The sequence below is a fragment of the Arvicanthis niloticus genome, chromosome 2, assembly GCF_011762505.2.
Source record: "Arvicanthis niloticus isolate mArvNil1 chromosome 2, mArvNil1.pat.X, whole genome shotgun sequence".
Taxonomy (NCBI): Eukaryota; Metazoa; Chordata; class Mammalia; order Rodentia; family Muridae; genus Arvicanthis; species Arvicanthis niloticus.
Window position 1 is genome coordinate 60,608,629 of NC_047659.1, and position 72,089 is coordinate 60,680,717.

Genomic DNA, 72,089 nt, shown 5'->3' on the forward strand with positions numbered 1-72,089 from the left:
TATAAACCCAAAAGAAAGAGAAGCAAGTATTAGAAATCTCATAATGAAAACAAACAAACAAACCCTCTGGCCCATATGATTTTAGCATAAAATTCTGCCAGGCTTTCAAAGAAGTGTTTGTGCCAATACTCCTCAAACTATTAAAAAAAAATAGAAACATCCAAGAAATAGAAATATTGCCAAATTTATTTTATGAGACCACAGCCACCCTCATGCCAAAACCAAACAAACCTTTAAAAAGAAATAGAATTATAGAATAATTTCTCCTTTAAAAATTGATGCAAAAATTCTCCATACAACATTCACAAACCAAATTCAAGAACACATCAAAAAGTTAATTCTCCATGATCAAGCAGGCTTCATTCCAGAGATACAGGGCTGGTTCAACACACCAAAATTTGTCAATGTAATCCACCACATAATCAAACTGGAAAAAAAAATCACATGATTGTCCCATTAGATGATGAAAAAAAAAAACTTTGACAAAATTTAGTACACCATTATAATAAATATCTTGGAGAGATTGTGGATACAAGAGAAATATGAAAACATAATAAAAGCAATTACAACAAGCCAATAATAACTTCAAATTACATCAAGAGAAACTCAAAGCAATTGCACTAAAATCAGAAACAAGACAAGGCTGTCTACTCTCTCCATATCTATTTAATATAGTGCTTGAAGTGAAGTAATAAGAAAACTAAAAGAGATCATGGATGAATAAATTGGAAAAAAGTGAGAGTATCACTGTTTTCAGATAATATAATAGTATACATAAATTACTGCAAAAATTCTAGGGAATTGTTACAGCTAATAAACAACTTTACCAAAGTGGCTAGGTACAGGATTAACGAGAAAAAAAAAATCAGTAGCTCTCCTATATGATAAATAGGCTGAGAAAGAAATCATGGAAACAACATCTTTCACAATAGCCATAAATAATATAGTATAAAATATTTTGTGGTGACTAAACAAGCAAGTGAAAGAACTGTATGGCAAGGAACTTAGGCCCTTAAAGAAAGAAATTGAGGAAGACATCTGAAGATGAAAAGATCTCCCATGCTCATGGATCAGTAAGATTAAGATAGTAAACACTGTCATCTTACCAAAAGCAATCTACATATTCAATGCAATCACCATTAATATTTTTAAAACGACTCTTCACAGGCCTTAAAAAGAACCATTCTCAACTTCATATGGAGAAACAAAAAACCCAAGATAGCTTAAAACAATTCTGTATAATAAAAGAACTTCTGGAGGTATCACCATCTCTAATCACTACTACAGAGCTGTTGTAATAAAACCTGCATGGTATTAGCATAAAAACAGAGAATTGGATCACTGGAATTGATTTCAAGATGCAGACATAAATCCACACACCTGTGAACACCTGGTTTTGATAAAGAAGCAAGGAATTATACAAAATAAATAAATAAATCAGTCTTCAACAAATGGTGCTGGTCTAACTGGATGTTGGCTTATAAAACAATATAATTAGATTAATATCTATCACCTTGCAAAACACTCAAAACCAGCAGTCTCAACAAACCCAGACCCATGGGAGCTCCCAGATTTTGAGCTACCAACAGGAGCATACAATGGCCAGTCTAAGGCCCCTGGAACATATGTAGCAGAGGTCTGCCTGGTCTGGCATCAGTGGGAGAAGTGCTTAATCCTAAGAGACTTGAGGCTCCAGGAAAGGGAGAGTTCTGGTGGGAGAAAGCACTCTCTCAGAGGCAAGGGTGAGGAAGAATGGGAAGAGGAACTGAGGGAGGGGAGACTGAAAGGGAGCAATGACTGAAATATAAATAAATAAAATAATTAAAATAAAAATATGTCCATTTATTTAAATTTTCCAAATTTGTGGAGTGCAGATTTTTTGAATACGACCTAACGACTGGTCAGATATTCTTGGTGTCTACTGTTATGTCCTTCTTTTCATTTATGATCTTGTTAATTTGGATATTCTCTTACTATGTTTTAGTTAGTTAGAATAAGGGTTTGTCTACTTTGTTGATCTTTCCCAAAAAAACAACACTTTGTTTCACTGATGCTTTGTACGATTCTATTTTGTTGTTTTCAGCCCCCAGTTTGATTGTTTCCTGTTGTTTACTCCTCTTGGGTATGTACACTTCTTTTGTTCAAGAGTTTTCATGTGTATTACTTGCTATCTTGCTAGTATGAGATCTCTCTAATTTCTTTATGAAATCAGTGCTATGAACTTTCCGCTTAGCACCACTTTTATTGCATCCCATAAGAATGGGTGTTTTGTGACCCCATTTTAATTGAATTCTTGGAAGCCTTTCATTCTTTTCTTTATTTCTGTCTTAACCCAATTGTTTTTCCATAGAAAGCTATTCAGTCTCCATTAAGTTGCAGGCATTCTCTTGTTTCTGTTCTCTTGTTTCAGGAATTCAGTTTAGTCTGTGATGAATTGGTACTTTACTGACTTGCTTTGATTCAGGTCAATCTTGTTCCATAGATACTTGTTAGGTTCATTTGAGTTACAATGTCTGTTAGAGTTGTTATTTCTCTGTTTAGGTTTTATTGGGATCACCTGTTCACTGGTGACAATGAGGTACTGAGGTCTCCTTCTATTAATGTAGGGGGTTCAGCGTGTGATTTAAGTTTTAGTAATATTTCAAATGTGAGTGCCCTTGCAATTGAGGCATATATGTTAAAATTTGAAATGTCTTTCGGTGAATTTTTTCTTTGATGAGTACGAAGTGTGTTTCCCTATCTTTCTGATTAATTTTGGTTGAAATTCTATTTTGTTAGATATTAGGATGACTATACTAGCTTGCTTCCTAAGACGTATGTTTGGAAAAATTTTCTAACCCTTACCCCTGAGGTAATGTTTATCTTTGATGTTGAAATATATTTCTTCTATGCAGCAGAAGGATGGATCATTTTTGCATCCATTCTGTTAGCCTGTGTCTTTTTTATTGGTATTGAGTTCATTGATATTGGAAGATATCAATGGCCAATGATTTTTAATTTCTGTAATTTTGTTGATAGTGGTGTTGGTTGTTGTAGTGTGTGTGTGTGTGTGTGTGTGTGTGTGTGGCTGTGCACATTTCTTATTTTTGTTTTGTTGGTGTGAAATTATTCCCTTTGTTTTCATGAATGTAGTTAACCTTCCTGGCTAGGAGTTTTTCTTTTAGTATTTTCTTATATTATTGGTTGTGAGCCTAGACTTTATTGGCTGAGCCAATAAAGTACCCTTTAGTACTTTAATAGATAGAATTTTAAATTTAGTTTTATCATAGACTATCTTATTTTCCCTACCTATAGTGGTTGAAAATCTTCCTGGCTATAGTAGTCTGGCTAGAGACATCTGTGGTCTCTTAGGGTCCTCATGATCCTTCTTATCTTTCTGGCCTTTAGTGTCTCTGTTGAGAAGTCTGGTATAATTCTGATAGGTCTGTCTTTATATGTTATTTCGCCTTTTTCTTTGCATCTTTCAATACTCATGTTTTTCTGTATATTTACAATTTTTGATTATCATGTGGTGAGGAGACTTCCTTTTCTTGTCCTATCTATTTGCTATTTGGTATGTTTCTTGCACTTTTATAGCCATCTCCTTCTTTAGGTTAAGAAAATTTACTATGGTTTTGTTGAAAATATTTTCTGGTCCTTTGAGATGGGAATCTTCTTCTATTCTTATTATTCTTAGGTTTGGCCTTTTCATAGTGTCCAAGATTTCCTGAAGGTTTTGTGTTAGGAACTTTTTAGGTTTAACATTTTCTTTGACGTTTGTATCTGTGTCTTCCATGGTATCTTCAATACCTGAGATTTTCTCTTTCATCTCTTATATTCTATTTGGGATGCTTGTGTTGATGCTTTCTGTTTGCTCATCTATACTTTTTATTTCTAGAATTCTCTCAGTTGGTATTTTCGTTATTACTTCTATTTTCATTTTCAGGTCTTGAACAGTTTTGTTGCTTTCTTCAACTCTTGTTTGTTTTTCATGGCTTTCTTTTAGGGTTTTATCAACTTTCTCCAATTGTTTGTTTGAGTCTTCCTGAATTTCCAGAAGGGATCTATGTGTTTCCTCCTTAAGGACCTCAATCATCTTCATAAAATTGGATTTAAGGTATTTACTTGTGTTTTTGTTGTGTTAGACTAGGAGGATAGCTGGGTTCTGGTGATGATATTATGCCTTGGCTGTTGTTTCTGGCATCCTCATGCTGGCCTCTAGACATCTGGGTTGAGGTATTTAAAGATACGGTACTAGATTCTGGGTTTGTCTTTCATAATGGCATTATATTCATGGGTTTCTGTTTTTCTCTGGTCTTCTGGTCTGTGTAGGCTGAACTACTGCCTGTTATGTGGTCTCTCATAGAGCATGGAGTCTCTGCCCTTGTTGGAGGCTGGGACACAGCAAGGAGGAATGTGGCTCAAACAGATTTAGCACAGATTTATTTTAGTTATTTTTTCATTTTGCCTTTCAAAAAGAAATAAATCTACATTGCAATCTCAGGGCAGAAGCTATTTTGTCAAACCTTCTCTGATTCATCACTTTATCTGCCACTCAATGACACTTAACTTTCAAACATGGTTGCTTCCTTCTACACACTAACTTTACCTTCATTGATTAGAATTAAAGGTATATATTAATGATATGTCTGTATTTCAGCCAGAGGGATTAAAGGTATGTGCTAAGTGTGAGCCACAACACAAATAGAAACAGGGTGGTTTTCTCTTGTTCAGTAAATAACACAGTCTTGAGGTTTACAGGGTGAAAAATATCCTGCAATACCTTCTTGAATCTATTAGTAAGTTTCCTTTTCAAGTACCAAACTGTAAGTCATTCAGTTTGTGAACTATCATATTTTTCAGATGCATCTATGTTTCTTAGTGTCTTGACAACAATAACTCCACAGGTTCAATTAATTCCAGTATAAATCCTGAACCCCTGCTTTATAAAATGTGCCAGACCTGATCAGTCTTTCACTTTAGTTTAAAGGATTTGCAGCATCTTCTCTTCAATGGTTTTCTTCAAATCTCTCAACACAACACAACCTCTTCCCCATGATCTTACTTTGTGTTGCTAAGAATAAGCAGAAATTGTATATATAGTATACTCAGTAAAAGCAAACAAATTAGACCCTCATGTTATTTGTCTATAATATCAAAATTACTGGCACAAAATTTGCTTAATTTTAGTCCCTTTTCAGAATTATTTCAAGCAGTAATGCAATATCAGGTTGACATGTGGACTGGATGATACAATCTCCCTTTTTATCTAGTCATTTCCCAAATCCATTTAATATATTTTTCCATATTGAGGAGGTGACAGGTATTAATCTAGAAAAAAAAAGAGATAGTGCATTTGATCCTTTCCAGAAGGCTGAAATGATTCCTAATTACTTTTCTAACTATGCTGAGATTTTAGGCATATGATGTCAAGCTTTGTACATAAAAATTAGTTTGAGATTTCAGCCTCAAAGGTAAAATCATTTCCTCAAGCCATCAAATTAAGGTTCTGTCTTTGAGAATCAAAGACTATTTTAATTGGATCTTTATAATTATTGTTAAGAACCCATGGGACTATTTTGAATCAATACATTATAAATGCTTACATTTTGTTTATGTAATATATGATATATACATATCTACAGGCACTTATATTCTGTGTTTGGTAAGTAATGATGTACGTTGAATATTTGTAGTTTTATCACTGTAGAAAATTTATTTCCTGAATTTTCCTTGACTATTCTGTTTGTATGTTGATATTTCAGTGTCACCAAGGAATCCATGTCACATGCATGTTCTTCAAATATATCGTTGGAAGACAAACATATTGTCTGAGTGTGCAATGCCTGAACACTAAGCTATGTGGTTTTACATATTCATCCCCACTCTGTATACAATGATAGGACATTGTTCAAATGCCTATACAGACTTCAGCTCATATTTCCATGATGGATTTAGTCACATAAAAATAAAACCCAAAAATCTACACTTGTTCTAAGATAATTGCATCATTTCCTCACTATGTAAATGCTACCTTCATTAGAAGTTGTTTTATAACATCTAAAAATGGCTTATTTTATTTGTATATTTTGTCTGTGATTAATATCTACAGTATAATATGCATTCAAGGAATGGGCAGAATTTGTTTACTGTTATAGGAGCCTATAATGGGACAGACCAAGAAAATATTACTTGTATGTATACATGAATGAATATGTGAATTGTCAATAAGACAGGTTAATATTTGAATCTGAAAATTTGTTACATATTAAATGATAAATTTTATAAATTGAGTTCTCTTTATAATTCTAAAGCTAAATGAGATATCAATGGTTAGAAGGTGAAAATTAGTTAATATTTATTTTTTATCTGAAACGAGGTATTATCACTGCTGAGGGAAATGGAAAACCCAACATACATCACTAGTCAATGTTTATGATAGAAATAATTAGCTGGGTTTCTTACATGTAGTTTTTGGGTTTACTTCTTGTTTTTAGAAAGCTGGAAATATAAAAAAAAATAGGGCCTTTCACAATAGAGATCTCTGTTAAAATGTAAGTTGATACATATATGAAAGGAAGAATGTAGGTAATTGTGGCTGGAGAATTGCAGGCTTCCTCACAGCAAGCTGTAGGTAGTTGGCTGGGAAAGCTCTGGGTTCCTCTAGGGGGAAATTAGGCCCGGCTGCTGTGGCTCCACTGTTCCTTAAGGTGAGGCCCCAAACATGAGAAAGTCCTTAGGTTTCGAAAATGGGTTTATTGACATGGTGGATGGATCTGCATGCACTCCCTGTAAAACTTAGGGCAGTTCTGAGTTAAATAGGGAAGAAAAGAGGGGGAAGGGGCTAGGGAGGAATGCTTAATTGGCTCCACCTTCTGGCCTTCAGGTTCCTCATTAGTATGTAAATCTTTCTAGGGCCTGAGGCCTGTTAATCCTCCACCTGTGCCCTACATGACTGAAGGGTGCAGGTTGAATGGAGATTAGACCTCATATCAGGAGCCTGGTTTCTGGGGGCGTGGCCGAACACTCACAACCCAAGAAGCAGGATAACCTTCCACGGCCCAACAGAAGAATGTATGGAGGAAGTGAATTAATGTGTTCATGTGTGTATATGAGTGTGCATGCATGCATATATGCATGTGTACATAATGCTTAAAGCTAAAGCAAAAGAACGATCAAACACAAGATGTAAGGGGAAAAAATTACACAGAAAAGGTGACCTGCACACTGAGAAGAGTTACATTTCTATAGATGAATAGAAGGATGGGAAAAAATGAGTGAAATTAAGGACAGAGGAGAAGGCATTGCAAACATTCATTAGCATTTTCATCTTACAGAGTTTAAGGAAATGACTTGCCTAAACAATACTGCAATGATGGACTTCATTCTTGTGGGACTCACAGACAGCCCAGTGCTGGGGAGGATTCTCTTTGTGGTGTTTCTGGTCATTTACCTTATAACGCTGACAGGAAACCTGTGTATGATTGTGTTGATCAGGACCAATTCCCACCTGCAAACACCCATGTACTTCTTCCTTGGCCACCTCTCCTTTGTAGACATTTGTTACTCTTCCAATGTTACCCCAAACATGCTGCAGGGTTTCATCTCAGACCAGAAGACCATTTCTCATGCTGGATGCTTCACACAGTGTCTCCTCTTCATTGCTCTTGTGATCACTGAATTTTATATCCTTGCTTCAATGGCACTGGACCATTATGTGGCCATTTGCAGCCCTCTGCATTACAGTACCAGGATGTCCAAGAACGTTTGTGTCTCTAGTCACTTTCCCATATGTGTTTGGTTTCCTAAGTGTGCTGTCTAAGACTGCTCACGTTCCACCTGTCTTTCTGTGGCTTCCATGAAATCAACCACTTTTACTGTGCAGATCCCTCTCTGATCATGCTGGCCTGCTCTGACACTCATGTCAAGAAGATGGCCATGTTTGTTGTTGCTGGCTTCACTCTCTCAAGTTCCCTTGCTACTATTCTTCTATCTTACCTTTTCATTTTTGTAGCTATATTGAGGATACGTTCCGCTGAGGGAAGGCAAAAGGCCTTTTCTACATGTGGTTCTCACATGACAACAGTCTCCATATTTTATGGAACCCTTTTCTGCATGTACTTAAGACCTCCATCAGAAAAGTCTGTAGAAGAGTCAAAAGGAATTGCAGATGTTTACACTTATTTGAGTTCAATGTTGAACCCCTTGATCTATAGCTTAAGGAACAAAGATGTCACCAAATGCCATGAAACAAGTCATTAAAGGAAAATTCCTTCAATAAACTTTAATTTATACATGTGTTTAGATGAAATCATTCTATGCCTCTTTTTTTCTGATTTTTTTTATTGGATATTTTATTTACATTTCAGATGTGATATCCTTTCCTCATTTCCCCCACACCCAGAAACCCCCATCCCATTCCCCTTTCTTCTTCTTTTATGAGGATGTGCCTTGACCCACCCTCCCACTCCCACCTCCCTAACCACAAATTCCCCCACACTAGAGCATCCAGCCTTCACTGAACCAAAGACTTCTTCTCCCACCTATGCCCCACAATTCCACAATCCTCCCCTACATATATAGTTAGAGCCATGGGTCCCTTTCAGGGGCTACACATATGGTGTAGACCCTGGAAGCTCTGGTTACTTGGTATTGTTGCTCTCCTCATGGGGCCACAAACCCTTTCAGCTACTTCAGTCTTCTCTCTCACTCCTCCATTGGGAACCCTATGATCAGTTCAATGGTTAGCTGTGAGTATCCTCCTCTGTATGTCAGGTTCTGGTAGAACTCTAAGGAGACAGCTGTATCAAGCTATGTCAGCATGCACTTCCTGGCATCCACATCAGCATCTGTCTTTGGTGAGTGCACAAGGAATAGATACCCATGTGGAGCAGTCTCCAAACAAAAACTGTCCAGTGGAAAAAGGACAGCATTTACAACATATGGTGCTGGTTCAACTGGAGTTCAGCATGTAGAAGAATGCAAATCGATCCATTCTTATCTCCTTGTACAAAGCTCAAGTCCAAGTGGATAAAGGACTTTCACATAAAACCAGATACAGTGAAACTAACAGAGGAGAAGTTGGGGAAGACACTCAAACACCTAGGCACAGGGGAAAAGTTTCTGAACAGAACACCAATGGCTTATGCTCTAAGATCAAGAACTTACAAAATGGGATCTCATAAAATTGCAAAGCTTCTGTAAGGCAAAGTACACTGACAATAGGACAAAACAGCAACCAACACACTGGGGAAAGATATTTACCAATCCAACATTCGATAGAGGGATAATATCCAATATATACAAAGAACTCAAGAAATTAGACTCCAGACAACCAAATAACCCTATGAAAAACGGAGTACAGAGCTAAACAAAGAATTCTCAACTGAGGAAATGTGAATGGCCAAGAAGCACCTAAAGAAATGTTCAATATCCTTAGTCATCAGGGAAATGCAAATTTAACCAACCCTGAGATTCCACCTCACACCAGTCAGAATGGCTAAGATTAAAAACCAGGTGATAGCAGATGTTGGTGAGGATGTGTTGAAAGAGGAACACTCCTCCATTGTTGGTGGGATTGCAAGCAGGCAATCAGTCTGCACTCTGGAAATTAGTTTGGCAGTTTCTCAGAAAACTGGACATAGCATTACCTGATGACCCAGCTATACCACTCCTGGGCGTATACCCTGAAAATGCTCCAACATATAACCAGGACATATGCTCCACTATGTTCATAGCAGCCTTATTTATAATAGCCAGAAACTGGAAAGAACCTAGATGTCCTTCAACAGAGGAATGGATACAGAAAATTTGGTACATTTTCACAATAGAATATTACCCAGCTATTAAAAACAGTGAAAATGAGAAATTCTTAGGAAAATGGATGGAACTAGAAAGTATCATCCTGAATCAGGTAACCTAATCACTATATATATATATATATATATATATATATATATATATATATATATATATATATATATATATATATGTATATATATATATATACATAGTATGCACTCACTGGTAATTGGGTATTAGCCCCATAGCTCTCAATATCCAAGATACAACTCACAAACGACATGAAGCTCATGAACAAGAAAGACCAAAGGGTGGGTGCTTTGGTTTTTCTTAGAAGGAGTAACAAAATGCTCATGTGAGCAAATATGGAAACAAAGCATGGCATGCTGTGCTTCTTTAACTTAGTCATTTTAAGACTTTGTGTCATGGCACTTTTCTGCCTTTGTGTCATGACAATTTTCAAACTGAACTTCCATTAAATAATTTTTCATATTTATTCCTGAAATTAAGGAAAATATTTGGTAAAATATTCAATACTGACATTGAGAAATACCAGAAATAGCAGAAAAACTCCAATAGGCTACTCTTAGTGTTCAATGATTTCATACAATGTCTTGCCTCTGTACATGATCATATATCTATGATCAGTGTAACCTTACAGTCCATTTACTTTGAATAATGTTGGTAAAAACATATGCCACCAAGGGTTCCCAATGACGAAGTTAGAGGACTGAAGGAGCTGAAAGGGTTGGTTGCCCCAGGAGGAGAGCAACAGTGCCAGCCAACCAGAGCTCCCCAGGGTCTAAATCACCAGCTTGGGAGCACAAAGGGAGGCACCCATGATTTCAGCTGTATACTTAGGGGAGGATGGCCTTGTCAGGCATGGGTGGGAGAGGGGATACCTGGTCCCATGAAGGCTGAACACCGAGCGGGGAGGAATTTGAGGGTGGGTAGGGGGGAGAGCGGGAAGGGGAGGTAGGTGAGGGCACACCCTTGTTGAGGCAGGAGGGGGGACGGGATAGAGGGTTCCTGGGTGGTGGGGGGAATGGGGTGAGGGGATAAAGTCTGAAATGTATTTTAAAGAAATTATACATAGGGGTTTCCTTTTCCTTTTTGCATTTATACATTTTTTAAAAATAATGTTAATCATAGGCTTTATAAGTTTGGAATTGTTCAATCAGAGGTGTAACCCACTGACCAACCTAGATATAACAACTATCTTTGACTGGTGGAGATACATGAATATCTGCCTCCCTGTCTCCCCCCTCTTTCTCTCTTTCATCACCTAGCTTCTCCTCTCCTTCTTCTCCTCTTCTTACTCCTTTTCTTCCTCTCAGTACTCCTCCTACCTTAGCTCCTCCTACACATCACCCTTCCTGTTAAAAATGAAACTTTTCTCTCAAAATACAATTAGAGCATAATTATGCCAATTTGTACCAGTGAGGTACAGGATAGTCCTAATACCCAGTCCATCCTTTTGTTGACTAACCAGCTCCTCTGTCATCTATTCTAACTAAAACATTTAGTTCTGAACCTGGCTTTAGGATGAATGTCAGCTGACGACCATCCACTCAAATATTTTCTCTTAAGGTCAATAACTATATGTTTTCAACCCCATCAGAAATCCAGAATGACTGAGTTAACTATAATTGTGGGAAGCACAAATCATAGTTTCTAAAACTTAGCCAATTTATAGAGACCTATGAGCACCTGGACACTCGCTCTACTTCAAAACGTTGGAGCATCTGTTCTTCTGCCTTCTGGCCCAGGATCATCTGACAGACCTTAGTGCTGCAGAATTATTGAGGGCTGATTACTCTGTCTAGGCAGATATAATCAGTCGACTATTCTGCAAGTGTGTCCTTTTCCGGACAATAATTTTTCTGTAGAAGGAAAGTGGCAATTCTTGCCTAGTGGCTGTCTCCCCACAACTGGAGTAACTCCAAGGATGCTCAATTTCTTCTTAGAATTCAATATAGGAAGCTGTCCGGAGCAGACAGGTCTCTAATGAAAATGAACATTAATACTGAAATGTTTGTCATGTCAATTCTAAGGATTTCTGATGTTTTGAAAACCAGCTATCCATGTAAGGTAATCTGGACTGTTGCCTGTTAACTCCACTCAGCTATTTCTAAATAAAACATACAGAACACCCTTATAATAAACTCCAAGTCATGAATTTGCTATAGTCCCTTAACTCACAGGCTGACCATCTCAAATCAGTTAAAAATAGTTAAAGAAGGACTGGGTCTAAGCTTTGTATTCCTAAATGTGTTATACTGGTACAATGCCTATGAGAGTAACAATATTCATCTCACTCTTATATCACTAAGAAGCTCATGCCAATGAAAACCTTAACATTTTGTAAACAAAGTAAATTGGTGCCATTTAAGAATTTATATCTTCATCTTGATATTAATTATACAGATTTCTACTAATAGGTTATGGCTATGCAATAAACCCTAGCTAATCCTCTCTATTCCGACAAAACCACTACTTTTCCCTAGAGAGACAGCCCAACATTTACCACCTTAGTCCCCAAGCCCAGGGAATAGGGGCGCTGACTCATCATTAGCTTCTTCAAGCTGATTATGGGCGTTGAGATATTAGAAGGGGGGGGAGAGCAAATTGACAATCCTCTGATGCTGTGTCTTCGCTGCCTCCAGATGGAATTCCCGGACCTCAGAGGTTTGAGCAGGTCTGCCCAGCTTGCTTGTTGAGTAGATACACCCAGGCTGATCATTCTGCAATATGCAATTCTCAAAACAAATTTTAGTATCAAGATAGTTTTTTTTTTTTTTAAAAGAGGGCTGACATTTTATTAAGAATGTTGGTTCTAACCACTTTTCTATTTTTTCCCCTCTTTTATTGGATATAATATTTACATTTCAAATTTTATCCCCTTACCATATTTCCCCCCCACCCAGGAACCCTTTATCTCATTCCCCTCCTCCTGCTTCTATGAAGGTGTTTACCCACCTACCCCCAGCCCCCCTCCCCACCCTCAGATTCCCCCCCTCAGTGCTCAGCCATTCTTAAATACATAATACAATCTGCTAAATCTATATAATTACTTTTAAGTATACAGTCTCAGAAATGACAATTTGATATTGAACAGCCATTTTTAAAATTTTGTCATCTTCTATGTCTTAGAGAAACCCAACTTACTTTCAAACATGTTCCCTTCCATAGTGTAAGTGGTTTGCCTAATTTTATATGTATTTTTATTTACATTTGTATGTGAAATATTTGCTTCTTTGCACAGTGTGAGTGTTAGGCATATGCTACCTCAGCAGTTCTTTATTGGATATTTTCTTTATTTATATTTCAAATATTATCCCCTTTCCCAGTTTCTGTTCTCCTCCCTGGAAACCCCCTATCCCATCTCCCCTCCCTTTGCTTCTATGAGGGTGTTCCCCAACTCACCCATCCACTCCTGCTTCCCCTTCCTCGCATTCCCCTACATTGGGGCATTGGGCCTTCATAGGACAAATGGGCTCTTCTTCCATTGATGCCCGACAAGGCCATCCTCTGGTACAAATGTTGCTGGAGCCATGTGTCCCTCCATGTGTATTCCTTGATTGGTGGTTTAGTCCTGATAGCTCTGGGGGTTCTGGTTGCTTGATATTGTTGTTCTTCCTATGGGTTTGCAAACCCTTTGAGCTCCTTTAGTCTTTTCTGTAACTCCTCCATTTCAGACCATGTGATGAGTCCAATGGTTGGTTGCTGGCATCTGCCTCTGTATTTGTCAGGCTTTGGCAGAGCCTCTCAGGAGACAGCTATATCAGGCTCCTGTCAGCACTCAACTGTTCTTTAAACTAAGATAAAATATGAATAATTATACATAAAATATTTGTGAGCTACACTTAATGATATAGTTACTGATTTTCACATCATTTGTTTTAATCATCAAAAGTGAAATAAGAAAGTATAATTATTTTTATTTTTGATTGCCTGAGGCCAGCTCCAGTGTTCTTGTTCTTTCTTCAAAGTAGCCGAGGTGAAAGAGCATCTGCAGGAGCAAGACTTGCCCTTGCGATAAATTAGGGTTGCTTTTAACAATAAAACTTTTACATGTTTTGATTCTAAGTTACTTTGCATTGGTAGTTGGTCCACCTATCTGAGTTCTTCTGAGGCTAGCAACTCCAGAGTTTTTGGCATTTAGCACCTTTTCACAAAACAGTGGGGAACTGGGTAAAGGATAAATTGCTAGGGCTTTTTCTTCTTTTGACCAGAAACCTCCCTTCTCCTTTGTTAGACTGGAGAGAGCTTTGAAACAGTAAACTTTTATTGAACCAGAAGAAGAGAGTCACTCACAGCAGGAAAAACTTTTACACAAGCAAATATGAATAAACTCACATACAGTCATATGCCAACCCATTCCAGTTGGACACAGATACACACTTATCTCATAATTACATGCTTACACACACAAACACATCCATATTCACATATTCATATGGAGAAAAAGACATATTCAGTGCAGAAAAAACTTATTCATTCTGGATGAAAAATGAGCTACAATCTTTATTTCATAGTGAAAGAATAAGGTACTACCTTTTTAACGCTAAATGAATTAAACAAGAGTCGAAGAAAAAATTTTTTTTTTTTTTTTTTAGTAAGACTAAGCTTTCTGGTCTCTCTTCAGCTTCTCTTTGTTCTTCTTTCTCTCTGCATTCTGCATCTTGTTCTCTTATTTTCTAAGTTACTTGGCTCTGGTTTCTCCTAATCTTCCTATCCCTTCTTGCTCTGATGTTATAATGTCATGCAATGTAATTACTTCTACATTTTTGTGCATTTTCTAGGAGAATAAATCACATGGTTTTCCCAAGCATCTTTTTTTTTAAAGATAAGATTTCACTAAAAGTTCAAACATAAATTCAAATGAATTAAGAAGTTTACAACGGAGATGTTTACAGGCATTTTCAGTGCATTTAGACTAGACATGTATTATCTGTCACTAGCTCAATAGGTTCATGGATAGTTAAAGTGTCCTGTCCAGTAGGACATTACACAGGGGCCCGGGGAGATCACCTGAAAGAGAGCAGGGGGTAGCAGGCAAAGACGCAAACAATGGTGACCTGTCTATAGGCTGATCAGATCGCAATTTTCACACACGGGTTATATACACAAAAAGGCAGGATGTGGAGAAGGGGATGACACAGGAGCATAGGTATTCAGAGGGAGTACAGATATCTTCCAGAACAGTGTGTCAGCTGGGTGAAGGTTCAGGGGACAGGACACTATGACTTCGCCTATGATTCACTTGTCCTAATCTAAGTTGGTACTATCTACCAAGGCTACCCAAGGTCTATGACTAGAGCCTGGCAACTATCTACCAAAGCTGTTTGTTCACAATAGCTTCTAGCCATCTGTTCTAGTGTTTTTCCACAGAGACCCAAGGCTTTGTGTTAGCAGGCATGCATGTTAGGCCTACCACTGTTTTCAGGCCTATGGCTGATTTCAGGCCTTCAGTGTATAGACAGAGATGCCCCTGACATTAAAGACCATAACAAGTTATCATTGAAGATTTGTACAGACAAATCTAGTGAATATTTTATCTTCTGACCTTGTACCTACAACAAATCATTAGTTCCCTTTTATGACCTTTGGATAATTATTTGATAACCTCTTAGAGTGTGTTCTATGTTGTAAATGTCTACTTTCTAACTCAGAAGCAATTAAGTTGTGACACATGGAAAGTGGGAGATTTCTCATTGCAGTTTTCATATAAGAGAGAACTTTACTAGAAGTCTTATTATAAAGGGCTTACTAAGTACTGGTATAATTTTAGGAATTCTTATGAGGTCATCACTAAGAATTAAGAATTCATCTATATGTCTATATAGTATATAGCAAGACAGTACATCTTTGTTTATCAGTCCCAAACTATGCCCCAAAGGGTGGTCTAATACCATGTGATTGCTATATGTATTTAATAATAACAGGAAAAGCATATTAATAGCAGGAATCTTTCCTAAAATGTAATCCCTTTGAACTTGGCTTCAGGAAGATCATCTGCTAGTTTTGTTTTGTTTTTTTTTTTTTCTTAGATGGCTCTGGCACTAAAATGTCTAAAGCCTTGGGTAGAGAAAATAAATTACTTTCCTGTAAAAAATAGATCAATTCTAATTCCAGTTTTGTTTGTGTTGAACCCATATTGCTTTGCTTACACAACTTGGACTTTCTCATTAGGACAGTGATTCTCATCCTGTGGTCATGACCTCATTGGCAGTTGCATATCAGATACTTATAATATGATTCATAACAGTAGCAAAAATTGTAGTTCTGCAGTAGCAATGAGATAATTTTATGCTCAGGGGTCACCACAAAATGAGAAACTGAATTAAAGGGTTGCAGCATTGCAAAAGTTGAGAATGACTGAATATGATATATACCAGAATAGATTGCTAGATTAATTAGTGTGTGAACATACGTATCTGTGGGTTTTTTTCTGTTTGTTTTTTGTCCTTTAATAGTTTATTTGTTTTTTTTTTAATCTTATTTTATTATTAGTTCCTATCAGCCTGTTTCTTTCCTAAGGACAGACAGAAAAAGTGTGTATTCAAATGGAAGGGGAAGATCTTGAAGGTGTCAGGGGAGGGGAATCTATAATCAGATTATATTGTATGAAACATGTGAAAGATTGCTGGGTATTCCACTCTGGAACCCTGACTAGGCACATATCACAGCCACAAACCCAAATTCTGATTCCCTATATTTTCCTTATTATGCAAGGCAAGGAAACAATATTGTTGAATCTGAATTGGGCAGAATCAGCAGCAGTAGTTTTGAAGGTGTAACTTGGAAAGATTAAAAGAGAAAAAAGGTCAGTGTTTTAATGAGCTAAGATGGGTTGGTAAATTCTCATTGGACACATAATGAGGTTTTTGATTGCCAGAACTTGATGTTCTGATAGTTAGACTTGGGTGATCAGCCTCAGTAATAGACGTTAGTGGCTAGCTCTAGGAATGTAATCTAGTGGTTTAATATGGGAGAGGAAAGTAGGAGGGTAACCTGCCTTTGCCTTGTTTGCTATGCTCAAGCCTGGTAGAACCCTTAAAAGTACATTTTTAATAAAATAAACCTAGAGGAAAATGTGCAATGTGATCTAAAAAGTAAAAATAAACAAATCCTTTGAATATTTAAAATTCAATTTGATTAATTCTGGTGCAAATTACCTTCCAAAAAGTGAATAATAATTCATGATTTTGATTAATGTTTAATGCAACTACTCTGTGTTTCCCATCAGCATCAGGGAATACTACTTAAGATTTTCTGGTACTTTTGCTGATAAATTCTTTTTAGTAACCTGTTAGAAGCAGAAACTTGTATGAATACAGGTCTTAACAAAAGAGGAAAAATATCTAAATATTAAAAAGAATTTATATGTTAAAATGTATTGTATGGTCAGCACATGAATGGAAATCATGTTTTAAAATTTAGGAAATACATTGAAATTCACCCTGCGCAAAAAATGTTTCTGTGTGTCACTCAATACAGATGTCCAAAGTGAACAGAAGAGCATATATTCTGATGAGTATAGGTAGAGAGGAGTTCTCAAGCAAGACTAAACTCAGGATATGTTTAATCATGAGAGATGATGTTCTGGGATTGCTCTTCCTCTAAATCAGCTCATCTCACTAGATCCCAAGTTAGACACTCAAAACCATATTCTTGTCATTCCAAGTAAAACAAAAACACATTAAACATATTCAATTAAAACAAATCCGAGAGCTTTTAAAAACTTCCATTTATAATTTTGGGGATTATATATATAAGTATTGTATTTACATAATTTTCACCTTTTTCTCTCCTCCCCTCTTTTTCAAACTTAGAGCATCTATTAGAATTGAAGGTTGGTTTTGATTAGTGAGAGAGTATAGGTGCTGAGGTTTTCTCCAGTTTGCAGATATTTCTTACAAATACTCTTCTCAGAGCCTGCTTCACGTCCTTGTTTCTCAGGCTGTAGATAAATGGATTCACCATGGGACTCACAAAAATACAAAATACTGCTATGATTTTGCCTTGCTCAACAGACCTCTCATTTGCTGGTCTCAGATACATGCAGAAGAGGGACCCATAGAACATAGTGACGGCTGTCAGGTGTGAGCCACAGGTAGAGAAAGCCTTTCGTTGCCCTTCACTGGAACGGATCCTTGTGATGGTGACGAAGATAAAAATGTAAGAGATGAGGATGATGAGAAGGGAACTTGTAAGATTAATCCCAGCTGACACAAAGAGGGCAGTTTGCTTGATATAAGTATCAGAACAGGTTAACATCAAGAGAGGAGGGTCAGCACAGTAGAAATGGTTGATGGTGTTGGGTCCACAAAAGGATAGACGTGAGGTCAGTATTACCTGCATTGTGCCCACCATAGTACCCCAGAAGTAAGGGAAAGTAACAAGGCAAATGCAAACTGGCCGGGACATTTTTGTGCTGTAATGTAAGGGGTTGCAGATTGCCATGTACCTGTCATAGGCCATGGCACCCAGCATGTAATATTCAGTCAGGAGCAGAGTGACAAAAACAAAACATTGAATCAGGCACCCAGTGTAGGAAATGGTCTTCTTCTCAGATAGAAAATGGACAAGCATCTGAGGAGAGACATTTGTTGAGTAAAAAATATCCACACATGCCAAGTGTGTCAGAAAAAAATACATGGGGGTTTGCAACCGAGGAGTGAACCTGATTAATAAGATCATGCCAAAGTTCCCTGTCAGTGTGATGAGGTAAATCATGAGGAATACCAAGAAAAGAATTGGCTGCAGTTCTGGTCGGGTGCTTAGTCCCAGAAGAATGAACTCAGTTGCCTCAGTGCCATTGCGCTTGGCATCTGAGTATGCCTTCATATTCCCTAACAGAGAAATGAGTAAGAGACAATAATTAAATTATTTGTAAAAACCCAAACCAGTACTCACTCAATGTTTTCTTTTTTAGAAGAATATATGGGAAACCTTAAAAGAAGCTGTTAGAATAACTGAGCAACTCAAGACAACCTTCAATGACTGTGGCCACCTTGGGATGTAGTCTGATTACAATTTCATGTGGTTTATCTTTAGCTCCACATCTATATCAGATCTAATACCCTGAAACTCACAAAACCCTTGGGAATACACTAAATTTAAACTTGTTCTCCATCAATGGGGAAGCTAAGCATGTAATCAAACAGCCTCTGAGGCCTACAGATGAGATTCCTTTGTTTGTTGTAACTTCACACTTACGATTCCACTAATGCATTTTTAAAATGTCTTGATTTATAACTTTCTTTGTTCTGTTACTATAAAATATCCATAAAGCTGTTTCTATGTTGAGTCATTGTATTCAAGAACTGAACATATATACATACATGCTTACATATAAATATATATGATATACATATACATTTATATATGGCTCCATGTGAGCTTATGTGGGTTAACAAATGAGAAACTGAAGATTACTTCCAAAGTTGAAGAACTTCATATTCAAAGTGGCTCATTTGCTGTGCTGATTACCACATGCAGTATAGGAGAGTTCATATCCCTTAAACCATGCTGTTCTGTTGCAACCCGCCTTCTTCTTGAACTCTGCTATAATACAAGAGACTTGACTTTACTCTTGGTGTTCCCAATAAGGAACCAGGACTCCTGCTCTTCATAGTTCCTGCCATAGGTGAGTAAGGAAATGTGGCCATTAAATTATCATACAGAGACCCTTTGGCCACTGTCAGTAAAGATAAACCAGGAAAATTAGAAAACCAAGCAGTTTTTTAGAGCCTGTTATTTGTATATATGCATTCCACTTTTTCTTCTGAAATTATTGATGTTTTTAATTTGTGATTCTCTATTCAGCTATTTGTTGGTGCATATGGGCAAAAACTTAGTTTGTATTATGTTATTCAGAACATGAACAAGTGCTGAATTATATATCAAATATATCAAATAAATTATTATTTGCATCAATGAGATAGTTTTCAAAATCATGGCAGCAATTTTTTTTGATTTGGGCATGTACATTTCTTACATCTCTGACATTACCAGGGCATGAATAACCACAAATATTGGCCATTGAGTGAAGAATTTATTTAAAAAATTAATAGAGATTTATTTAAATATCAAAGCTAGTTTTGATGGTGCCTGGCCTAATCTTAGTAATTAACCCTTAATATTTTCCTGTTACACTACTAGAAAAAAATTAAACTGAATCTGTTTTGAAAATGTGAGCTAGCTTTTTTCACTATATCATATCTCAGAAGTCCAGGAGGAGAGACTGAATGTACAACCTTTAAACTGTAACTACTCTCTTACTAAAAAAAAAAAAAAAAAAATCACATATTCACTTTTGGACCAGTGCTTATCAGTCTGGAAGCAGGTCTAGAGCTTGAGTTACAGTTCTGTCTATGGTGACTAACAACAAAGGAATGAGATCCTGAACAAGTTTCTATGTGATGGTGTTACATAAGAATAGATCAAGAACTGACTTACATAGTTGAGATAACTCAACTGTATAAATGAATACAATTTTAATTAATAACACCGAGGGCCTTTATTTTTACAATTTATGACTTCTCTATTCAGTGGATTCTGATACAGTTAAGTGTTAGAAAATCTCCCCAAATGTAAAATTTTCTGTAATCAATGAACATGAAAAATTTCTTTATGAATTCTGAAATACAAAAATAAAGATTTCAATACATCCTATGGTATTCTTTTTTTTTGTCTAATATTCTTGAATAGAGAATTTTTTGATACACTATGATACACAAGGACATGAGAAAATCTCTTTGTTAAGAAACTCTCTTCATTCAGTGCAATTTCTTCATTATAAATTGAATATGAATGAGAAAATGAAAGATATAATAATACTCCAATAAAAGATAAAAATTAAATTATTTCAGTTTCGTTGAGATTATTTCAGTCCTTTGTAGGAAGAAGAATTAAACGTGTGCATGATGTCGATGTAGTAGCAGCACAGGCCAACTGCAAGCTTCATAGAATAATTTTTGAGAATTTTAACAAAGAGGTGATTCAGTTTATACATTAAAATATGCATCAGTGTTGAGAAGGCTGACAAATGATAATTTGTTCCTTGAACGATAATTTATTCCTGCAATATCAGCACTGAGGAGGATGTGACAAGAAGATTGCTGGTAGTTTAATACCAGCCTGGGCTACATAATGAATTCCAGGTCAGTGTCCTTGGTTGAGAACTTATATCAAAACACATACACACACATGCATACTCACACAGACACACACAGGCACATACACACAGGCACACACGAAAGCATATCTGCACATACATACACAACATACATACATGCATACATACATATGTACATACATACATACATACATACATACACATATACATAGAGAGCAGAGAAAAGACCACGTCTGTCATCAAAGCATGATTCACTTGCCTAGAAGATCCTGGGTTCAACATATGAACCCAGGATAAGTCTTCACAAAAAGTTCTTCTTGCAATGAGGAAGAAAAGAGCCTCACCTGTTGTTTCCTTTTTCAGTTTTCTCAACTATCTTGGCATTTTATTTCTCAGTAGAAACTTATAAAATAAATTAATTGCATTTTGCAGTGGGAATATACATTCCTGTTCTAGATTCTATGGTTTTTTTGTTTTGAAAAGTCAAAAGTCATTTGAAAAAAAAGTATTATGTGGAGGAACTAGAACTCAGAACAGAAAATGGCTCTAAATCAAGGTCTTAGCAGAGATGTCTGCCCTCTTGTCTCCTTGCAGGATCTGTCTGTCTTTTTTGTCCATCAGTTGTCATTTCTGCCTCAGCTTGGAAGTCTCTAGGTCTGTCGGCTTTTGTTATTATTAAGGTCTCTAGACATTCTGTTTATGTTTTTAAAGATGAAAATTATAAGAAATCAAGGACTATGTCCTCTGAGTGTTTGATCATTGGGATAGTCAGACTTACCTATGAAAAGACAGTGTTTTCTGGGAATCACCAAAAGAGGGAGACTTTATATCTGAGGAATTATCCTTGGGGACATGGACCTTCCTAAGCGTTAACCAAGGAATCATCAGGGAAATCAACATGATCCCTCTGGAATTATTTACAATGAGAACATCTCCATTAGTAAGAATTTCAGTTTATGATTTAATCATTAAATGTTTGAAGTATCTTAAAATAAATGTAAAAATACTTTGGTATTCAGATTGTTTTAAGGGCCAATTTAAAGATACCCTCCCATATATATATATATATATATATATATATATATATATATATATTTATGAAAGGACCTTTCAGTGACTCTATTAATTATATCCTCACAAAGAATTTTAAATTTGCTTTCTGAATTGCTCTCCATTTTCTAGGTTTTGTGTCCTTTCATAACTTTTCTACATGATTTAATTCTCTATAAATACTCTGACAACAGAATTAATGTCAATTTTATCTTGGTGATCTCCATGGAAATAAGCATTAAAATTTGATATGCAATTAGTGTTTAATTAATAAATATTATATTAATAGATGTTAGTATTTGTTTAATTATAATTAGCTCAACTAGAAATTAGGATATTTGGTACATTAACAGGAACCATTTATATAAAGATATATTTATAATTTCAGAGACTTACTGATTAATAGAATACTTCCTCTACACATATATTTAAATCTGTTTACAGCTCTGGAACTTGTGGACGCAATATAAAATAATGTGATTATTATGCACTGTTATTGTTCTTTTGGAGCAATAGTACAGCTTTCCTGGTATTGAGAGCCCAAATTTTTTAAGTTCAGGCATCATTTTAGAGAACCTGACCTAAGTTTGAATTCAGGTAAAATAACAGGCTGGAACCTAGCATTAGTTTCCAAGTTGCCCTCCACCCCTTGCCTAAAGACCACCAATGCAAAAGAGGACCAGAAATTAAGTTTATGATATGACTCCCAACAGCAGCCAATTATGCTAAAGACCATAGTAACTTTCCAACTAGCTGCTTGCACACTTACACCTGTTTGCTGCTTAAGATAAAGCCTTGCTTCAATAGAGACTTGGGGCTCCCCATCTCAATCATCCTTCATGATGGCTGTGCATTGTGGCGGGAGAGCTAGCTTTAATAGAATAAAGACCCTGATGTGAGTTGTATCAGATTGTCTCCTGTCTGTTTTTTTTTTTTTTTTTTTTGAGGACCACTAACATTTCACTGGCACTACAGAACTAAGATAATCTTCCTCTCCCAAAATTTATTCTGCATTAATGCATTGAATTTTACAAATATGATTTAAAAGATGATAAAAGGAAAAAATAAATATGAAGACTGTTCCTTTAGCACAAGCATACTAATGAGTAGGGAAGAAAGTCAAAGCAAGAATGACTTTCAGGAGGATATCAACTTTATTTCTCCATGTTCTGTGTCCTAAGGATGCAGTATCTTCTTCAATAGAGTCGTACTATCAAATTTTAGAAGGTCACTAAGAACAATAGCAGTAACTTGTAATGCTTGGAATTCTATAGAACCTCATTGGCCAAAAAATAGAAAAGAAATACCCCAATTCTGGCCCTGTACATTTATGTTTACTTCTTGTGCCTAGTAGAGGTGTTGTTGTACAGGGTAACTCTACTTTAATTCTTGTGTGTATGCATATATGTCAAAGTTGCTTCTACTGGTAAAATGTAACTTTAACGTTCATTAGCTGCTTGTGGTTCTTTGTATTGGGTTGAGAGCTTGAAGCAGACAGTGATGGTTTCAGAAAATTATGACTAATCAACATGCAGAGTTGTAGAGCCCAGTTCAAAACTTATATATTTACAAAAAAATTTCCTACATTTATGGCTCAGGGTAAATTGTAGAAGAAAGATTGAAAGGCCCAGAGGACCAGAAAGCCTGTTGTGAGATCATGTCTCCTAGTAAAATCAGAAGATACTCCATAAAATCTCACAAAATAACTGCCTAACATGAGTAAACAAGAAAAACACAACAGACATGTCAAAGTGAATACACACACACACACACACGGAGGCTTCAATAGTATACTGCGGCCATGCAACAACTTGTCGGGTAATCACAGCAAAGTTATTTTCCAATTCAGATTACTTAATTCCTAATTGTGCTTTTGTCATTGATGATACTCTTTGTACATATTTCCAAATTTCATATATGAGGAAGAAGAGCTATGAGTTTGTACGTGTTATACCATAGAGTTAACTTCACATAGCAGACTCCCTAAGTCTATGATCCCCATGAAGACATTGGTAGAGCTGGGTGGCTACGAATGTTTACAAGTATATCTAGCCAAAGGAGACACATGACCTTGTGAAGCACTTATTAGAGTGGGTGACAGTAGGCAAACAAAAATCAGGCACATTAGAAGACAGAATGGAAATTTTTTAAAAAATTGGTATTTATTTTCCAAGGAATTGGTTGTTTTTCCATGTGTGAGATGTTTTGTCTTAATTGATTCAACAGCAACTGTCTGCCAGGATAGAGACTGTTCTTGCAAATCATTCCATTGTTCGGATGATATTTCCAAATTATTTTCAAATGAAAAAACATGGGAAACAGTAACCTGATGTACAAATAAGGAAAGGAATTGTGTTGTCATTACCAGACAAACTTCCAAGAGAGCATCTAAAATCACCCCAAACAGGACTGCTTTAGCCAGGAATGGAAAGTTTGTTTGTTTTATTTTGTTTACTTACACCCAACCATTGGATTGAAATTGGACATGCCTGTGGTTTAATTAGGGAAAAGCTGAAAAAAGCTGAGGAATAGAGCAACACCATAGGAAGACCAGCAGTCTCAGCTAATCTGGACCTTTGAGATGTCTCAGACACTGAGCCATCAACCAGGCAGTATACACAAGCTGGTCTGAGGCCTTCAATGTGTACATAGCAGAGGACTGCCTGGTCTGGCCTCAGTGGGAGAAGACTAGCCTTGAGGCCCCAGGGATTAGGGAGGCCTGGTGGGGGTGGAGGTGGGTTGGGGGGAGTGGTCAAATCCTTTGGAGTCACGGGGTGGAGGAATGGAATAAGGACCCATTAAGTATCAATTCTTGAGCAACCAAAACAATTGGTTCAGCATGAATACAAGGTGATAAAATTCCATTGCTCAAATCCCAATGTTATGATGTGTGAATATCCAAACCAATTACTATATTTTCTTAATTAATTCTTTGAGGTATGTCAAAACATAATTTAGGAGATAAAAGCTCAAGGTTATACGTTACATATAGAAAATTTCCAGCAGCTTTGCTTGGGTTGCTAGTATCTCAGAGAAAACTTTCCCAGAAAAGGTAGGAAAGAAATTATGACATTTATATTCACAACTTTGCTTTTATATAATTTTAGATATTTATTACTAGCAATTAGTTATCAATAAAGTAGTGCAAATGTCAGTTGAAGGTCATATTTAGTTGAAATAAGAATGTATTGGGCATTTAGATTAGTCATAAAATATTAAAATTTTATTGGAATTATGAATTTGTAATAACCATCTACTACACAAGTAATATTTTAACTTTTCACAAATAAAATTATATACTAAAGAAATTTGCTGAAGAAAACACTGGAATTACTCAACACACCTATATTTTGTAATTTCTGTTGAAAAAGTACACATACACACATGCTCTTCTTCCTTAATGCCCATAAAATATCCCTATCATAATATCACAAAAGAAAAAGCATAGATTAGAATTTGACTGTTTTATACATAAAAATCTACATTAGAAATTTAAAAGTTTTATCATTAAGTGATTGGAAGAGATTATTATTTATGTGGCAAATATTTTTGTTCCAGCCTATGTTATAAGATACATGTCTAGAGTGCAATATATTTTCCTACAAATGAAGTGACTACTTCTTTCCATATGATAAATTCCATCAAAGAACAAAATATTTCAATTTGATATCCTGAAATAGCTGTGAATTTAATTGAATTCTAAGATTTCCAAGAAATATATTGTACATGGAATATTTGAGTTGTAATTATTTCCATATTGTACATAAAATCTCCAAGACACCCAGGATTTTTTCCATTGGCAATAAATCCTATTTCTATGAAATCTTTTGCTTAATTTTTACTCATAAACAGGAGTATAAATATATGCTGAATGTTCATGGTACAGTAATTAATAAGACTATATTCTTACCATTAGAATGCTAATACAAAAACTGGATATGATTACATAGTTGTAATGGATGTCCCAGAAACATGAAAATAAAGAAGACTGTATTAAATTCACATATGAGGGAGGTATGTACAAAATAAATCACAAAAATTTAAGTCTTATTTTGTAAAACAGATAGATTGGGAAGCAAAAAGAAGTTCAGAGAGAAAGGACAGATGCAGCAAAGATATACTCATAGATGTATGGACTCACATAGGATTCATCTTCATATACAAACATATATCTATAAGAATGAAAAGCAAAATGAAAGGGGACTTTGTATAAATACAAAGAGGATTATTGTATAATTTGCTTTAGATGTCATATTTATGAGAACATAATTTTGAGAAAAATGTGATTTTAACATCATTATTTTTAATCCCCATATCTACCTTGTTTCTGAAGCTTGACTCACAGACCCAGATCTCAGGAGATGCCCCTCACAAACAGCACTAAAATCACAGAATTCATTTTACTGGGGCTCACAGATCGCCCAGAACTCCAGCTTCTCCTTTTGTGCTGTTTCTGTTTGTTTACCTTGTCACTGTCTTAGGCAACATGGGCATGATGGTCCTGATCAGACTGGATTCCCACCTTCACACACCTATGTACTTCTTCCTCAGTAATTTGGCATTTGTGGATATGTGTTATACCTTAATGGCTACCCCTCAGATGTTGGCCAATTTCTTATCAGACAAGAAGACAATTTCCTTCATTGGCTGCTTTGTCCAGTGTTACCTTTTCATTGCTCTTCTCTTCACAGAGTTTTACATGCTGGCAGCCATGGCCTATGACCGCTATGTGGCCATATGTAATCCTCTGTGTTACAGTGTGAAAATGTCTAGGGGAGTCTGCATGTGCTTGGCCATGTGTCCTTATATCTATGGTTTCTCAGATGGGCTATTCCAAGCCATCTTGACCTTCAGTATGACCTTCTGTAAATCCAATGTCATCAACCACTTCTATTGTGCTGATCCACCACTCATTAAACTGTCTTGCTCTGATACTTACATTAAAGAACATGCCATGTTAATATCAGCTGGTTTAATCTCTCCAGCTCCCTCACAATCATCCTGGTGTCCTATGCTTTCCTTATTGCTGCCATCTTAAGGATCAAATCAGCTGAAGGAGTAAGCCAGATCTTCTTTCTCTGAGAATATCTTATTGCTTAAGGGAGCTGAGTATATCAACAGCTCTATTTCACATAAAAATAAGATAAAATCATATATGCGTATAATCTTCAAGTTGTATAATAATTATTCAGTAAGATCAGTACATGTTTTGTTATTGTTCATCTAAAACCACCTTGGCTACTTAATTTTATAATTCACATAGCCCCATTGAAATGCCAAAGAAAACAGAATTTCTTATAAATATTTCATAAAATTCTCCAGCACTCACGTTAAGATTATAAATGCAAATCAGTGCTCAAACCTAGCTCAGGACTATAAGTTCATGTTATGTCTTATGTCATATTGCTTAGTCCATATCTGTTACAAGAATGTGTTGTAGCTATATGTAAATGTTTCTGCTTTGTTCTGAAGATTAGTCTATCTTAGTGATTCTAGTATGTTTATTTATTTTATAGATTCTTTAATATTTTCATATGTCACATGTAAGTTAATCTGTTTATGTACTTCCATTTCATTCATTTCTTATTCCTTCCTTGTTGAACGTTCTTATCCTGGAAGGACAACTTTGTGAAGAGGTAGATGAATCTCTTTCCTTGTGCCCTACCACTGTGTTAATTACAAAAGCACATTCTGCCCTCTGCACTAAAATTAATTACATTTCCTTTCATTAATTTTTGCTTTACTATAACAAAGACAGTAGCATTTTCTACATGCAGTTAGAGAGATTTAATTCTAATTTCTGCTCTACTACCAGAACAGAATGCCAAATTTTGTCATGTTTTGTGAAACATCTGATTTGGAGGGAACAGGTGAAAAAATAAATTTATTAGAAAATGAAACCTCAACCTAATTATTAGTGTTTAAATTTTTTCTGTGTGTAATACCGACTGCTGTATGAATATCCTTTACTTAGTAACTAATATAGATCTTTGCTATCCCCAGTTTGTAACTTTATACTTTTGTATTTCTACAGAGATGCTATATTATGAAACATTAAAATCATAGTAGTAAAATTGATTCTGGAGAGGATTTACTTCTGGTATCTTTAAATCTGTGCTTTTTTTGTTTCTTTGTTTTTTTTCTTTGTTTCTTTCTTTGTTTCTTTCTTTCTTTCTTGATACAAGGGAGTTAAAATCTCCTAAATGAGGCTTCTACATATACACACAGTATGAGTCACTGATAAATCTCTCCTAATTTATTAAGAAGACCACTGTTTCATAACAAACTATAGTGTGTACTTGGAAGTTTATCCCAGTTGGGCCTATTACTGCACCATGATTACTTCAATCATCATAAAGCAATTTGGTAACTTGTGGTACTGTCTGGGTGAGCATGATCTGCATCTGTGCTGTCAGCTAATGGGGCTATGTGTGATCTATGTAAGAATACCAGCCTAGGCTGTGGAGATAGATCAGTGGGTAAAGCACCTGCCTTTGCCACTTTACCACATGTACGAGGAACATTTGTTCCCTAGAATTCATTTAAGTTGGTTGTGATAATGTGTCAGTAACTTCAGGGCTCCAGTGTTGATATGGGAAGCAGAGACACAATAAAATCCAGAAAAGCAAACTTGTCAGATCATTTAATAACAAGAGCTGCTGAAGTCCTGTCCCAATAAAAACAATGTGGAAGGCAAGGGTACACACACACACACACACACACACACACACACACACACACACACACACAGAGAGAGAGAGAGAGAGAGAGAGAGAGAGAGAGAGAGAGAGAGAGAGAGAACACCAAAGGTTGTATTTGTTTTTTAAAGATTTGAAAATCCAGTGGACTAGCTCTGATATTCTCAGACCTTAGCAATATCTGTGTGTGGATGAATAATAAGAGAGAAGTAGGAAAAAAGAGAGAAAATGTCTAACATTGCATTTCATTTACCCTTCTTTAACTCATCTAAGTGAACATGCTGGCACCTAAGAAAATGGTCAGAGGCAATTACTCCATGGTGACTGAATTTATTCTCTTGGGATTAACAGATCGTCCAGAGCTGCAGCCTTTGCTTTTTGTGCTCTTCCTGGTGATCTATCTGATCACTGTGGGAGGGAATCTTGGCATGATGGTGTTGATCAGGATAGATTCACGCCTGCATACCCCTATGTACTTCTTTCTTGCCAGTTTGTCATGTTTGGATTTGTGCTATTCTACCAATGTGACTCCCAAGATGCTGGTGAACTTTTTATCAGAGAAGAAATCAATTTCATATGCTGCTTGTTTAGTCCAGTGTTACTTTTTCATTGCTATGGTGATTACTGAATATTATATGCTAGCCGTGATGGCCTATGACAGATACATGGCCATCTGTAACCCTTTGCTTTACAGCAGCAAGATGTCCAAAGGGGCATGTGTGCGTCTGATTGCTGGTCCCTATATCTATGGCTTCCTTAGTGGCCTGATGGAAACCATGTGGACATATCGCTTGACCTTCTGTGGCTCCAATATCATCAACCACTTCTACTGTGCTGACCCTCCTCTCATCAGACTCTCCTGCTCTGACACATTCATTAAGGAAACATCAATGTTTGTGGTAGCAGGGTTCAATCTTTCCAATTCCCTGCTCATAATCCTCATTTCCTACCTGTTCATTCTCATTGCCATCTTGAGGATGCGTTCTGCTGAAGGTAGGCGCAAAGCCTTTTCCACCTGTGGGTCTCATCTGGTAGCAGTGACTGTGTTTTATGGGACTCTATTCGGCATGTATTTTAGACCTTTCACTTTAGACCTTTCGGAAGCTGGTCAGAAGAAATGTGCTTTCAAAGTAGAAATTGTCCTGTCTTTATAAATTAAATAAAAGTTTTATTTATGAAAATGACATCCACTGTTTGTAGAAATTCACTTTATATATAACATGAAAATCCATATTCTTTTATTCAAAGTATATACTATAAAGGTATGAAGATAAACAGTTTACGTACTATGTGGAAGTGCAACACATGTGTAAATATGGGAGACTGTTATTCTACTGTTATATACTTTTACATTCATGTCTTTATATATGAGTTTTACATTATGAAAATTATACATTTATTACAGTAAATATGCAATTTTAATATAAACATAAAAGTGAAAGAATGAACTATTTCTGCCCTCCAGCCTCAGCTCTCATTCTTAATACCCAGACTGACTATTAGCAGTTTTAAAAACTTTTAGGAATTTTATATCCACAAATAAATGTTTGATTATGTTTGTATACATAGACACAAAATTGTTTAAATATATTTTGAAGGTCAAAGCTGATTTCTTCCAAGAGTTTCCTTGTTGTATATTACAAGACTATTGGTAGGTGTGCTGAGATTGTAGCATGTTACAGGATGTTCAGTAGGTGTACCTTTTAATCTCACTTACCACGTTCAGTTTTGATACCTTCCATTTGCTTACTTCCTTCTACTTGTAAGAATCACTTTTAATGAAACACTTCTCTGGTAAAGCAGAATATCAGAGCAACCCTGTGGGGGCTGAAAACTTACCCCTCATTCTCTGCAAGACCTAAATGTGTTTTTAACCTGCTCAACAATCTTTTCAGATGCTATGTATTAACTCTAGATCCAGGTTACTTGAGAAGAAGAGTTTCCACAAAGCAAAATGGCTACTTTTATAATCTTTTTGTCGTAGAATTAACTAGTGACGTTTCACATTTATACAACCAAAAATCTTTTACATTTTTACTTATTTCTTTATTAATCTATCAGTTTCAGAATGGACCAAATGTTTGATATTTGTACCTCAGTTTAAATATGATCCACTATTGTTTTGTACTATGAATAGAACAATTCATAATTTTAGAATGAGATGTCTTCCTTCTTTTGTAAATAATTTATTAGGCTAAAGAAACCAATGTTTTTCTTTTTAGTTATATTTTTGGTAAATTTGCTTGTGCTGTGGGCTAACAAATACAACCAGTGTTTAATAAGTCTTTCAATAGCTATGCATTACTCCTAGTATCAAGAGAGTTTTCAGGAGTCTTGGGATAGTTTATTTTGTAGAAATTCTAACACTGTAATGAAAATAAAAGCAGATGATACAATTTGCTGGGTGTTATAATACAAGAATGTCAAAGTGCTTAAATAGTGGAAGAAGTGCCAATTTTTTCTCAGTATACTGAAGTCAGCTATATGGCTTGGACACAAAGTTGCTATGTTTCACTAGGCAGGTATTGGGCCATCAATTTGGAACTGCATTTGTTGGCTTGGATATCAACAGAGAAGAGAATTCCACAGAAAATTCTTATTCTGCTCAATAGAAATACTCTTTCTTTGCTTTTCAAAAATTTCTGTTCAGTGCTATAGAAAAGTGTCAGTTTTTTCAGGTTTTTTATTCTATATTAAGCCACATAATCATTTATGCCATGTGATAGAATTCAAATAGCTCTACTTTGAACATCATATTGTTAATACATTCTGTTAAAAAACATTTGAAAATTATTTTACAATATTTATTAGTTGCTTGATTCTCTTTGAAACATATATACTGCTATCTAAACAAATGTTTAATATTGAAAAATCAGTCACTTTATTATTCCTATTTTTTCAGATCTCAGGGTCTATGTATGCTCTATACTTAAACTGTGAAGACACAGATGATGGTATACATAATACTATAAGCATAATATACATTTTATGTCAGATGTTTTATGAAACTGATGTGAAAACATTTACACATATCCACACATGCTCATATGACAAAGAGAAAGAACATGCATTTTAAAATCCATAGTATCTCTTAATTTGTGTGTGACAGTAGCATATCCAAAAAGCTGGTTTTCTCCTTCTTAACATTCTTGTTGACTCACACTCTCATGTGTGGTGAGCTGACAGAAGGCAGCTATCATCCTTGCAGCCATCTTGAGCCATATACCCTGATAAGAGACTTGATTGCATCAGCCTACAACAGCTGGGCACACTCTGATAACATCTTGCTTTAGATACCCAGGATTTTCCCTTGGGTGTGTGAGACTTAAAGGTGTGTGACTTAAGGGTGTGACTTAGAGATCAGATTTAGAGACAAAACCTAAGGACATGATTAAAGGCGTGACTTAGAGGCGTGGCTTAGAAGTGAGACATATAAAAGGAGAGAGGCAGACAGGAGAGTTCAGAACAATTTGGAGAACAGAGAATCAGGCATCAGATTATTAGGCACTCTGGAGTATAACTTGGAGTACAACTTGGAGGAAGAACTTGGGCAGTACAACTTGGAACTAGGAATTAGCTTAGAGAGTACAACTTGGAGTGCAACTTGGAGTAGAGAACTCAGATGAAGAATTATTAGACATTAGGCACTTAGCACTTGGAGAAAGAACTTGGAACTTGGAGGCACTAGGGACTAGGAACTAGTGACTAGGAACTCAAGATTTGGGACTTGGAGAGAGGAAGAGAGACTGAAGAATAAACGGGATTGAATCACACTCTGTCTTGTCTCCATTCTTCGAGTCCGTCCTCACTGTTTCTCTTGCTGAACCACAACCCGTGGACTGGAGCAGCTTGGGGCAGTACAGCTCTAATGATTTAGCCCCCAAGGCTTTGGCAGTAAGGGTTCAAACGTTGACAGAGAGGTCCGGGGGACATTTTGGCCCTCAAACGTGGGGTAGCTCAGGTCACAACCTTTTTGGCGCCGTGGGGCAGAGTGGTCCCCAACTGGAAGAGGTAGTGTGAAGTCCGGAGAGCCGCTGAGAGGGCTGGAGGCTGCCGCTGCCGCCATGCAGGAAATCATTGCCAGCGTGGATCACATCAAGTTCGACTTGGAGATTGCTGTGGAGCAGCAGCTCGGGGCGCAGCCGCTGCCCTTCCCAGGCATGGATAAGTTGGGGGCTGCTGTCTGTGAATTTTATTTGAAAGCTGCCTGTGGCAAAGGGGATATGTGTCCATTCCGCCACATTAGTGGTGAGAAGACAGTTGTGTGCAAACACTGGCTGAGAGGACTGTGCAAGAAAGGGGACCAGTGTGGGTTCCTGCATGAATATGACATGACCAAGATGCCTGAGTGCTACTTTTACTCCAAGTTCAGGGAATGCAGCAACAAGGAGTGCCCCTTCCTGCATATCGACCCTGAATCCAAGATCAAGGACTGCCCTTGGTATGACCGTGGCTTCTGTAAGCAAGGTCCCCTGTGTAGGCATCGACACACCCGGAGAGTCATTTGTGTGAACTACCTGGTTGGATTCTGCCCTGAGGGACCGTCATGTAAATTCATGCACCCTTGATTTGAACTGCCCATGGGAACCACTGAACAACCTCCACTACCACAGCAGACACAGCCTCCAACAAAGAGGAGGGCCTTCTCAGCCCCTAGACTGCAGGCCAGCATATCAGGCTCCAATTGTTTTTCTATGACTGTTGCTCGCCTTGTAGGCTGCTACAACATCTGGCTGAACCAAGCGTTCATCCTGACCTGAAGCTAGAACCTCAGAAACAAAACAAAGTAACAATCCGCCATTACAAAGGTCGTCCTCCTTGATCCAGTTAAGGAGTCAGAACTCTTCTCCCAATCAGCAGAGAGCCCCGCAGGTCATTGGGGTCATGCAGAGTCAAAACAGTAGTGCAGTTCTCAACATTTCTGTCCCCCAAACAGAGAGCAGAGTGGTCCCCAACATTCATGGGTATTTGCCTTCAAAAGTGCTTCACATTTAACTGGCTGACAATAAATGTACTGCAAATTGAATTATGTAGTAGCCTAGTTGATTTTGTGATAACCAGTAATGGAGAAAAATCAATGTGTTTTGCCACTGTTGTGACTTTTGAGACCAAATCAAAGTAAACTTTAATATAGACCACATTGTGATCCAGAATGTGCTGAAGAGTACATACAGGAACATATTTCACCATAAATATAGTTATTTTGTACTCTGTAGACCAGATACTTGCTGAATTTTTATTCTTACCTAATAAATATAAGGAAGTAATATAATCTCCATGAAAGAATCATTAGCAAAACTGAGATAGTATCTGTTTTATGTGTTTTTAATGAATTATTTTGTTTATTTACCTCCTTAGTACCAACCTCACGGAGTTTTTCCCTGTTGGAGTAAATCTCCAACCCAAATAAGACCGTCAAAGGAAACACAACTCAATAATTATGAATACATGCAGCACACCTTGATTGTACAGATTTACCACTACACTACTCTATTCCTCAGCTATGAGACCCTTATTACTTGCAGGTTTTCCAAGTCACACATTTGTCCTTGTACCTCCTGCTCCTCTGTCATCTTTTCCTCCATTGTCTTCCTCCTCTGTCTTCTTCCCCTCTTCTCTCTTCCCACCAAACATTATTTTTCCACTTCCCCTTCTCTGCCCAATCACTGGCTCTAGCCTTTATTTTACAAATTAAGGTGGGCAGAAGGTTCAATAGAAGTCACCTGTGTACTGATTCACTCTTCCTCTGCAGCCCCTCCCAGGAAAATGGAATTAACCTCAAAATACAAGTACAGGGCTATCCACAATACTTCCTCACCTCTGTGTCACCTCTGAGAAAATGCCCCACCCTGGGTATCTTCCTACCCTGGAGCATGAAGCCTCTGTAGGACTATGTGCATTCACTTGTGGTTTTTGAGCTGCCAAATAAACAAAAGGAGAAAGAATGTGATTTTTACAAAACTGAATGTGCTGGTTAACTTTATGGGTTAACAGAAAAGGAAAAATTGATTCTAAATGTAGATGGCATCATCCATGGGCTGGGATCCCAGACCAAAAGGAAGGAGAAAGTGGTTGAGAAGCAGTATTCATCTTACTTTACTTTCTGTCCATGGACACAAGGTAATCAGCTGTCTCAAACTCCTGGTACCATGCCTTGAGAATTGCATCAACTGAATGTAAAAGCCACAATGAACAGAATCTACTGGAACCATATGCCAAAATAAATAATTATTCCCCTGTTATTTTTGTTAAGAATTGATGACAACAGGAAGAAGAGTAACAGGTACAAGATCTGTAGCTGTAGAAAGAATCGCCAATTGGTTCTCTCACTTGTGAATAAAGAGTAACAGAAAAAAGGAAGAATTTCTGTTTTGTGAACAAGGATGAAAAATATTTAAATCCTTTTACCATTTTCTTTATTTTTGAAAATATTATACTCATGTTCACCTACATATGATCTTATCTACCTCTGTCGCCCAACTCTAACTCTTTCCATGTTGGCTGCCAATATACCTTGTTCCATCTTCACTTGTTTCTAAATTAGTAAGTTCAGGTAGAGATCCCTGTATGTACATGGGCATGGGCAATTGTGGGCAGCCGACAGAAGGCGGCTATCATCCTTGCAGCCATTTTGAGCCATATACCCTGATAAGAGATTTGATTGCATTAGCCTACAACAGCTGGGCACACTCTGATAACATCTTGTTTTAGATACCCAGGATCTTTCCTTGGGTGTGTAAGACTTAAAGGTGTGTGACTTAAGGGTGTGACTTAGAGATCAGATTTAGAGAGAAGGCCTAAGGGCATGACTTAAAGGTGTGACTTAGAGGCATGGCTTAGAAGTGAGACTTATAAAAGGAGAGAGGCAGACAGAAGAGTTCAGTACAACTTGGAGGAAGAATATGGACACAGTACAACTTGGAACTAGAAATTAGGTTAGACACTTGCAAAAGAGAATTAGGTACTTGGCACTTGGAGAAAGAACTTGGAACTTGGAGGCACTAGGAACTAGGGACTAGGAACTAGGGACCAGGGACTTGGAGAGAAGAAGAGAGACTGATGAATAAGCGGGATTGAATCATACTCTGTCTGGACTCCATTCTTTGAGTTCGACCTCACTCTCTCTCTTGCTGAACCCCGACCCATAGACCGGAACAATTTGGGGCAGTTTGGGCTCTAACAGTTTAGCCCCCAAGGCTTTTGGCAGTGCGGGTTCCAACATTGACAGAGAGGTCCGGGACATTTTGGCCCCTTGCATGTGGTAGCTTCGGGCTGAAACATTTTTGGTGCCCAACGTGGGGATAGAGCGGTTGGCAACAGGCAAACCTTTAGAGGATAAGAATTCTGCCAGTTGCTATTCCATACACAAAGAAATGATGCTCCATCCTTGTTAATCCATGGCCAACATCTATTTAGTAAGGTAGGGGTAGGGGGATGGAGATAATGTAACCAGGATTTATTCTGACTTGATCATGAGTAGATCTTGTGTAGGTAACACAGCTGTTGTAAAGTCACAGTTTCAACAGCCATGTTATGTCCAGGAGAGAGCACTGTTCTTATTTGTAACACTATTTTCATGAAGGTGTCACTGTAGCTTTCCAATTGGTAGAAACCAATTCAGGTTCTGTGAATAAAAGAGTTTTAGCTCACAGTAAATGTTTCCAAATATGGGATGCATAATTACAAAAGACTGGCTACTGTCAATTGTTTAGATCTAAAGTAACCTCAGTAATAGACCTATTGGAATATTGATGAGGTAATTTTTAGATGGGTTAACTGGGGTGAGGAGAGTACCCTTAACTCTGGCAAGCACTATCTGTGATCTCTGGTCCTATCCTAAAGAAAAATCAAGTAGCAAGAAGAACACTCGATTCTTCTCTTTCCCCCTTTGGACTACTGACACAGTATGGATAGCTACTTCACTTTCCATACTAGGAAGAAGTTTTACCTCAAATGTTAGTCAAAATAAACCCTTCCTCTCTAACATTGTTTTGTCAGGCAGTCATCCCAACTATGAAAAACTAAAAGAATACTCTTAACTGCTGACAGAGCCTTCACATTTATTCTTTCAGTTGTGAATTTGAGGTAAGAGGAAAAGTTAGAACAGTTTACAAGTATTTTGTGAGTAAAAACGTTAAACTAATAAACTAAATTCTTTAAAGTGTTTATCTTGAGGAAGCAGCGTCTGTACTGGGTAGTAAAATTGGCGTTGTGAATTTTATCATATGAATAATGAGGTCACAATTTTTTGAAGAAGAAAAACTCATTAAAGAAAATTTGATTGATACCCAAATTATGGTTTCTTAGATTGCAAAAAGAAGTGGCTGAGTGACACAGGAAAAGATGAGTATGGAATGTTCTATGGACATATTTTCTCTTAATTTGCTTGACATAAATGAGAACTAGCAAACACATTTTAATCTAAATAATGATAAGAGGATAATGTTTTTTGACTCATTTTTTCATATATGAAGGGAAGCTAAAATTTCTGTAGGGAGAAATGATTTTGTTTCCAAGGAGGGCAGCAGTGACTGAAGGCAGACAAGCACCATCTATCTAGCTCATGAAGTCTTTCCAGTGCCATTTTTAATTTTTCAAAAACCTCTACTTCTCTGCATCCACATCCAAGGAAATGCTAATAACTTGAGGTTAATAATTATCTACATTAATAGACATAGATATCTCTTGGCTTTTAACTCAGAGTTACTAGAGATATTTTACTGTGCATGATATTATACTGTAAAATGAATAAACTAGCAGAATTGTTTGAAAAAACCACAAATACTCAGGGGAAAGAACCACTTTTTTTGTTTTCTTGTTTTATTTAGAGGTAAACATGTAATGTGTTTGTCTCTTGTTAGTGAATATTTACTCATGAAATAGAATGAACTAACACAGTCTCGTATTATGCCTACTTTGTCAGCCAGTGTATCTAATAGGTTTTTCAATTGAAGGAAATTGATTACCTATTTTATAGCTCAGCTCTTTCATGTAAATGGTTTGACGATGGATATATACAATATTTAATAAGTTTCCATCAACATTAGTCATTAAAAATTGTTAAATATGATGTTATTGAAGCTAAGCTGCTTTACTAATCACACACACACACACACACACACAAAGACAAACACAAGCACACCTACACACACCACACACACATATTAGGAATATATAACCTCTGAAATTCAGTGACTATAGTATTCATAGCATAGCCTAGGAAAATGACAAATTACAGAAGTTTTCGGAATTAATTGAACTTGTTTCAAATTTCTCTACTTTTTATTCATTTGTTCTTGCATTTTTCTAAACATATAACAATATGAAATAAACAGCCAAAAAATCTAAAATATTTGCATACTGGTAATTTTGAAAGGAACATGTTTTTTCTATACTAATGCTGATTGCTGGATTACACAATGCCATCTCAAGTAGGACAGTGGTTGTCCCCAAATTAGAATACTTGAGCTGCTTACTGAGACTTGAAAGTGGAGGGATTGATGATGTCAGGTTTTTTTCTATTTTTAATGCTGCAGAGAAAATTGTCTACCATATATATATGCAAACATCTTCCTTATTAGCATTGAAGGCCCATTTATTTTTCTACTTCCATAGTTCTTTAGAGGTAAGTTATTCGAAAATAGCCAAAGTACTGCTTTATAAGTTGTTGGTGTTATTTTAGTTTTCATAGAATGCAAGCATTTATTCATAAGAGTCAACTGTAGCTAGATAATCACTATATAATCATATATATTTTGGCTTATCTATGTGTACCTATAGTACTAAGATTTAAGGTCTGAGAATTTGTGTTTTATATATTAAATAAATAGTCATGTGCCCAAGTGGAAGATCGTAAATTCAAGGCCACCTGACATTATATATACATGCCATTTCTCAAATAAATGCTGAAATTAAATTTATATCTATATTTATATACACATGAACATGATTTATCTATCAATCTATCATCTGTCATCTATCTCTCTCACATATTTATAGAAAGAGAGAAAACAGCACATACACAGAGAGAGAAAGAGGGGGTAGGCGAGGACATTTTACAGAGGAGTAATTAAAATTGGTCTCTAAATCTTTTTTTTTTTTGAATAAAAATATATATTTTTTTATTAGATCTTTCATTTACACTTCAGATACCATCCCGTTTCCCCATTCCCCCCCCTTAGAAAACCCCTATCCCATGCCCCCTTTTCATTTTGCATTTATACATTTTTTTAAGAAATGTTAATCATAGGCTTTATAAGTTTGGTATTGTTCAATCAGAGGTGTAACCCACTACCCAACCTAGATATATCAACTATCTTTGACTGGTGGAGATACATGAACATCTGCTTCCCTGTCTCCCCCCTCTATCTCTCTTTCATCACCTAGCTTCTCCTCTCCTTCTTCTTCTCCTCTTCTTACTCCTTTTCTTCCTCTCAGTACTCCTCCCACCTTAGCTCCTCCTACACATCACCCTTCCTGTTAAAAGGAAACTTTTCTCTCAAAATACAATTAGAGCATAATTATGCCTATTTGTACCAGTGAGGTACAAGATAGTCCTAATACCCAGTCCATCCTTTTGTTGACTAACCAGCACCTCTGTTATCTATCCTAACTAAAACACTTAGTTCTGAACCTGGCTTTTTCCTTGGCTTTAGGATGAATGTCAGCTGATGACCATACACTCAGATCTTTTCTCTCAAAGTAAATAGCTATAAGTTTTCAACCCCATCAGAAATCCAGAATGACTGAGTTGACTATAATTGTGGGAAGCACAAAGCATAGCTTCTAAAACTTAGCCAATTTATAGAGACCTCTGAACACCTGGACACTCGCTCTACTTCAAAACGTTGGAGCATCTGTTCTTCTGCCTTCTGGCCCAGGATCATCTGACAGACCTTAGTGCTGCAGAGTTATTGAGGGCTGATTACTCTGTCTAGGCAGATATAATCAGTCGACTATTCTGCAAGTGTGTCCTTTTCTGGACAGTAATTTGTCTGTAGAAGGAAAGTGGCAATTCTTGCCTAGTGGCTGTCTCATCACAACTGGAGTAACTCCAAGGATGCTCAATTTCTTCTTAGAATTTAACATAGGAAGCTTTCCGGAGCAGACAGGTCTCTAATGAAAATGAACATTAATACTGAAATGTTTGTCATGTCAATTCTAAGGATTTCTGATGTTTTGAAAACCAGCTATCCATGTAAGGTAATCTGGACTGTTGCCTGTTAACTCCACTCAGCTATTTCTAAATAAAACATAGAGAACACCCTTATAATAAACTCCAAGTCATGAATTTGCTATAGTCCCTTAACTCACAGGCTGACCATCTCAAATCAGTTAAAAAAGTTAAAGAAGGACTGGGTCTAAGCTTTGTATTCCTAAGTGTGTTATACTGGTACAATGCCTATGAGAGTAACAATATTCATCTCACTCTTATATCACTAAGAAGCTCATGCCAATGAAAACCTTAAAATTTGTAAACAAAGTAAATTGGTGCCATTTAAGAATTTATATCTTCATCTTGATATTAATTATACAGATTTCTACTAATAGGTTATGGCTATGCAATAAACCCTAGCTAATCCTCTCTATTCCGACAAAACCACTACTTTTCCCTAGGGAGACAGCCCAACATTTACCACCTTAGTCCCCATGCCCAGGGAATAGGGGCGCTGACTCATCATTAGCTTCTTCAAGCTGATTATGGGCGTTGAGATATTAGAAGAGGAGTGGGGGGGAGAGCAAGTTGACAATCCTCTGATGCTGTGTCTTCGCTGCCTCCAGATGGAATTCACGGACCTCAGAGGTTTGAGCAGGTCTGCCCAGCTTGCTTGTTGAGTAGATACACCAAGGCTGATCATTCTGCAATATACAATTCTCAAAACAAATTTTAGTATCAAGATAGTTTTTTTTTTTAAAGAGGGCTGACATTTTATTAAGAATGTTGGTTCTAACCACTTTTCTATTTTTCCCCTCTTTTATTGGATATAATATTTACATTTCAAATTTTATCCCCTTACCATATTTCCCCCACCACCCAGGAACCCCTTATCCCATCCCCCCTCCTCCTGCCTCTATGAAGGTGTTTACCCACCTACCCCCAGCCTCCCTCCCCACCCTCAGATTCCCCCCCCTCAGTGCTCAGCCTTCAGGGTACCAATGATCTTGTCTCCCACCTATGCCCAACAGGGCCATCCTCCCCTACATATACAGCTGGAGTCATGTGTCTCTCCCTATGTGCACCTGGGCTGGTGGTTTAGACCCTGGGGAGCTCTGGCTGGTTGGTATTCTTGCTCTCCTCACAGGGCCACCAGCCCATATGGTTCACGGTTCCCTCAATTTACTCTCTAACTCCTCCATTGGGAACTTTGATCAGATTAATGGATAGCTGTGGCTATCTGTCTCTGGGTATGTCCAACTCTGAGAGACCTCTAAGGAGACAGCCTTATCAGGCTGCTGTCAGCTTTCCCATCCTGACATCCCTATCAGCGTCTACTTTTGGTGACTGCCTATGGAATGAATACCCAGACACAATGGTCTCCCTACAACCCCCCCTTCAGATTCTGACCCACACTTTGTCTCCATATTTGCTCCCTTGGTTATTTAGTTACTCCTTCTAAGAAAGACCTAGGCATCCTCACTTGTTCTTTCTTCTTCATGAGCTTCGTGTCGTCTGGTAGTTGAATCTTTGTTGTTTCAAACTTTTGGGCTAATCTCCGCTTATCAGTGAGTAAATACCATGTGTGTTCTTTTGTGATTGGGTTACCTCACTCAGGATGATATTTTCTAGATCCATCCATTTACCTAAGAATTTCTCGAATTCATTATTTTTAATAGCTGAGTAATATTCCATTGTGTGAATGTACCACATTTTTTGTATCCATTCCTCTGTTGAAGGGCATCTGGGTTCTTTCCAGCTTCTGGCTATTATAAATAGGGCTGCTATGAACATAGTGGAGCATATGTCTTTGTTATTTGTTGAGGCATTTTCTGGGTATATACCCAGAAGTGGTATAGCTGGGTCCTCAGGTAGTGCTATGTCCAATTTTCTGAGGAACCGCCAGACTGACTTCCAAAGTGGTTGTACCAGCTTGCAACCCCACCAACAATGCAGGAGTGTTCCTCTTTCTTCACATCCTCGCCAGCATCTACTATCACCTGAGTTTTTGATCTTAGCCATTCTGACTGGTGTGAGGTGGTATCTCAGTGTTGTTTTGATTTGCATTTCCCTGATGACTAAGGATGTTGAGCATTTCTTAAGGTGCTTCTCGGCCATTCGAGTTTCCTCAGTTGAGAATTCTTTGTTTAGCTCTGTACCCCATTTTTTAATGGGGTTATTTTGTTGTTTGGCGTCTAATTTCTTGAGTTCTTTGTAAATATTAGATATTAGCCCCCTATCAGATGTAGGATTGGTAATGATCTTTTCCCAATCTGTTGGTTGCCGTTTTGTCTTGTTGACAGTGTCCTTTGCCTTACAGAAGCTTTGCAATTTGATGAGGTCCCATTTGTCGATTCTTGATCTTAGAGCATAAGCCATTGGTGTTCTGTTCAGGAACTTTTCCCCTGTGCCTAGGTATTCGAGGGTCTTCCCCAACTTCTCTTCTAATATTTTCAGTGTACCTGGCTTTATGTGAAGGTCCTTTATCCACTTGGAGTTGAGGTTTGTGCAAGGAGATAAGAATGGATTAATTTGCATTCTTCTACATGTTGACCTCCAGTTGAGCCAGCACCACTTGTTGAAAATGCTGTCCTTTTTCCACTGGATGAATTTAGCACCCTTGTCAAATATCAAGTGACCATAGGTATGCGGGTTCATTTCTGGGTCTTCAATTCTGTTCCATTGATCGTCCTTTCTGTCTCTGTACCAATACCAAGCAGTTTTTATCACTACTGCTCTGTAGTACAGTTTGAGGTCCGGAATGGTGATTCCCCCAGAGGTTCTTTTATTGTTGAGAATAGTTCTCGCTATCCTAGGTTTTTTGTTATTCCAAATGAATTTGTAAATTGCTTTTTCTATCTCTATGAAGAATTGATTTGGAATTTTGATGGGTATTGCATTGAATCTGTAGATTGCTTTTGGCAGGATAGCCATTTTTACTAAATTAATCTTGCCAATCCAGGAGCATGGGAGATCTTTCCATCTTCTGAGATGTTCTTCAATTTCTTTCTTGAGAGACTTGAAGTTCTTGTCATACAGATCTTTCACTTGCTTTGTTAGATTCACTCCAAGATAATTTATTTTATTCGTGGCTATTGTGAAGGGTGTCATTTTCCTGATTTCTTTCTCTGCCTGTTTATCCTTTGAGTAGAGGAAGGCTACAGATTTGTTTGAGTTGATTTTATATCCAGCCACATTGCTAAAGTTGTTTATCAGGTTTAGGAGTTCTCTGGTGGAAGTTTTAGGTTCACTTAAGTATACTATCATGTCATCTGCAAATAGTGAAATTTTGACTTCTTCCTTTCCTATCTGTATCCCTTTGACTTCCTTTTGTTGTCTAATTGCTCTAGCTAAGACTTCCAGTACTATATTGAATAGGTAAGGTGAGAGTGGGCAGCCTTGCCTAGTCCCTGATCTTAGTGGGATTGCTTCAAGTTTCTCTCCATTTAGTTTGATGTTGGCTACTGGCTTGCTGTATATTGCTTTTACTATGTTTAGATATGGGCCTTGTATTCCTGATCTTTCCAAGACTTTTAACATGAAGGGATGTTGAATTTTGTCAAATGCTTTCTCAGCATCTAGTGATATGACCATGTGGTTTTTCTCTCTGAGTTTATTTATGTAGTGGATTACATTGATGGATTTCCAAATATTGAACCATCCCTGCATTCCTGGGATAAAGCCTACTTGATCTTGATGGATAATTGTTTTGATGTGTTGTTGGATTCGGTTTGCGAGAATTTTATTGAGTATTTTTGCATCAATATTCATAAGAGAGATTGGTCTGTAGTTCTCTTTCTTTGTTGGGTCTTTTTGTGGTTTAGGTATGAGTGTAATGGTAGCTTCATAGAATGAATTGGGTAGTGTTCCTTCTGTTTCTATTCGATGGAATAACTTGAAGAGGATTGGTATTAGGTCTTCCTTGAAGGTCTGAAAGAATTCTGCACTGAAACCATCTAGCCCCGGACATTTTTTGGTGGGAAGATTTTTAATGACTGTGTCTATTTCTTTAGGTGTTATGGGACTGTTTAGGTGGTTTATCTGCTCCTCGTTTAACTTTGGTACCTGGTATCTATCTAGAAAATTGTCCATTTCCTCCAGATTTTCCAATTTTGTTGAGTATAGGCCTTTGTAGTAGGATCTGATAATTTTTTTAATTTCCTCTGTTTCTGTTGTTATGGCTCCCTTTTCAGTTCTGATTTTATTAATTTGAATGCTGTCTCTGCGCCCTTTGGTTAGTCTGGCTAAGGGTTTGTCTATCTTGTTGATTTTCTCAAAGAACCAGCTCCTGGTTTTGTTGATATTTTGTATAGTTCTTTTTGTTTCGACTTGGTTGATTTCAGCCCTGAGTTTGACTATTTCCTGCCGTCTACTCCTCTTGGGTATACTAGCTTCTTTTTGTTCTAATGCTTTCAGGTTTGCTGTCAAGTTGTTGATGTATGCTCTTTCCACTTTCTTTTTGTGAGCACTTAGAGCTATGATTTTTCCTCTTAGTACTGCTTTCAATGAGTCCCACATGTTTTGATATGATGTGTCCTCATTTTCATTTAAATCTAAAAACTCTTTAATTTCTTTCTTAATTTCTTCCTTGACCAAGTTATCATTGAGTAGAGCATTATTCAGTTGCCAAGTGTATGTCGGTTTTCTGATGTTTTTGTCCATGTCAAAGACAAGTCTTAATCCATGGTGGTCTGATAAGGTGCTGGGGATTATTTCAATCTTTTTGTATCTGTTGAGGCCTGTTTTGTGACCAATTATATGGTCTATTTTCGAGAAGGTACCATGAGGTGCTGAGAAGAAGGTGTATTCTTTTGTTTTAGGATGAAATGTTCTATAGATGTCAGTTAAGTCCAATTGGTTCATAACTTCTGTTAGTTTCATTGTGTCTCGATTTAGTTTCTGTTTCCATGATCTGTCCATAGCTGAGAGTGGGGTGTTGAAATCTCCCACTATTATTGTGTAGGGTGCAATGTATGCTTTAAGTTTTAGTAAAGTGTCTTTTATGTATGTGGGTGCCCTTACATTTGGGGCATAGATGTTGAGAATTGCAAGTTCCTCTTGGTACATTTTTCCTTTCATGAATATGAAGTGCCCTTCTTTATCTTTTTTGATTACTTCTGGTTGAAAACTGATTTTATTTGATATTAGAATCGCTACTCCAGCTTGTTTCTTGGGACCATTTGCTTGGTAGATTGTTTTCCAACCTTTTACTCTGAGGTAGTGTCTGTCCTTTCCACAGAGGTGCGTTTCCTGAATGCAGCAAAATGTTGGGTCCTGTTTACGTATCCAGTCTGATAGTCTATGTCTTTTTACTGGAGAATTGAGTCCACTGATATTAAGAGATATTAAGGAAAAATGAGTTTTGTTTCCTGTTATTTTTGTTATTGGCAGTGGAGATATGTTTGTGTAGCTACCTTCTTTTATGGTTTTTGGAAGATTACTTTCCTGCTTTTTCCAGGTTGTAGTTTCCCTCCTTGTGATGGAGTTTTCCACCAATTATCCTTTGAAGTGCTGGGTTTGTGTTGAGATACTGTGTAAATTTGGATTTGTCATGGAATATTTTGGTTTCTCCATCAATAATGATTGACAGTTTTGCTGGGTATAGTAGTCTGGGCTGACATTTATGTTCTTTTAGGGTCTGTATGATATCAGTCCAGGATCTTCTGGCTTTTATGGTCTCTGGTGAGAAGTCTGGTGTAATTCTTATAGGTCTGCCTTTATATGTTACTTTGCCTTTTTCCCTTACTGCTTTTAGTATTTTTTCTTTGTTTTGTACATTTGATGTTTTGACTATTATGTGGCGGGAAGTATTTCTTTTCTGGTCTAAACTATTTGGAGTTCTGTAGGCTTCTTGTATATTTATGGACATCTCTTTCTTTAGGTTAGGGAAGTTTTCCTCTATAATTTTGTTGAGAATATTTACTGGTCCTTTAAGTTGGGAGTCTTCCCCCTCATCTATTCCTATTATCCTTAGGTTTGGCCTTCTCATTGTGTCTTGGATTTCTTGTATATTTTGGGTTAGTGGCTTTTTGTATTTTGCATTTTCTTTGACAGTTGTGTCTATGTTTTCCATGGTATCTTCTGCACATGAGATTCTCTCTTCCATCTCATGTATTCTGTTGGTAATACTTGTATCTATGACTCCTGATCGTTTTTTTAAGTTTTCTATCTCCAGGGTGTTCTCCCTTTGTGATTTCTTTATTGTTTCTACTTCCGTTTTTAGATTCTGCATGGTTTTGTTTAATTCCTTCTCCTGTTTGGTTGCATTTTCTTGTAATTCCTTAAGGGATTTTTGTGTTTCCTCTCTAAGGGTTTCTATCTGTTCTTTGAGAGTGTTATTTATGTCTTTCTTAAAGTCCTCTATCATCATCATGAGAAGTGATTTTAATTCTGAATCCTGCTTTTCTGGTGTGATGGGGTGTTCAGGGCTTGCTATGATGGGGGAACTGGGTTCTGATGATGCCATGTAACTTTGGTTTCTGTTGCTTAAGTTCTTGCGCCTGCCTTTTGCCATCTGGTTAATTCTAGTGCTACCTGTACTTCTCTCTCTGATTGAAGCTTGTCTTTCCAGTTGTCTCGCTTTTGTTTGGTCTTCTAGGAGTCCAGATGTCTTTGTGGTTTTTTTCCAGCTGCCCTGATTACAGTGGTATCTCTAGGATGCCTCAGGATATGGTGCCTCCAAGGTAGCAGTCCAGCTAGATGTCTGCTGTTCTGGGTGCAGTGTCTCCTCTTGGATATCTCAGGGTATGTTGTCTGACACTCTGAGTTCAGTTGTTCCTCTGTGGCTCTGGGTTGAGCGGACCTTCCAGTATGTCTCAGGTGGAATCCGGGGTCCACACAACTGCAGACCTGGTAGAGGTCTGGTCTGGGACTCAGACCCTGCAGGCCTCAGACCGGAGGGGGGGCGAGCAGCAGAAGGAGCCTGCTAGTGCTGGCTATGGGTTCTATGGATCCCCCAGAATGTGTCTGGGGGACTCCTGGGTGCACTTACCCACAGGCCTCAGACTGCCGGAGGGGCGAGCAGCGGAAGGGGCGTGCTAGCGCTGGCTATGGGTTCTATGGATCCCCCAGAATGTGTCTGGGGGGCTCCTGGGTGCACTTACCCGCAGGCCTCAGACTGCAGGAGGGGCGAGCGGCGGACAGGGCGTGCTAGCGCTGGCTATGGGTTCTATGGATCCCCCAGAATGTGTCTGGGGGGCTCCTGGGTGCACTTACCCGCAGGCCTCAGTGGTCTCTAAATCTCAATCAGTCAGATCTCAGTATTTAATCTGATTGAGAACAAATGAAAACATGGAAAAATTGCTATTTGTTTGTTTTATATTTTGATTTAAGTTTGCCTTTCTCCCCCCACCCCCCAAGTGCTATTCTTCAAGACAAATTCTTACTTTGAGAAGTAATATTTATATACTTCTGGGATATAGTTGAATGTTTAGCTAAGACTCTGAAATCCCAGTCTGTGATGAATGATCACTGGGCATCTGTCTACTTCCACAACTGTAGATAACATCCTGAACTAAGTCACTCTACATCCCAATCCAGATCTGATATTTGAATAATTAACCTGTATAATTTTTACTAGGTTAACTGAAAAACTGATATAAAGTTTTTCCAAATAATTAATGTATGATATTTTTCTACTAATTGGGAAATTTATCATATAAAATATAAATTATAATTTATAAAGACATAAAATAATTGCAAATTACCCTTTTTAATATTTATATACACAGCATAAAAGATTTTACATGGTTTGGTCTATAATCGATGTTATCACACAATTTCTTATGGTTATTCCTCCTTTTAGTAAAATTATCTAAAAAATTGTATCTCAGAAATGGTAAAATTCATTTGTCCATTTACAATGAGTGGAAAGTCTTAGAATTAGAAGTAGATATGAGGTGTAAAAGTAAAATACACAGAGCAGAAATGAAGATCAGTAAGAAGTCTAAATTAGACTATGGTTTATGGTTCAAGAGAAAATACAAACAAAATTTAAAAGACTAGAGTCTTAAACAGGTTGAGACTTAGAAGACAATGTGTGTTTGATAATGTTTAAAACATGAATTTGAAGTCTACTGATAGACTGATAGGGAAAAAAGGGTAATGGAAAAAGAATGCAGAGGGGCAATTCTAACAAAATATTTAAATTGTTTACCTCTTTATGGCTTGTCTATTCCATAATAAAATTTCTATTTTTCTTTGTAGTCCATCATGAAGAGAAACTTCACTTCTGTGACTGAGTTCATCCTCCTGGGACTTACTAGCCATGTGGCGCTTCAGATTCTCTTTTTTTTGTGCTGTTTTTGGTGGTATATGTGGACACAGTGGCAGGTAACCTGCTCCATCAAGGCCAATGTCAGGTTCCACACAGTCATGTACTTTTTCTTGAGCCATTTATCGTTTGTGGATATGAGCTTCTCTTCAAGTGTGACCCCAAACATGCTCCAGACTTTCGTTTCAGAGAGTAAAACTATCTCCTACCCTGCATACTTGGTCCAGTGTTACCTCTTCATTGCATTGGTCCATGTTGAAATCTACATCCTGGCTCTGATGGCCTTTGTTTGTTACATGGCCATCTGGAACCCTCTGCTTTATGGTAGCAAGATGTCCCAGAGTGTATGCACATCTCTAATCACAGTGCCTTATGTGTATGGGGCACTTACTGGTCTGATGGAGACCATATGGACAGACCTGGCTTTCTGTGGCCACAATGGAATCAGTCATTTCTATTGTGCTGATCCACCACTGATTAAAAGAGTTAAAAACTCTGACCCAAAATTGTTAAAGATGTATAGGGACAAAAATAGAGAAGAGCCTGAGGAAAACGAGGTCCACTGACAGGCCCAAATTAGGATCCAGCTCATTGGGAGGCCCCAATGTCGGATACTACTACTGATGCTATGGTATGCTTACAAATAGGGGCCTATCATGACTGCCCTAGGAAAGGCCCAACAAGCAGCTGAAAGAGTCAGATGCAGACAATTGTATATAACAAATAGAAACTGGTGATCCCTGTAGTTGAATTAAGGAAAAACTAGAAGAAGCTGATTAGGAGGGAAACCTGAGAGGAAGACCAGCAGTCTCAACTAACCTGGACCCCCAAGATCACTCAGATACTGAGCCACCAACCAGGCAGCATACACGAACAGCAACCAGGCAGGCTCCCAACACATATCCAGCAGAGGACTGTTGGGTGTGGACTCAGCCAGAGAAGATGCACCTAATCCTTGAGAGACTTGGGCCCCAAAGAGAGTGGGGATGACTGGCAGAGTGTGTGTTTTGGGGAGATGGGGGTATCCACTTTGAGATGGGGGGAAGATGTTTGGAATGTGAAACAGTTGGAGGGTAGACTGGCAGAAGGATAAAGTCTGGACTGAAAAAAAAGATTAAAGAATAAATTCTATCTTGATTTCTTCATTTATGGTAATTGAGAGTTTTGCTGGGTATAGTAGCTTGGGCTTGCATTTGTGTTCTCTTAGGGTCTGTATGACATCTTTATCTTTTGTATAAAGGAGGGCTACTGATTTGTTTCAGTTAATTTTATATTCAGCAACTTAGCTGGTATTGTTTATCAGCTGTAGAAATTCTCTGGTAGAATTTTTCTGGGTTGCTTATGTATCATATCATCTATAAGAAGTGATACCTCTACCTCTTCTTTGCCTATTTGTATCCCTTTCATCTCGTTTTGTTGTCTTATTGCTCTAGCTAGAACTTCATGTACTATACAGGGAGAAGGGGCAGCCTTGTCTTGTCCCTGATTTTATTGGGATTACTTCAAGTATCTCTCTATTTCATTTGATATTGCCTGTTGGCTTGCTGTGTTTTGCTTTTATTATATTTAGGTATGGACCTTGAATTCCTTATCTTTTCAATAATTTTAACATGAAGGTGTGTTGTATTTTGTCAAACGCTTTTTCAGTATTTGATGATATAATTATGTGATTTTTTTCTTTGAGTTTTTTTATATAGTGGATTACATTAATGGGCTTCTGTATATTGAATCATCTTTGCATCTTCATTAACCCTACTCCTAATAGAGGGCTAATATTCAAAATATATAAAGAAACTGAACTCCAAAAAAAACCAAACAACCCAATCAAAAATGGGGTATAGAGCTAAACAGAGAATTCACAACAAAGGAACATTGAATGGCCTAGAAGCAGGTAAAGAAATGTTCAAAGTCCTTAGTGATCAGGAGTATGCAGATCAAAACGATCCTGAGATTTCAACTTACACCAATCAGAAAGTCAGATGACAGCACATGTTGGAAAGGCTGTAGAAAAAGAGGAACACTCCTCCATTGCTGGTGGGATTGCAAAATGGTACAACCACTCTGGAAACCAATCTGGAAGTTCTCCATAAAATTGGAAATAAATCTATCAGAAGACCCAATTACATAACTCTTGGGCATATACCAAAAAGATGTCCAAACAAACCTCAGGGCCATGTGCTTCACTATTTTCATAGCAGCCTTTCTGTGATGGCCAGAAACTGGGAAAACAAAACAAAACAAACCAAAACAAAACCAAAAAAAAAAAAAAAAAAAAAAAAGAACCAACCAGATGTTCCACAAATGAAGAATGGATACAGAAAACGTGATTCATTTACACAATGGAATGCTATTCATTTATTAAGGATCACAACATAATCTGTTTTGCAGGCAAATAGATGGAACTAGAAAATATCATCCTGAGTGAGGTAACTCAGACCCAAAAGTACATGCATGGAATGTACTCACTAATAAGTGGATATTAGCCAAAGTACAGAATACCCTGTATACAATCAATAGAACTCAAGACAGTTAACAAGCTATAGGGCCCAAGTGAATTTGCTACAATCCCACTTGGGAGGGAGAAGAAAGCTATCATGTTATGCAGAGGGAGAAAAAGATCTGGGTAGGAGATGTGAGGGGAGGGAAAAAGGGAAACATGATCGGGTACTGGTGGGGGCTGGAACATGAGAGAAGCCCTGAGAACCAGCAGAAAGAGTGAAAATATGTAACCTCCATGGGTAGAAGGTAGGGGGAGCCTCTAGACTCTACCAGGGACTCTGGAGGTGAGAGACTCTCAGGACTCAAAGGGTGGGACCTTAGATGAAATGCTCAACAGTGGGGAGGGGGAACTTGTAGAGTCCACCTTTAGTAGATGACAGGGCATCAAGTGGAGGGATGGGGTTTACCATTTCACTGTCAAAAACACTGACCCAAAATTGTTTCTATCTAAAAATCTGCAGGGACAAAAATGGAGAAGACTGAGGGAAAAATCCATCCAAGGACAGACCCAAATTGGGATTCATCTCAAGGACATGTTCCAAGTCCTGACACAATTACTGATGCTATGGTATGCTTACAGACAGGCACTGTCTTCTGTGAGGTTCAACATGCAAGTGACTGAGACAGATGTGGATACTTACATGAAACTATTGGACTGAAGTCTGGGACCCCTGTAGTTGAATTAGGGAAAGATTAGAAGAAGCTGAGGAGGAGTGGAGAGGCATGGTGGGAGGGCAACCTCTTGAACACAGGGGTGAGGAGAAATTGGATGAGGAACTGTGGGAGGGTGGACTGGGAAGTGGGCAATGACTAGACTATAAAAAAATAAAGTAATAAAAATCTAAAAAAAAAATACAGGCCCAGGAAATTAATAAACTCATTCCAAAATATGTAGTTTAAATATAACGAACCTATTAATCCATACTGAATAATAGGTAGCAGTCTATAATTTTTTGAAAACGTCATCAATAATAAAATAAATGATAACTATAATCTCAAAAAAGAAATAAATAAAAAGAAATAATGGTACTCTACAAACAATCAGTGCCAACATTACTTGTAACTATTTAATACCGTGGATTAAATTTATACCATAGTTGAAATTCGTTGCTTGCAAAATTTGATCATTATGTACCTAAAAATTGTTTCTAGTTGGTTCTTTTGTTTGTTTGTTTTAGCTTTGAAGCTACGTCCTCCACGTTTCCATTGAACCATAAAATTTCAATTTCAGGTTCCAATATAATAATCAGTTATTCATCCTTAAAATTGTATGCTTTTGCAAAGTTGTTAATCTGAACAAAGTGATTTCTACTATTTATTTAAAAATTTTCATGCAAGGACTGCTGAGAAAGGGAGAATCCTTTGTCATTATGAGCAGATATGAGGGAATGGGGAAATGAGTGGGATTGGGGTTCATGATGTGAAAATCACAAAGAATCAAAAAACAGAAAAAAATGAAACACATTAATATAGTAAAAACAGTGTGACTAATTTCTATAGTCTCTGTGGTCAAACTTTTTACTTGGGGGTAAACATATTTCTTCTCCATGCCTTCTCAGTTTAACACAGTCAGAACAGCCATCCTTCAGTTCAAACATAAAAGGTCTTGCCCAGGGAGGAACACCCCCTGTTGGGTATTCAATATCAAGCAGTAGCCTTGAAATTATATAAATGCTGATAACATCATATGAATAGAATAGTTCATATTTATATATTTTGGCATGTATATGTTTTTGAGTGTGTGTATGTACATATGCATGTATGTATGTATGTATGTATGTATGTATATAACAACAGTCAAAAGATGTCATGGATTTGAGGGAGAACAATAATGTTTATGTGGTAGAGATTAAAAGGAAGAAAGGGAAGGAAGAAACATTCAATCATATTATAATTAAAAATAGATAATTTTAAGATGCCAGAAGGTGATTTTTAGAAAAAATTGTTGGCTTCTCTCTGGATGCTCTTCCTCATCCATAGAATAGAAGTAAATGCAGCCCCATGATCTTGCCCTTACAGCTTCTAGCACTGAGATCCAAATAGTCATTTCTTATTTATAAACTTTACAGTATCATGCTCAGTTGTAATAACAGAAATAATGTAAAAAAAAAAAATCAAAAAAGCAGAAAATTAGGGTCAGGATATACTTTTGTAAAAGTTAGCAAAAATTAATGAGTTTGTTCTTGCTCTAGAGATACACTTTCACTGTGTCATTCCTAGGGGAAACCTGTAATTGTTTATTTTTATCCACCACAAACATTTAAGGAAGGAGTCTCCTCAAAGTTTCCAAGTTCTCTCAGGTTTAAGCTAAGTACCAAGGTGTTCTTCATCTGCCTGTGCAGCTCACAGTTTTTCATCTTTATGTTGTTGTTAGTGCTAGTTTCTTCATGTTCCAGTTGGCTTAAAAATGAGGTTATCAGATGAAGCTTATGCCTTACATTTTTATCTAACTCTTTTCTTTATAAGATGATTCTACCAATAACCTCTCCAGTGTTTTTTGATTGTTGTGTCAGTATCATCTATGCCTGAGATTCTCTCTTCTCTCTCTATTGTATTCTGTTGTTGATGCTTGCAACTGTGGCTCCTGACTTCTTTCCTAGGTTTCTATTTTCAGGGTTGCCCCTATTTGTGATTTATTTACTATTTCTACTTTGATTGTTAGGTCTTGGACCACTTTGTTCAATTCCTTCACCTGTTTGATTGTGTTTTTCTGTATTTCTTTGAGGGATTTGTTTATTTCTTCTTTATGAGTTTCTACCTTTTTTACCTTTGTTTTTCTGTATTTCTTTCAGTGAGTTATTTATATCCTCCTTAAAGAATATATATATATATATATATATATATATATATATATATATCTCCCAAAATTCTACCAATGGCTAGATACAAGATTAAACATCTAAAAATCAGTAGCTCCCCCAGATAAAAATGATAAATGTGCTGAGAAAAAAATCATGAAAACAATACCCATCAAAATAGCTGCAAATAATATAAAATTTCTTGGGGCAACTAACCAAGTGCCAAAATCTATGTATCACAATAACTTCAAGTCTTTGAAAAGGGAAGTTAAAGAAGATATCAGAAGGTAAAAATATCTATCATGCTCATGGATCAGTATGATTAATATAGTAAAAATATGCATATTATCAAAAGCAATCTATAAATTCAGTGAAATCCCTTTCAAAGTTCTAACACAATTCTTACTCTTAGTACTCAACTACATATTGAAACAAACCAACCAATCAACCAACAAACAAACAAAAACCAGCCTTTATAAAACAATCCAATACAATAAAATCACTCCTGGAGGTATCACTATTACTGTTATCAAGATTTCCTGTAGATCTATAGTAATAAAAACCACATCGTACTGGCATAAAAACAGACAAGGTGATCAATGGAACCAAAGACACAGATATAAATTCATACATCTATAAACACCTGATATTTTAATATAAGTAAGCCATAAATACACATTGAAAACTGGAAAATGAAAACATTTTCAAAAAATTTTGCTGATCTAACTGTATGTCTACATAAAGAAGAATGAAAAATATTCATATTTATCATCTTGTGTGGAACACAAGTCCACATAGATCAAAGACTTAAATTCAGTGAATACAGATATGCTGATCTTGATTAAAAAAAAAAAAGTGGGGAACTGCCTTGAACATACTGTCACAGGAGACAAATTTCTGAACACCATACCAGTAGTAAAGGCACTAAGATAAATAATTAATTAATAGGACCTCGTAAATCTGAAAAAACTTCTGTAAGGCAAACGACACCATCAGTTGGACAGATAGGAGCCTACACAATGGGAAAAGATTTTCACCAACTCCATATCTAGCAAAGAGTTAATATATAAAATATATAAAAACACAAATAAAGGCTAGTATAAGCCACATAACATACTTAGGATATTAAATTGCATGAAGAAAAAGTTTGGTCCCCAGAATGGTACTATTGGTTCTTTACATACTTGCAACCAACCATGATGTTTCACTGGAGCCCTAGTGGAGAAGAAATATTCGTCACTGAAACTGTTTCTAATATAAAGCCTTGTTGGAAAAGGGATATCTTATATTGACCAGGGTCTTACTTGAACTCCTGATGTCACTGTACATTCTCTATTAACCTGCTAAAACTCTAACAGGGGAGGTAAGTTTCTGAAGAGAAACGTTTGTTCTTCCACCTTCCCCGTTCAGTTTCATTCGGCACTTGTCCCTTAATGTCTTATGTGTTTAACATGCATGCAAGAGCCATAGCTTGAAGTTGAACTCCAGAGGGGGGAAAATACAGAAGACTCTACACCTATCAAAGAAATACAACCAGAGATAAGGAACTCTTTCAAGCTAGGTGCAGAATTAGGGGTGACCTTATTTCTCCCAGCCCATAAAACTTGAGAGACTGTTTGCTCCTTTTAAATTTGGAGATCCCTAAGTCTCCATTTTTTATCAGTTAAACTTCAATAAAAACTGTCTCTGTAGCATATAACAAAATAATGGGATAACCTGGGACCCTGGTCTCCTTCTAGAGAAGAATTCTTTACTTTGTCTCACAGCTAACTTTACATCATTACATTTACATAAATCTTTGTCTTTGTCTTGCTATACATTTTAAGTTGGTGACATGCACAGTGGGAGAGATATTGAAATGTAACTCCTAGTTGGGCCAAACTGTAACCCCCTCTCCCAACTTTGTATTCTGCATTTTCACCTAGATTGTATTTAAGTTTTTGTGACATGTTCATTTACATTTATAGTACAAATGTTTTATGTGGAAAATTTATCTTTCTTACACTGAATTTTTTTTAACTTTCTTTTTTTAAACAGTGTATGTGTGTTTGTGTGTGTATATTTGTTTGATTTTCATCAACATTCTCTTCCACTGACCTGTGCATTTATCCTTCTGTCAATATAATACCAGATTGATTATTATAGATACATAGATCTTAATATTAGGTGAGATAAGTCTTTCAACTTATTCTTCTACTTCAAATATGTTTCAGGTCTTTTGTTATCTATATTTGCATATAAATTTCAGAATAATATTGTCTCCATCCATAAATAATCTTGCTCAGGTTTTAATACAAATATCATTAAGTCTGTATAACAATTTTAATAAAATTGATGGTTTCCTCTGCTGATTTGTCTAATCAGAAAACAAAGAATATCTGTATTTTCTTAGATTTTTAAAAATCTATCCATGAGTATTTTCTAATTTTTATCACACATGCCTTTGTTATATTAACACTTAAGGATCTCATGCTTTGAAGAATATTAGGGCATTTTGTTACCAAGTTTGTTCTGTATATTTGCTAGTATGCAGAAATGTAGTTAATTTTGCCATGTTGATTTTTTTACCTTGAAAATTTGCTGAGCTGAACTTAGTTTTGGGGAATAATTTTGGCTTGGTGATTGAATTGTTTGGGATTTCCCACTGTGGCAACCATGGGATTTGCAAATAAACCACCATGTTTCTTCCTTTCTAAATAAAGCTCTTAAGAACACAGCTGTTGTAATAAAAACTGCATGGTATTAGCATGAAAACAAAGAGTTGGATCACTGGAATTGATGGAATTGATTTGAAGATTCAGACATAAATCCACACACTTATGAACACCTGGTTATGATAAAGAAGCAAGGAATTATGAAAAAAAAAAAAAAAAAAAAAAAAAAAAAAAAAAAAAAAAAAAAAAAAAAAAAAAAAACAAAAACCAAAGATCAGTCTTCAACAAATGGTGCTCATCTAATGGGATGTTGGCATGTAAAATATACAATTAGATTAATATCTATCATCCTGCACAACACTGAAAACCAGCAGTCTCAACTAACCCAGACCCATGGGAGCTCCCAGATTTTGAGCCACTAACAGGAACATACACTGGCGAGTCTGAGGCCATTGGCACATATGTAGCAGAGGTTTGCCTGGTCTGGCATCAGTGGGAGAATATGGGCTTAATCCTATAGAGATTTGAGGCTCAAGGAAAGGGAGAGTTCTAGTGGGGGGAAACATTCTCTCAGAGGCAAGGGGGAAGAAGAATGGGAAGAGGAAATGAGGGAGCGGAGACTGGAAGGGGACAATGACTGGAATGTAAATAATTAAAATAAAAATATGTTCATTTATTTTAAATTTTCCAAATTTGTGGAGTGCAGATTTTTTGAATATGACCTAATGATTTGTCAGATATTCTTGGTGTCTACTATTATGTCCTTCTTTTCATTTATGATCTTGTTAATTTGGATATTCTCTTACTATGTTTTAGTTAGTTAGAATAAGGGTTTGTCTACTTTGTTGATCTTTCTCAAAAAAACAACACTTTGTTTCATTGATGCTTTGTACGATTCTATTTTGTTGTTTTCAGCCCTCAGTTTGATGGTTTCCTGTTGTTTACTCCTCTTGGGTATGTACACTTCTTTTGTTCAAGAGTTTTCATGTGTATTACTTACTATCTTGCTAGTATGAGATCTCTCTAATTTCTTTATGAAATCAGTTAGTGCTATGAACTTTCCTCTTAGCACCACTTTTATTGCATCCCATAAGAATGGGTATTTTGTGACTCCATTTTAATTGAATTCTTGGAAGCCTTTCATTCTTTTCTTTATTTCTGTCTTAACCCAATTGTTTTTCCATAGAGAGCTATTCAGTCTCCATTAGGTTGCAGACATTCTATTGTTTCTGTTCTCTTGTTTCAGGAGTTCAGTTTAGTCTGTGATAATTTGGTACTTTACTGACTTGCTTTGACCCAGGTCAATCTTGGAGAAAGTTCTGTTATGTGCTAAGAAAGTACATTCTTTTGTGTTTGGGTAAAATGTTCCATAGATACTTGTTAGGTTCATTTGAGTCACAATGTCTGTTAGAGTTGTTATTTCTCTGTTTAGTTTTTGTTTGGATGACCTGTCCATTGGTGACAATGAGATACTGAGTTCTCCTTCTATTAATGTAGGGGGTTCTATGTGTGATTTAAGATTTAGTAATATTTCTTTTACAAATGTGAGTTCCCTTGCAATTGAGACATATGTGTTAAAATTTGAAATGTCTTTTGGTGAATTTTTTCTTTGATGAGTACGAAGTGTCTTTCCCTATCTTTTTGATTTATTTTGGTTGAAATTCTAGTTTGTTAGATATTAGAATGTCTATCCTAAGCTTGCTTCCTAAGATTAATGTTTGAAAAATTTTCTAACCCTTACCTCTGAGGTAATGTTTATCTTTTATGTTGAGATATATTTCTTCTATGCAGCAGAAGTATGGATTTCTTTTGCCTTCATTCTATTAGCCTGTGTCTTTTTATTGGGTGATTGAGTTAATTGATATATGGCCAATGACTGTTAATTCCTCTCATTTTGTTGATAGTGGTGTTAGCTGTAGTGTGTGTGTGTGTGTGTGTGTGTGTGTGTGTGTGTGTGTGTGTATGTGTGTGTGTGTGTGTACTTTTCTAATTTTGATTATGTTGGTGTAAGACTATTGCCATGTTTTCATGAATGTAGTTAACCTTCTTGGGTAGAAGTTTTTCTTTTAGCACTTTCTTATATTTTTGGTGGTGCGCTTAACCTTTAATGGTGGAGCCATCTCTCCAGCTCCTTTAGTACTTTCTTTAGGGCTGGATTTGTAGACAGATTTTTAAATTTAGTTTTATCATAGACTATCTTATTTTCCCTACCTATAGTGGTAGAAAATCTTGCTGGCTATAGTAGTCTAGTAGTCTGGCTAGAGACATCTCTGGTCTCTTAGGGTCTGCAAGATTCTTTTGGTCTTTCTGGCTTTTAGTGTCTCTGTTGAGAAGTCTGGTATAATTCTGATAGGTCTGCCTTTATATGTTATGTCACCATTTTTTCTGCAGCTTTCAATACTTTTGTTTTTCTGTACATTTAAAAGTTTTGATTATCATGTGTTGAGGAGACTTCCTTTTCTTGTCCTGTCTATTTGCTATTTGGTATGTTTCTTGTACTTTCATAGCCATCTCCTTCTTTAGGTTAAGAAACTTTACTATGATTTTGTTGAAAATATTTTCTGGTCCTTTAAGCTGGGAATCTTCTTCCATTCTTATTATTCTTAGGTTTGGCCTATTCATAGTGTCTAAGATTTCCTGAAGGTTTTGTGTTAGGAACTTTTTAGGTTTAACATTTTCTTTGACGTTTGTATCTGTGTCTTCCATTGTATCTTCAATACCTGAGATTTTCTCTTCGATTTCTTATATTCTACTTGAGATGCTTGTGTTGATGCTTTCTGTTTGCTCATCTATACTTTTTATTTCCAGAATTCTCTCAGTTTGTATTTTCATTATTACTTCTATTTTTATTTTCAGGTCTTGAACAGTTTTGTTGCTTTCTTCAACTCTTGTCTATTTTTCATGGCTTTCTTTTAGGGTTTTATCAATTTTCTCCAATTGTTTGTTTGAGTCTTCCTGAATTTCCAGAAGGGATCTATGTGTTTCCTCCTTAAGGACCTCAATCATCTTCATAAAATTGGATTTAAGGCATTTACTTGTGTTTTTATTGTGTTAGACTAGGAGGATAGCTGGGTTCTGGTGATGACATTATGCCTTGGCTGTTGTTTCTGGCATCCTCATGCTGGCCTCTAGACATCTGTGTTGAGGTATTTAAAGGTATAGTACCAGATTCTGGGTTTGTCTTTCATGAATAATAATATATTCATGGGTTTCTGTTTCTTCTCTGGTCTTCTGGTCTGTGTAGGCTGAACTACTGCCTGTTTTGTGGTCTCTGCCCCTGTTGGCGGCTGGGACACAGCAAGGAGGAATGTGGCTCAAACAGATTTAGCACAGATTTATTTTTGTTATTTTGCCATTTTGCCTTTCAAAAAGAAATAAATCTACATTGCAATCTCAGGAAATTAAAAGTTTTCTCTCAGTTTCCCACTGAATTAATCTGCTTGGCTTCAAACTAATTTTGGTAAAATGTTCTAATCTTCTGGCTCCTTCTCATTTTTTGGCTTTTTCTGTCTTCACCTGTGTCTAGCTAGCTTGTTGGCTCTCTGCAATCTGTCTCTGTAAAATTCTTCCAATAAAACTGCTTCCTTTTTTCTGTTCCTTCCTCTCTCTGCACTGTTCCATTAAGTATTATCCCTGTCCCCTCCCTTCTGATGAGAGTTGGGCAGAAGCTATTCTGTCAAATCTTTCTCTGACTCATTACTTGTCTTCCACTCAGTGACACATAACTTTCAAACATGGTTGCTTCCTTCTACACACTAACTTTACCTTCATTGGAGGAGATTAAAGGAATATATTAGGGATATGTCTGTATTTCAGCCAGAGGGATTAAAGGCATGTGCTAATGGTGAGCCACAACACAAAGAGGAACAGCGCGGTTTTTTTGTTGTTGTTGTTGTTCAGTAAATAACACAGTCTTGATGTTCACAGTGTGAACGAATATCCTGCAATACCATCTTGAATCTATTAGTAAGTTTCTTTTTCAATTACCAAACTGTAATTCATTCAGTTTGCGAATTATCATGTTTTTCAGATGTATCTGTTTCTTAGTGTCTTGACAACAATAACTCCACAGGTTCAATTAATTCCAGTATAAATCCTGAAGCCTTGCTTTATAAAATGTCCCAGACCTGATCAGTCTTTCACTTTAGTTTAAAGGATTTGTAGCATCTTCTCTCAATGGTTTTCTTCAAATCTCTCATAGAACACAACCTCTTCCCCATGATCTTACTTTGTGTTGCTGAGAAAAAACAGAAGTTGTGTATGTAATACATTCAGTAAAAACAAACAAATTAGATCCTCATGTTATTTGTCTATAATATCAAAATTACTGGCACAAAATTTACTTAATTTTAGGCACTTTTCAGAATTATTTCAGGTAGTAATGCAATATCAGGTTGACATGTGGACTGCATGATATGATCTCCCTTTCGTATAGTAATTTCTCAAATCCATTTAATATATTTTTTCCATATTGAGGAGGTGTCTGGTATTAATCTGGGAAGAAGAGATAGTACACTTGATTCTATCCAAAAGGCTAAAATGATTCCCAATTATTTTTCTAACTATGCTGAGATTTTATGCACATGATGTCAAGCTTTATACATAGAAATTAGTTTGAGATTTCAACCTCAAAGGTAAAATCATTTCCTCAAGCCATCAAATTAAGGTTCTGCCTTTGAGAATCAAAGATTATTTTAATTGGATCTTTATAATTATTGTTAAAAGCCCATGGGACTATTTTGAATCAATACATTATAAATGCTTACATTTTGTTTATGTAATATATGGTATATACATATCCACAGCTACTTATATTCTGTGTTTGGTAAGTAACGATGTACCTTGAATATTTGTAGTTTTATCATAGTAGAAAATATATTTCCTGAATTTTCCTTGACTATTCTGTTTGTATGTTGATATTTCAGTGTCACCAAAGACTCCATATCACATGCATGTTCTTCAAATATATAGTTGGTAGACAAACATATTGTCTGAGTGTGCAATGCCTGAACACTAAGCTATGTGGTTTTACAAACTCACCCTCACTCTGTGCACAATGATAGGACATTGTTCAAATACCTATGCAGACTTCAGCTCATATTTCTATGATGGATTTAGTAACATAAAAATAAAACCCCAAAATCTACACTTGTTCTAAGATAATTGCATTGTTTCCTCACTATGTAAATGCTACCTTCATAAGAAGGGGTTTTATATCATCTAAAAATGGCACATTTCATTTGTATAATTTTGTCTGTAATTAATATCTACAGTATAATATGCATTCCAGGAATGGGCAGAATTTGTTTACTGTTATAAGATCCTATAATGGTACAGAACAAGAAAATATTACTTGCATGTATACATGATTGAATATGTGAATTGACAATACAACAGGTTAATATTTGAATCTGAAAATTTGTTACATATTAAATGATAAATTTTATAAATTGTGTTCTCTTTATAACTCTAAAATTAAATGAGACATCTATAGTTTGTAGGTTAAAATAAGATAATATTTAATTTTATTTTGTATCTGAAATGAGATATTATCACTGTTGAGGGAATTGGAAAACTGAACATATATTACTAGTCAGTGTTTATGATAGAAATAGCCAATATATTTCTTACATACATTTTTTTTTTTTTGGTTTGCTTCTTGTTTTTGGAAAGCTTGGAAATTTAAAAAAATAGGCCCTTTCACAACAGAAATCTATGCAAAAATGTAAATTTATACATATATGAAAGGAAGAATGTATGGTGGAAGTAAATCAATGGTTCATGTATGTTCATGCATGTGTATGAGTGTGCATGCATGCATGTGTACATAATTCATACAGCGAAAGTGAAAGAGAAATAAAACACAAGACATATAAAATAGAAAAGTGAACTGCACACTGAGAAGAGTTACATTTCTATAGATGAATAGAAGCATGAGAAAAAGTGAGTAAAATTAAGGACAGAGGAGAAGGTATTGCTCACATTCATTGTTATTTTCATCTTACAGAGTTTAAGGAAATGACTTGCCTAAACAATACTGCAATGATGGACTTCATTCTTGTGGGACTCACAGACAGCCCAGTGCTGGGGAGGATCCTCTTTGTGGTGTTTCTGGTTATTTACCTTATAACGCTGACAGGAAACCTGTGTATGATTGTGTTGATCAGGACCAATTCCCACCTGCAAACACCCATGTACTTCTTCCTTGGCCACCTCTCCTTTGTAGACATCTGTTACTCTTCCAATGTTACCCCAAACATGCTGCAGGGTTTCATATCAGACCAGAAAACAATTTCCTATGCTGGATGCTTCACTCAGTGTCTCCTCTTCATTGCTCTGGTGATCACTGAATTTTATATCCTTGCTTCAATGGCACTGGACCGTTATGTGGCCATTTGCAGCCCTCTGCATTACAGTACCAGGATGTCCAGGAACGTTTGTGTTTCTCTAGTCACTTTCCCATATGTTTTCGGCTTCCTGAATGGGCTGTCTCAGACTTTGCTCACGTTCCACCTATCTTTCTGTGGCTCCCATGAAATCAACCACTTTTACTGTGCAGATCCCCCTCTGATCATGCTGGCCTGCTCAGACACTCATGTCAAGAAGATGGCCATGTTTGTTGTTGCTGGCTTCACTCTCTCAAGTTCCCTTGCTATTATTCTTCTATCTTACCTTTTCATTTTTGTAGCTATATTGAGGATACGTTCCGCTGAGGGAAGGCAAAAGGCCTTTTCTACATGTGGTTCTCACATGACAACAGTCACCATATTTTATGGAACCCTTTTCTGCATGTACTTAAGACCTCCATCAGAAAAGTCTGTAGAAGAGTCAAAAGTAATCGCAGTTTTTTATACTTTTTTGAGTCCAATGTTGAACCCCTTGATCTATAGCTTAAGGAACAAAGATGTCATCAGTGCCATGAAACAAGTCATTAAAGGAAAATTCCTTCAATAAACTTTAATTTATACATGTGTTTAGATGAAATCACTCTGTGCTTCTTTTTTTCCTGATTTTTTTTGGATATTTTATTTATATTTCAGATGTTATCCCCTTTCCCCATCCCCCCCCACCCAGGAATCCCCATCCCATCCCCCATCCTCCTGCTTCTATGAGGATGTGCTCCAAACCACCCTCTTACTCCCACCTCCCTAACCATGAATTTCCCCACACTGGGGCATCCAGCCTTCACTGCATCAAAAACCTTCTCTTCAACATAAGCCCGATAATGCCCTTCTTCCCTGCATATACAGCTGGAGCCATGGGTCCCTCCCTATGGGCTCTCAGGCTGGTGGTGTAGACCCGGGGAACTCTGGTTAGTTGGTATTGTTGATTTCCTCATGGGGCCACAAACCCTTTCAGCTACTCCAGTCTTCTCTCTCATTCTTCCATTTGGAACCCTATGATCAGTTCAATGGTTAGCTGTGAGCATCCACCTCTGTATATGTCAGGCTCTGGCAGACCTTTAAGGAGACAGCTATATCAGGCTCCTGTCAGCATGCACTTACTAGCATCCACATCAGCATCTGTCTTTGGTGACTGCACAAGGGATGGATACCCATGTGGAGCAGTCTCCGGACAAAAACTGTGCAGTGAAAAAAGGACAGCATTTATGAAAAATGGTGCTGGTTCACCTGGAGTTCAGCATGTAGAAGAATGCAAATTGATCCATTCTTATCTCCTTGTACAAAGCTCAAGTCCAAGTGGATAAAGGACCTTCACATAAAACCAGATATGGTGAAACTAATAGAAGAGACGGTGGAGAATAACCTCAAAGACCTAAGCACAGGGGAAATGTTTCTAAACAGAACACCAATGGCTTATGCTCTAAGATCAAGAACTTACAAATGGGATCTCATAAAATTGCAAAGCTTCTGTAAGGCAAAGGACACTGACAATAGGACAAACCAGCAACCAACAGATTGGGGAAAGATCTTTACTAGTCTACATCTGATAGAGGGCTAATATCCAATATATACAAAGAACTCAAGAAACTAGACTCCAAATAACCCTATTAAAAAGGGGGTACAGAGCTAAACAAAGAATTCTCAACTGAGGAATCTTGAATGGCCAAGAAGCACCTAAAGAAATGTTCAATATCCGTAGTCATCAGGGAAATGCAAATCTAAACAACCCTGAGATTCCACCTCACACCAGTCAGAATGGCTGAGATAAAAAACTCAGGTGATCACAGATGCTGGTGAGGATGTGGAGAAAGAGGAACACTCCTCCATTGTTGGTGGGATTGAAGCTGGCAATCAGTCTGCACTCTGGAAATCAGTGGTGGTTCATCAGAAAACTGGACATAGCATTATCTGAGGACCCAGCTATTCCACTCCTGGGCATATACTCAGAAGATGCTCCAACATATAACAAGGACATATGCTCTACTATATTTATAGCAGCCTTATTTATAATAGCCAGAAACTTGAAAGAACCCAGATGTTCTCCAACAGAGGAATAGATACAGAAAATTTGGTAAGTTTACACAATGGAATATTACTCAGCTATTAAAAACAGTGAATTTGAGAAATTCTTAGGAAAATGGATGAAACTAGAAAGCATCATCCTGAGTGAGGTAACCCAATCACAATAGAACACACATGGTATGTACTCACTGGTAATTGGATATTAGCCCCAAAGCTCTCAATATCAATGATACAACTAACAGACCACATGAAGCTCAAGAACAAGGAAGACCAAAAAGTGGGTGCTTTGGTTCTTCTTAGAAGAAGTAACAAAGTACTCGTGTGAGCAAATATGGAAACAAAGCATGGCATGCTGTGCTTCTTTAACTTAGTCATTTTAAGACTTTGTGTCATGGCACTTTTTTGCCTTTGTGTCATGACAATTTTTAAACTGAACTTCCGTTAACTATTTTTTCACATTTATTCTTGAAATTAAGGGAAAACATTCAGTAAAATATTCAATACTGACGTTGAGAAATACCAGAAATAGCAGAAAAACTCCAATAGGCTACTCTTAGTGTTCAATGACTTCATACAATGTCTTTCCTCTGTACATCATATATCTATGGTCAGTATAAAAGATTCACTTTTTAATGTGATCCCTAATCCTACTTAATATTTACGACCTAAGTTACTTATTTTGTGAGACTTTTACTTATACCCAACTTTCCAGTGTTACTTCCATATCCAGCCATAAAAAAGATTCAATGGTCATAATCTAATACCTTTTGATATGTATATTTTATAATCATTACAAAACATACATTGTCTTATTTCTATAATAATTCTATACTTATTTTAAAGTAATTTTAATAGTTTTGATATTATGATATAAGTGCATTATTTTTCCCTAACCATTCCTCTTACAAAGCCTCCTATAAACTCACCCCTTGATTATTTTCAAATTCATGTCCTCTTTTTTCTAATTGTTACACACATATGCAGCATACACACACACACACACACACACACACACACACACACATAAGCACACACATTCTTAATACATAAATACAATCTGCTAAATCTGTGTAATTGCTTTTAAGTATACAGTCTCGGGAATGACAATTTGATATTGAAGAGCCATTTTTAAAATTTTGTCATTTTTTATGGCTTAAAGAAACCCAACTTACTTTCAGACATGTCACCTTTCATAGTACAACCGGTTTGCCTAATTTTATATGTATTTTTATTTACATTTATATGTGAAGTACTTGCTTCTTTGCACAGTGTGAGTGTTAGGCATATGCTACCTCAGCAGTTCTTTATCGGATATTTTCTTTATTTATATTTCAAATATTATCCCCTTTCCCAGTTTCTGACCTCTAGAAACCCCCTATCCCATCCCCCCTCACCTTGCTTCTATGAGAGTATTTCCCAACCCACCCTCCCACTCCTGCTTCCCACCCTAGCATTCTTCTACTCTGGGCCATTAGGCCTTCATAGGATCAAGGGCTTCTTCTCCCATTGTTGTCTGACAAGCCATCCTCTGCTACAAATGTAACTGGAGCCATGTGTCCCTCCATGTGTATTCCTTGATTGGTGGTTTAGTCCTGGGAGCTCTGAGGGCTCTGGTTGCTTGATATTGTTGTTCTTCCTATGAGGTTGGAAACCCTTTGATTTCCTTTAGTCTTTTCTCTAACTCCTCCATTTCTAAATAAGACCCTGTTCTTAGTCCTATGGTTGGTTGCTAGCACCTACCTCTGTATTTGTCAGGCTCTGACAAAGCCTCTCAGGAGACAGCTATATCAGCTATATCAGCTATATCAGCTATATCAGCTATATCAGCTCCTGTCAGCACTCAATTGTTCTTTAAACTATGATAAAATATGAATAATTATACATAAAATATTTGTGAGCTACACTTAATGATATAGTTACTGATTTTCACATCATTTGTTTCAATCATCAAAAGTGAAAGAAGAAAGTATAATTATTTTTATTTTTGATTGCCTGAGGCCAGCTTCAGAGTTCTTGTTCTCTCTTCAAACGAGCCAAGATGAAAGAGCATCTGCAGGAGCAAGACTTGATCTTGAGATAAAATATTGTTGCTTTTAATAATAAAACTTTTATCTGTTTTGATTCTAAGTTACTTTGCATTGGTAGTTGGTCTACCTATCTGAGTTCCTCTGAGGCTAGCAACTCCAGAGTCTTTGGCATATAACACCTTTTCACAAAACAGTGGGGAACTGGGTAAAGGATAAATTGCTAGGGCTTTGTCTCCCTTGACCAGAAACCTCCCTTCTCCTTTCTTTGACTGGAGAGAGCTTTGGAACAATAAGTTTTTATTGAAGCAGGAGAAGAAAGTCACTCAGAGGAAAAACTTTTACACAAGCAAATATGCATAAGCTCACATACATTCATATGCCAACCCATTCCAGTTGAACATAGATACACACTTATCTCATAATTTCATTCTTTCACTCACACACAGACACACACACACACACAGACACAGACACACACACACACATACACACACACACACACACATATTTACATATACATATGGAGAAAAAGACCACGTTTCAGTCCAGAAAAAAACTGATTCATTAATGTTAAAAAAATGAGCTACAATCATTATTTTATATGAAAAAATCAGCTACTACCCTTTTAATGCTAAATAAATTAAACAAGAGTATAAGACAAAAAAATTGTTTTATTTATTTATTTATTTATTTATTTATTAGCAAGACTAAGCCTTTTCTGGTCTCTTTGCAGCTTCTCTTTGTACTTCTTTCTCTCTGCATTCTGCATATTGTTTTTTTAATTTCTAAGTTACTCTGCTCTGGTTTCTCCTAATCTTGCTCTTCCCTCTTGCTTTGATGTTATAATGACATGCAATGTAATTATTTCTACATTTTTGTGCATTTTCTAGGAGAATAGATCATATGGTTTTCCAAAGCATCCTCTTTTTAAAAATAAAATTTCACTAAAAGTTCAAACATAAATTTGAATAATAAAATGCATAAGAAGTTTACAACAGAGATGTTTACAGGCATTTTCAGTGTAACTAGACATGTATTATCTGTCACTAGCTCAATTGGTTCATGGATAGTTAAAGACCATAACTAAGTTATCATTGAAGATTTAAACAGACAAATCTAGTCAATATTTTATCTTCTGTCCTTATACCTACAATAAATCATGAGTTCCCTTTTATGACCTTTGGGTAATTATTTTATAACCTCTTAGTATGTGTTCTATGTTATAAATGCCTACTTTCTATCTCAGAAGCAATTAACTTGTGACACATAAAAGTTGGGAGAGTTTTCATTGCAGTTTTCATATCAGTGATTACTTTACTAGAAGTCTTATTATAAAGGGCTTACTAATTAGTAGTATAATTTTAGGATTTTTTATGATGTCATCATTAAGAATTAAGAATTCATCTAAATGTCTACATAGTATCACTGCAAGACAGTACATCTTTGTTGATCTGTCCCAAACTCTGTCCCCAAAGGGTGGTCTAATACCTAGTGATTGCTATATATATTTAATAATAACAGGAAAAGCATATCAGGTACCCAGTATAGGAAATGGTCTTCTTCTCAGATAGAAAATGGACAAGCATGTGAGGAGAGACATTTGTTGAGTAAAAAATATCCACACATGCCAAGTGTGTCAGGAAAAAAATACATGGGGGTTTGCAACCGAGGAGTGAACCTGATTAATAAGGTCATGCCAAAGTTCCCTGTCAGGGTGATGAGGTAAATCATGAGGAATACCAAGAAAAGAATTGGCTGCAGTTCTGGTCAGGTGCTTAGTCCCAGAAGAATGAACTCAGTTACCTCAGTGCCATTGTGTTTGGCCTGTGAGTATGCCTTCATATTCCCTAACAGAGAAATGAGTAAGAGACAATAATTAAATTATTTGTAAAAACCCAAACCAGTGCTCACTCAATGTTTTTTTAGAAGAATGTATGGGAAACCTTAAAAGAAGCTGTTAGAATAACTGAGCAACTCAGACAACCTTCAGTGACTGTGGCCACCTTGGGATGTAGTCTGATTACAATTTCATGTGGTTTATCTTTAGCTTCACATCTATATCAGATCTAATATCCTGAAACTCACAATACCCTTGGGAATATACTAAATTTAAACTTGTTCTCCACCAATGGAGAAGCTAAGCATGTAATCAAACAGCCTCTGCGGCCTACAGATGAGATTCCTTTGTTTGTTATAACTTCATACTTATGATTCCACTAATGCATTTTTAAAATGTGTTGATGTATAACTTTCTTTGATCTGTTACTATAAAATCTCCATAAAGCTGCTTCCATGTTGAGTCATTGTATTCAAGAACTGAAAATATATACATACATGCTTACATATAAATATATATGATATACATATACATTTATATATGGCTCCGTGTGTGAGCTTATGTGGGTTAACAAATGAGAAACTGAAAATTACTTCCAAAGTTGAAGAACTTCATATTCAAAGCAGCTCATTTGCTGTGCTGATTATCACATGCAGTATAGGAGAGTTCATATCCCTTAAACCACGCTGTTCTGTTGCAACCTGCCTTCTTGAACTCTGCTATAATACAAGAGACTTGACTTTACTCTTGGTGTTCCCAATAAGGAACCAGGACTCCTGCTCTTCATAGTTCCTGCCATAGGTGAGTAAGGAAATGTGGCCATTAAATTATCATACAGAGACCCTTTGGCCACTGTCAGCAAAGATAAACCAGGAAATTTTGAAAACCAAGCAGTTTTTTAGAGCCTGTTATTTGTATATCTACATTCCACTTTTCCTTCTGAAATTATTGATGTTTTTAATTTGTGATTCTCTATTCAGCTATTTGTTGGTGCATATGGGCAAAAACTTAGTTTGTATTATGTTATTCAGAACATGAACAAGTGCTAGATTATATAATAGTATATACCAAATAAATTATTATTTGCATCAATAAGATAGTTTTCGAATTCATGGCAGCAATTTTTTGGGGGGTGGGGTGTCTGGGCATGTACATTTCTTACATCTCTGACATTACCAGGGCATGAATAACTACAAATATTGGCCATTGAGTGAAGAATGTATTAGAAAAAAATCAATAGAGATTTATTTAAACAGTAAAGGTAGTTCTGATGGTGCTTGACCTAATCTTAGTAATTAATCCTTAACATTTTCCTGTTATAGTACTAGAAAAAAAAATTAAACTGAATCTGTTTTGAAAATGTAAGCTAGCTTTTTTCAGTATATCATATCTCAGAATTTCAAGAGGAGAGACTGAATGTACAACCTTTAAACTGTAACTACTCTCTTACTAAAAAACCCCACATATTCACATTTGGACCAGTGCTTATCAGTCTAGAAGCAGGTCTAGAGCTTGAGTTACAGTTCTGTCTATGGTGACTAACAACAAAGGAATGAGATCCTGAACAAGTTTCTATGTGATGGTGTTACATAAGAATAGATCAAGAATTGACTTACATAGTTGAGATAACTCAACTGTTTAAATGAATACAATTTTAATTAATAACACCGAGGGCCTTTATTTTTGCAATTTATGACTGCTCTATTCAGCAGATTCTTATACTGTTAAATGTTAGAAAATCTCCTCAAATGTAAAATTTTCTGTAATCAATGCACATGAAAATTTTTCTATGAATTTTGAAATAGAAAAATAAAGCCTTCAATACATCCTATGGTATTCTTTTGTGTCTAGTGTTCTTGAACAGAGAACTTTTTGGTACACTATGATGCACAATGACATGAGAAAATCTCACTGTTAAGAAACTCTCTTCATTTAGTGCAATTTCTTCATTATAAATTGAATATAAGCAAGGAAATGAAAGATATGATAATACTCCAATAAAAGATAAAAAATAAATTATTTCAGTTTCGTTGAGATTACTTCAGTCATTTGTAGGGAGAAGAATTAAACATGTGCATGATGTCAATGTAGTAGCAGCACATGCCAACTGCAAGCTCCATAGAATAGTTTTTGAGAATTTTGACAAAGAGGTGATTCAGTTTATACTCTAAAATCTTCATCCATGTTAAGAAGGCTGGCAAATGATAATTTCTTCCTTGCACGATAATTTATTCCTGCAATATCAGCACTGAGGAGGATGTGACAAGAAGATTGCTGGTAGTTTAATACCAGCCTGGGTTGCATAATGAATTCCAGGTCAGTGTCCTTGGTTGAGAATTTATATGAAAACACACACTCACACGTGCGCACACACACAGGCACACACACAAGCACACACATGCATACATGCATGCACATACATATACAACATAATACATACATACATACATATGTACATACATACATAAAAATACATGTATACACACAAACACAGAGAGCAGAGAAAAGACCACGTCTGTGATCAAAGCATGATTCACTTGCCTAGAAGATCCTGGGTTCATATGTTGAACCCAGGATAAGTCTTCACAAAAATTTCTTCTTGCAATGAGGAAGAAAAGAACCTCACTCTCACCCGTTTTACTTTTTTCAGTTTTTTCAACTATTTTGGCATTTTACTTCTTAGTAGAAACTTATAAAATAAATTAAATGCATTTTGCAGTGGGAATATACATTGCTGTTTAAGATTCTATGGTTTTCTGTTTTGAAAAGTCAAAAAGTCATTTGAAAAAAACTATAATGCAGAGGAACTAGAACTCAGAATAGAAAATGGGTCTAAATCAGGGCCTTAGCAGAAATGTCTGCCTTCTTCTCTCCTTGCAGGATCTGTATGTCATTTTTGTCCTTCAGTTGTCATGTCTGCCTCAGCTTGCAAGACTCTGGGTCTGTCTGCCTTTGTTATTATTAAGGTCTCTAGATGTTCTGCTTATGTTTTTAAATATAAAAATGATAAGAAATCAAGGACTATGTCCTCTGAGTCTTTGATCATTGGGATAGTCAGACTTACCTATGAAAAGACAGTGATTTCTGGGAATCACCAAAAGGGAGAGACTTTATATCTGAGGAATTAACCATGGGGACATGGACCTTTCTAATTGTTAATCAAGGAATCATCAGTAAATCAACATGATCCCTTCTGAAGTGATTTACATTGAGAACATCTCCATTAGTTAGAATTTCAATTTATAATTTAATCAATGAATGTTTGAAGTATCTTAAAATAAACATAAAAGTACTTTGGTATTTAGGTTGTTTTAAGGGCCAATTTAAAGAAACCCTCCCATATTTTTTTATGAGAAGACCTTTCAGTGACTCTATTAATAAAACCCTCAAAAAGAATTGTAATTTTGTTTCCTAATTTCTGTCCATTTTGTAGGTTTTGTGTCCTTCCGTTACTTTTCTACATGATTTAATTCTCTATAAATACTCTGACAACAGAATTAAAGTCAATTTTATCTTGGTGATCTCCATGGAAATAAGCATAAAAATTTGGATATGCAATTAGTTTTTAATTAATAAATATTATATAAATAGATGTTAGTATTTGTTTAATTATAATTAGCTCAACTAGAAATTAGGATATTTGGTACATTAGCAGGAACCATTTATATAAAGATATATTTATAATTTCAGAGAAGTACTGATTAATGGAATACTTCCTCTACACATATATTTGAAATCTGTTTATAG

General features: G+C 36.5%; 4 protein-coding genes, 1 non-coding gene and 3 pseudogenes across 5 annotated transcripts; 6 read left to right on the forward strand and 2 right to left on the reverse strand.

Moving 5' to 3' along the window:
- The first annotated feature begins 7,327 nt into the window (after nucleotides 1-7,327).
- Nucleotides 7,328-8,260, forward strand: LOC117704151 (olfactory receptor 5M10-like; annotated as a pseudogene).
- Nucleotides 8,261-17,536: 9,276 nt separating this feature from the next.
- On the reverse strand, nucleotides 17,537-18,633 carry LOC117704197 (olfactory receptor 5M5-like). The gene has a single exon (XM_034496237.2). It carries the CDS (start codon nucleotides 18,631-18,633, stop codon nucleotides 17,650-17,652), a length of 984 nt encoding a protein of 327 aa, XP_034352128.1. The 3' UTR covers nucleotides 17,537-17,649.
- Nucleotides 18,634-26,325: 7,692 nt separating this feature from the next.
- On the forward strand, nucleotides 26,326-27,058 carry LOC117703150 (olfactory receptor 5M11-like). Its single transcript, XM_034494651.2, is given in 2 exon segments — nucleotides 26,326-26,943; nucleotides 26,946-27,058. Coding segments are annotated over 2 exon segments (594 nt in total). The 5' UTR covers nucleotides 26,326-26,462.
- A 1,894-nt stretch (nucleotides 27,059-28,952) lies between these two features.
- Nucleotides 28,953-29,828, forward strand: LOC117703151 (olfactory receptor 5M5). Its single transcript, XM_034494652.2, has one exon. The coding sequence runs from the start codon at nucleotides 28,953-28,955 to the stop codon at nucleotides 29,826-29,828; it is 876 nt and encodes a 291-aa protein (XP_034350543.2).
- A 2,910-nt stretch (nucleotides 29,829-32,738) lies between these two features.
- LOC117703709 (cleavage and polyadenylation specificity factor subunit 4 pseudogene) lies at nucleotides 32,739-33,311 on the forward strand (annotated as a pseudogene).
- Nucleotides 33,312-48,040: 14,729 nt separating this feature from the next.
- On the forward strand, nucleotides 48,041-48,667 carry LOC117703152 (olfactory receptor 5M8-like; annotated as a pseudogene).
- An 11,746-nt stretch (nucleotides 48,668-60,413) lies between these two features.
- Nucleotides 60,414-60,596, reverse strand: LOC117704864 (U2 spliceosomal RNA). Its single transcript, XR_004606374.1, has one exon. It is a non-coding gene; the product is annotated as a U2 spliceosomal RNA (small nuclear RNA).
- A 1,470-nt stretch (nucleotides 60,597-62,066) lies between these two features.
- On the forward strand, nucleotides 62,067-63,007 carry LOC117703981 (olfactory receptor 5M10-like). The gene has a single exon (XM_034495907.2). The coding sequence runs from the start codon at nucleotides 62,071-62,073 to the stop codon at nucleotides 63,004-63,006; it is 936 nt and encodes a 311-aa protein (XP_034351798.1). The 5' UTR covers nucleotides 62,067-62,070; the 3' UTR covers nucleotide 63,007.
- The last annotated feature ends 9,082 nt before the right edge of the window (nucleotides 63,008-72,089 follow it).

What these genes read in the sequence shown, in the direction of transcription:
- LOC117704197 (XM_034496237.2), bottom strand. Translation starts at nt 18,633, where the DNA reads ATGAAGGCATACTCAGATGCCAAGCGCAATGGCACTGAGGCAACTGAG.
- LOC117703151 (XM_034494652.2), top strand. Translation starts at nt 28,953, where the DNA reads ATGCTGGCACCTAAGAAAATGGTCAGAGGCAATTACTCCATGGTGACT.
- LOC117703981 (XM_034495907.2), top strand. Translation starts at nt 62,071, where the DNA reads ATGACTTGCCTAAACAATACTGCAATGATGGACTTCATTCTTGTGGGA.